Genomic DNA, 72089 nt, shown 5'->3' with positions numbered 1-72089 from the left:
GTATGAACATGAATTTATCTACACACCCATCTGGATGAACATGGAAATATCTACACCGCTATCTGTATGAACATTTAAATAGCTACACCGCTATCTGTATGAACATGGAAATACCTAAGCCGCTATCTGTATGAACTTGGAAATATCTACACCGCTATCTGTATGAACATGGAAATATCTTCACCGCCATCTGTATGAACATGGATATATCTACACAGCTATCTGTATGAACATGGAAATATCTACACCGCTATCTGTATGAACATGGAAATATCTTCACCGCCATCTGAATGAACATGGATATATCTACACAGCCATCTGGATGAACATGGAAATATCTTCACCGCCATCTGTATGAACATGGACATATCTACACAGCCATCTGGATGAACATGGAAATATCTACACCGCTATCTGTATGAACATGGAAATAGCTACACCGCTATCAGTATGAACATGGAAATGTCTACACCGCTATCTGTATGAACATGGAAATATCTACACCACTATCTGCATGAACATGGAAATATCTTCACCGCCATCTGTATGAACATGGATATATCTACACAGCCATCTGGATGACCATGGGAATATCTACACCGCTATCTGTATGAACTTGGAAATATCTACACCGCTATCTGTGTTAACATGCATACATCTTCACCGCTATCTGTATAAACATGGAAATATCTACAACGCTATCTGTATGAACATGGAAATATCTACACAGCTATCTGTTTGAACATGGAAATATCTACACCGCTATCTGCATGAAAATGGAAATATCTACACAGCTATCTGCATATACATGGAAATATTTACAAAGCTGTTTCTTTACACATGGAAATATCTACACCACAGTCTCTATAAACATGGAAATATCTACACCGCCATCTGTATGAACATGGAAATATCTGCACCGCCATCTGTATGAACATATAAATATCTACAATGCCATCTGTATTAAGATGGAGATATCTACACCGCTATCTGTATAAACATGAAAATATCTACACCGCTATCTGTATAAACATGGAAATATCTACACCGCTATCTGTAGAAACATGGAAATATCTACACCGCTACATGTATAAACATGGAAATATCAGCACCGCTATTGTATGAACATGGTAATATCTTCACCGCTATCTCTATGAACATGGAAATATCTACACCGCTATCTGTATGAACATGGAAATAGCTACACCGCTATCTGTATGAACATGGAAATATCTACACCACTATCTGTATGAACATGGAAATATCTACACCGCTGTCTGTATGAACATGGAAATATCTACACAGCTATCTGTATGAACATGGAAATATCTACACCGCTATCTGTATGAACATGGAAATATCTTCACCGCCATCTGAATGAACATGGATATATCTACACAGCCCTCTGGATGAACATGGAAATATCTACACCGCTATCTGTATGAACATTGAAATATCTGCACCGCTAACTGTGTAAACATGCATACATCTTCACCTCTATCTATATAAACATGGAAATATCAGCACCGCTATCTGTATGAACATGGAAATATCTACACAGCCTTCTGGATGAACATGGAAATATCTACACCGCTATCTGTATGAACATGGAAATATCTACACCGCTATCTGTATGAACATGGAAATATCTACACCGCTATCTGTATGAACATGGAAATATCTACACCACTATCTGTATGAACATGGAAATATCTACACCGCTATCTGTGCAAACATGCATACATCTTCACCGCTATCTGTATAAACATGGAAATATCTACACCGCTATCTGTATGAACATGGAAATATCTACACCGCTATCTGTTTGAACATGGAAATATCTACACCACTATCTGCATGAAAATGGAAATAAATACACAGCTATCTGCATATACAAGGAAATATCTACAAAGCTATTTCTTTACACATAGAAATAAGTACACCGCTATCTCTATAAACATGGAAATATCTACACCGCCATCTGTATGAACATGGAAATATCTGCACCGCCATCCGAATGAACATATAAATATCTACACTGCCATCTGTATTAAGATGGAGATATCTACACCGCTATCTGTATAAACATGGAAATATCTACACCGCTATCTGTATAAACATGGAAATATCTACACCGCTATCTGTATAAACGTGGAAATATCTACACCGCTACCTGTATAAACATGGAAATATCAGCACCGCTATCTGTATGAACATGGAAATATCTACACAGCCTTCTGGAAGAAAATGGAAATATCTACACCGCTATCTGTATGAACATTGAAATATCTACACCGCTATCTGTATGAACATGGAAATATCTACACCACTATCTGTGCAAACATGCATACATCTTCACCGCTATCTGTATAAACATGGAAATATCTACACCGCTATCTGTATGAACATGGAAATATCTACACAGCTATCTGTTTGAACATGGAAATATCTACACCGCTATCTGCATGAAAATGGAAATATCTACACAGCTCTCTGCGTGTACATGGAAATATCTACAAAGCTATTTCTTTTCACATGGAAATATCTACACCGCAATATCTATAAACATGGAAATATCTACACCGCCATCTGAATGAACATGGAAATATCTGTACCGCCATCTGTATGAACATATAAGTATCTACACCGCCATCTGTATTAAGATGGACATATCTACACCGCTATCTGTATAAACATGAAAATACCTACACCGTTATCTGTATAAACATGGAAATATCTACACCGCTATCTGTATAAACATGGAAATATCAACACCGCTACCTGAATAAACATGGAAATATCAGCACCGCTATCTGTATGAACATGGAAGTATCTTCACCGCTATCTCTATGAACATGGAAATATCTACACCGATATCTGTATGAAAATGGAAATATCTTCACCGCCATCTGTATGAACATGGATATATCTACACAGCCATCTGGATGAACATGGAAATAACAGCACCGCTGTCTGTATGAACATGGAAATATCTACACCGCTATCTGAATGAACATGGATATATCTACACAGCCATCTGGATGAACATGGAAATATCTACACCGCTCTCTGTATGAACATGGAAATATCTACACCGCTATCTGTATGAACATGGAAATATCTGCACCGCTAACTGTGTAAACATGCATACATCTTCACCTCTATCTGTATAAACATGGAAATATCTACACCGCTACCTGTATAAACATGGAAATATCAGCACCGCTCTCTGTATGAACATGGAAATAACTACACAGCCATCTGGATGAACATGGAAATATCAACACCACTATCTGTATGAACATGGAAATAGCTACACCGCTATCTGTATGAACATGGAAATGTCTACACCGCTATCTGTATGAACATGGAAATATCTACACCGCTATCTGTATGAACATGGAAATATCTTCACCGCCATCTGAATGAACATGGATATATCTACACAGCCATCTGGATGAACATGGAAATATCTACAAAGCTATTTCTTTACACATGGAAATATCTACACCGCAATCTATATAAACATGGAAATATCTACACCGCCATCTGAATGAACATGGAAATATCTGCACCGCCATCTGTATGAACATATAAATATCTACACCGCCATCTGTGTTAAGATGGAGATATCTACACCGCTATCTGTATAAACATGGAAATATCTACACCGCTATCTGTATAAACATGGAAATATCTACACCGCTATCTGTATAAACATGGAAATATCAACACCGCTACCTGAACAAACATGGAAATATTTGCACCGCTATCTGTATGAACATGGAAATACCTACACCGCTATCTCTATGAACATGGAAATATCTACACCGATATCTGTATGAACATGGAAATATCTTCACCGCCATCTGTATGAACCTGGATATATCTACACAGCCATCTGGATGAACATGGAAATAACAGCACCACTGTCTGTATGAACATGGAAATATCTACACCGCTATCTGTATGAACATGGAAATATCTACACCGCCATCTGTATGAACATGGAAATATCTTCACCGCCACCTGTATGAACATGGACATATCTACACAGCCATCTGGATGAACATGGAAATATCTACACCGCTATCTGTATAAACATGGAAATAGCTACACCGCTATCAGTATGAACATGGAAATGTCTACACCCGTATCTGTATGAACATGGAAATATCTACACCGCTATCTGCATGAACATGGAAATATCTTCACCGCCATCTGTATGAACATGGATATATCTACACAGCCATCTGGATGACCATGGAAATATCTACACCGCTATCTGTATGAACTTGGAAATATCTACACTGCTATCTGTGTTAACATGCATACATCTTCACCGCTATCTGTATAAACATGGAAATATCTACACCGCTATCTGTATGAACATGGAAATATCTACACAGCTATCTGTTTGAACATGGAAATATCTACACCGCTATCTGCATGAAAATGGAAATATCTACACCGCGACCTATATAAACATGGAAATATCAGCACCGCTATCTGTATGAACATGGAAATATCTACACAGCCTTCTGGATGAACATGGAAATATCTACACCGCTATCTGTATGAACATGGAAATATCTACACCGCTATCTGTATGAACATGGAAATATCTACACCGCTATCTGTATGAACATGGAAATATCTACACCGCTATCTGTATGAACATGGAAATATCTACACCGCTATCTGTGCAAACATGCATACATCTTCACCGCTATCTGTATAAACATGCAAATATCTACACCGCTATCTGTTTGAACATGGAAATATCTACACCGCTATCTGCATGAAAATGGAAATATCTACACAGCTATCTGCATATACAAGAAAATATCTACAAAGATATTTCTTTACACATGGAAATAACTACACCGCTATCTCTATAAACATGGAAATAACTACACCGCCATCTGTATGAACATAGAAATATCTCCACCGCCATCTGTATGATCATATAAATATCTACACCGCCATCTGTATTAAGATGGAGATATCTACTCCGCTATCTGTATAAACATGGAAATATCTACACCGATATCTGTATAAACATGGAAATATCTACACCGCTATCTGTATGAACATGGAAATATCTTCACCGCCATCTGTATGAACATGGATTTATCTACACACCCATGTGGATGAACATGGAAATATCTACACCGCTATCTGTATGAACATGGAAATAGCTACACCGCTATCTGTATGAACATGGAAATATCTACACCGCTATCTGTATGAACATGGAAATATCTACACCGCTATCTGTATGAACATGGAAATATCTACACCGCTACCTGTATCAACATGGAAGTATCACCACCGCTATCTGTATAAACATGGAAATATCTACACCGCTATCTGTATAAACATGGAAATATCAACACCGCTACCTGAATAAACATGGAAATATTTGCACCGCTATCTGTATGAACATGGAAATATCTACACCGCTATGTCTATGAACATGGAAATATCTACACCGATATCTGTATGAACATGGAAATATCTTCACCGCCATCTGTATGAACATGGATATATCTACACAGCCATCTGGATGAACATGGAAATAACAGCACCGCTGTCTGTATGAACATGGAAATATCTACACCGCAATCTGTATGAACATGGAAATATCTACACAGCCATCTGGATGAACATGGAAATATCTACACCGCTATCTGTGTAAACATGCATACATCTTCACCGCTATCTGTATAAACATGGAAATATCTACACCGCTATCTGTATGAACATGGAAATATCTACACCGCTACCTGTATAAACATGGAAATATCAGCACCGCTATCTGTATGAAGATGGAAATATCTACACAGCCTTCTGGATGAACATGGAAATATCTACACCGCTATCTGTATGAACATGGAAATATCTACACCGCTATCTGTATGAACATGGAAATATCTACACCACTATCTGTATGAACATGGAAATATCTACACCGCTATCTGTATGAACATGGAAATATCTACACCTCTATCTGTGCAAACATGCATACATCTTCACCGCTATCTGTATAAACATGGAAATATCTACACCGCTATCTGTATGAACATGGAAATATCTACACCGCTATCTGTATGAACATGGAAATATCTACACCGCTATCTGTATGAACATGGAAATATCTACACCGCTATCTGTATGAACATGGAAATATCTACACCGCTATCTGTGCAAACATGCATACATCTTCACCGCTATCTGTATAAACATGCAAATATCTACACCGCTATCTGTTTGAACATGGAAATATCTACACCGCTATCTGCATGAAAATGGAAATATCTACACAGCTATCTGCATATACAAGAAAATATCTACAAAGATATTTCTTTACACATGGAAATAACTACACCGCTATCTCTATAAACATGGAAATAACTACACCGCCATCTGTATGAACATAGAAATATCTCCACCGCCATCTGTATGATCATATAAATATCTACACCGCCATCTGTATTAAGATGGAGATATCTACTCCGCTATCTGTATAAACATGGAAATATCTACACCGCTATCTGTATAAACATGGAAATATCTACACCGCTATCTGTATAAACATGGAAATATCTACACCGCTACCTGTATAAACATGGAAATATCAGCACCGCTATCTGTATGAACATGGAAATATCTACACCGCTATCTGTATGAACATGGAAATATCTACACTGCTATCTGCATGAAAATGGAAATATCTACACAGCTATCTGCATATACATGGAAATATCTACAAAGCTATCTCTTTACACATGGAAATATCTACACCGCTATCTCTATAAACATGGAAATATCTACACCACTATCTGTATAAACATATAAATATCTACACCGCTATCTGTATAAACATGGAAATATCTACACCACTGTCTGTATAAACGTGGAAATATCTACACCGCTACCTGTATAAACATGAAAATATCAGCACCGCTATCTGTATGAACCTGGAAATACCTACACTGCTATATGTATTAACATGGAAATATCTACACCGATATCTGTATGAACATGGAAATATCTTCACCACAATCTGTATGAACATAGATATATCTACACAGCCATCTGGATGAACATGGAAATATCAGCACCGCTGTCTGTATGAACATGGAAATATCAACACCGCTATCTGTATGAACATGGAAATATCTACACCGCTATCTGTATGAACATGGAAATATCTACACCGCTACCTGTATAAACATGGAAATATCAGCACCGCTATCTGTATGAACATGGAAATATCTACACAGCTATCTGTATGAACATGGAAATATCTACACCGCTATCTGTATGAACATGGAAATATCTTCACCGCCATCTGAATGAACATGGATATATCTACACAGCCCTCTGGATGAACATGGAAATATCTACACCGCTATCTGTATGAACATTGAAATATCTGCACCGCTAACTGTGTAAACATGCATACATCTTCACCTCTATCTATATAAACATGGAAATATCAGCACCGCTATCTGTATGAACATGGAAATATCTACACAGCCTTCTGGATGAACATGGAAATATCTACACCGCTATCTGTATGAACATGGAAATATCTACACCGCTATCTGTATGAACATGGAAATATCTACACCGCTATCTGTATGAACATGGAAATATCTACACCACTATCTGTATGAACATGGAAATATCTACACCGCTATCTGTGCAAACATGCATACATCTTCACCGCTATCTGTATAAACATGGAAATATCTACACCGCTATCTGTATGAACATGGAAATATCTACACCGCTATCTGTTTGAACATGGAAATATCTACACCACTATCTGCATGAAAATGGAAATAAATACACAGCTATCTGCATATACAAGGAAATATCTACAAAGCTATTTCTTTACACATAGAAATAAGTACACCGCTATCTCTATAAACATGGAAATATCTACACCGCCATCTGTATGAACATGGAAATATCTGCACCGCCATCCGAATGAACATATAAATATCTACACTGCCATCTGTATTAAGATGGAGATATCTACACCGCTATCTGTATAAACATGGAAATATCTACACCGCTATCTGTATAAACATGGAAATATCTACACCGCTATCTGTATAAACGTGGAAATATCTACACCGCTACCTGTATAAACATGGAAATATCAGCACCGCTATCTGTATGAACATGGAAATATCTACACAGCCTTCTGGAAGAAAATGGAAATATCTACACCGCTATCTGTATGAACATTGAAATATCTACACCGCTATCTGTATGAACATGGAAATATCTACACCACTATCTGTGCAAACATGCATACATCTTCACCGCTATCTGTATAAACATGGAAATATCTACACCGCTATCTGTATGAACATGGAAATATCTACACAGCTATCTGTTTGAACATGGAAATATCTACACCGCTATCTGCATGAAAATGGAAATATCTACACAGCTCTCTGCGTGTACATGGAAATATCTACAAAGCTATTTCTTTTCACATGGAAATATCTACACCGCAATATCTATAAACATGGAAATATCTACACCGCCATCTGAATGAACATGGAAATAACTGCACCGCCATCTGTATGAACTTATAAATATCTACACCGCCATCTGTATTAAGATGGACATATCTACACCGCTATCTGTATAAACATGAAAATACCTACACCGTTATCTGTATAAACATGGAAATATCTACACCGCTATCTGTATAAACATGGAAATATCAACACCGCTACCTGAATAAACATGGAAATATCAGCACCGCTATCTGTATGAACATGGAAGTATCTTCACCGCTATCTCTATGAACATGGAAATATCTACACCGATATCTGTATGAAAATGGAAATATCTTCACCGCCATCTGTATGAACATGGATATATCTACACAGCCATCTGGATGAACATGGAAATAACAGCACCGCTGTCTGTATGAACATGGAAATATCTACACCGCTATCTGAATGAACATGGATATATCTACACAGCCATCTGGATGAACATGGAAATATCTACACCGCTCTCTGTATGAACATGGAAATATCTACACCGCTATCTGTATGAACATGGAAATATCTGCACCGCTAACTGTGTAAACATGCATACATCTTCACCTCTATCTGTATAAACATGGAAATATCTACACCGCTACCTGTATAAACATGGAAATATCAGCACCGCTCTCTGTATGAACATGGAAATAACTACACAGCCATCTGGATGAACATGGAAATATCAACACCACTATCTGTATGAACATGGAAATAGCTACACCGCTATCTGTATGAACATGGAAATGTCTACACCGCTATCTGTATGAACATGGAAATATCTACACCGCTATCTGTATGAACATGGAAATATCTTCACCGCCATCTGAATGAACATGGATATATCTACACAGCCATCTGGATGAACATGGAAATATCTACAAAGCTATTTCTTTACACATGGAAATATCTACACCGCAATCTATATAAACATGGAAATATCTACACCGCCATCTGAATGAAAATGGAAATATCTGCACCGCCATCTGTATGAACATATAAATATCTACACCGCCATCTGTGTTAAGATGGAGATATCTACACCGCTATCTGTATAAACATGGAAATATCTACACCGCTATCTGTATAAACATGGAAATATCTACACCGCTATCTGTATAAACATGGAAATATCAACACCGCTACCTGAACAAACATGGAAATATTTGCACCGCTATCTGTATGAACATGGAAATACCTACACCGCTATCTCTATGAACATGGAAATATCTACACCGATATCTGTATGAACATGGAAATATCTTCACCGCCATCTGTATGAACCTGGATATATCTACACAGCCATCTGGATGAACATGGAAATAACAGCACCACTGTCTGTATGAACATGGAAATATCTACACCGCTATCTGTATGAACATGGAAATATCTACACCGCCATCTGTATGAACATGGAAATATCTTCACCGCCATCTGTATGAACATGGACATATCTACACAGCCATCTGGATGAACATGGAAATATCTACACCGCTATCTGTATAAACATGGAAATAGCTACACCGCTATCAGTATGAACATGGAAATGTCTACACCCGTATCTGTATGAACATGGAAATATCTACACCGCTATCTGCATGAACATGGAAATATCTTCACCGCCATCTGTATGAACATGGATATATCTACACAGCCATCTGGATGACCATGGAAATATCTACACCGCTATCTGTATGAACTTGGAAATATCTACACTGCTATCTGTGTTAACATGCATACATCTTCACCGCTATCTGTATAAACATGGAAATATCTACAACGCTATCTGTATGAACATGGAAATATCTACACAGCTATCTGTTTGAACATGGAAATATCTACACCGCTATCTGCATGAAAATGGAAATATCTACACCGCGACCTATATAAACATGGAAATATCAGCACCGCTATCTGTATGAACATGGAAATATCTACACAGCCTTCTGGATGAACATGGAAATATCTACACCGCTATCTGTATGAACATGGAAATATCTACACCGCTATCTGTATGAACATGGAAATATCTACACCGCTATCTGTATGAACATGGAAATATCTACACTGCTATCTGTATGAACATGGAAATATCTACACCGCTATCTGTGCAAACATGCATACATCTTCACCGCTATCTGTATAAACATGCAAATATCTACACCGCTATCTGTTTGAACATGGAAATATCTACACCGCTATCTGCATGAAAATGGAAATATCTACACAGCTATCTGCATATACAAGAAAATATCTACAAAGATATTTCTTTACACATGGAAATAACTACACCGCTATCTCTATAAACATGGAAATAACTACACCGCCATCTGTATGAACATAGAAATATCTCCACCGCCATCTGTATGATCATATAAATATCTACACCGCCATCTGTATTAAGATGGAGATATCTACTCCGCTAACTGTATAAACATGGAAATATCTACACCGATATCTGTATAAACATGGAAATATCTACACCGCTATCTGTATGAACATGGAAATATCTTCACCGCCATCTGTATGAACATGGATTTATCTACACACCCATGTGGATGAACATGGAAATATCTACACCGCTATCTGTATGAACATGGAAATAGCTACACCGCTATCTGTATGAACATGGAAATATCTACACCGCTATCTGTATGAACATGGAAATATCTACACCGCTATCTGTATGAACATGGAAATATCTACACCGCTACCTGTATCAACATGGAAGTATCACCACCGCTATCTGTATAAACATGGAAATATCTACACCGCTATCTGTATAAACATGGAAATATCAACACCGCTACCTGAATAAACATGGAAATATTTGCACCGCTATCTGTATGAACATGGAAATATCTACACCGCTATGTCTATGAACATGGAAATATCTACACCGATATCTGTATGAACATGGAAATATCTTCACCGCCATCTGTATGAACATGGATATATCTACACAGCCATCTGGATGAACATGGAAATAACAGCACCGCTGTCTGTATGAACATGGAAATATCTACACCGCAATCTGTATGAACATGGAAATATCTACACAGCCATCTGGATGAACATGGAAATATCTACACCGCTATCTGTGTAAACATGCATACATCTTCACCGCTATCTGTATAAACATGGAAATATCTACACCGCTATCTGTATGAACATGGAAATATCTACACCGCTACCTGTATAAACATGGAAATATCAGCACCGCTATCTGTATGAAGATGGAAATATCTACACAGCCTTCTGGATGAACATGGAAATATCTACACCGCTATCTGTATGAACATGGAAATATCTACACCGCTATCTGTATGAACATGGAAATATCTACACCACTATCTGTATGAACATGGAAATATCTACACCGCTATCTGTATGAACATGGAAATATCTACACCTCTATCTGTGCAAACATGCATACATCTTCACCGCTATCTGTATAAACATGGAAATATCTACACCGCTATCTGTATGAACATGGAAATATCTACACCGCTATCTGTTTGAACATGGAAATATCTACACCGCTATCTGCATGAAAATGGAAATATCTACACAGCTATCTACATATACACGGAAATATATACAAAGCTATTTCTTTACACATGGAAATAACTACACCGCTATCTTTATAAACATGGAAATATCTACACCACCATCTGTATGAACATGGAAATATCTGCACCGCCATCTGTATGAACATATAAATATCCACACCGCCATCTCTATTAAGATGGAGATATCTACACCGCTATCTGTATAAACATGGAAATATCTACACCGCTATCTGTATAAACATGGAAATATCTACACCGCTATCTGTATAAACATGGAAATATCTACACCGCTACCTGTATAAACATGGAAATATCAGCACCGCTATCTGTATGAACATGGAAATATCTACACCGCTATCTGTATGAACATGGAAATATCTACACTGCTATCTGCATGAAAATGGAAATATCTACACAGCTATCTGCATATACATGGAAATATCTACAAAGCTATCTCTTTACACATGGAAATATCTACACCGCTATCTCTATAAACATGGAAATATCTACACCACTATCTGTATAAACATATAAATATCTACACCGCTATCTGTATAAACATGGAAATATCTACACCACTGTCTGTATAAACGTGGAAATATCTACACCGCTACCTGTATAAACATGAAAATATCAGCACCGCTATCTGTATGAACATGGAAATACCTACACTGCTATATGTATTAACATGGAAATATCTACACCGATATCTGTATGAACATGGAAATATCTTCACCACAATCTGTATGAACATAGATATATCTACACAGCCATCTGGATGAACATGGAAATATCAGCACCGCTGTCTGTATGAACATGGAAATATCAACACCGCTATCTGTATGAACATGGAAATATCTACACCGCTATCTGTATGAACATGGAAATATCTACACCGCTACCTGTATAAACATGGAAATATCAGCACCGCTATCTGTATGAACATAGAAATATCTTCACAGCCTTCTGGATGAACATGGAAATATCTACACCGCTATCTGTATGAACATGGAAATAGCTACACCGCTATGTGTATGAACATGGAAATATCTACACCACTATCTGCATGAACATGGAAATATCTACACTGCTATCTGTATGAACATGGAAATATCTACACCGCTATCTGTGCAAACATGCATACATCTTCACCGCTATCTGTATAAACATGGAAATATCTACACCGCTATCTGTATGAACATGGAAATATCTACACCGCTATCTGTTTGAACATGGAAATATCTACACCGCTATCTGCATGAAAATGGAAATATCTACACAGCTATCTGCATATACACGGAAATATCTACAAAGCTATTTCTTTACACTTGGAAATAACTACACCGCTATCTCTATAAACATGGAAATATCTACACCGCCATCTGAATGAACATGGAAATATCTGCACCGCCATCTGTATGAACATATAAATATATACACTGCCATCTGTATTAAGATGGAGATATCTACACCGCTATCTCTATAAACATGGAAATATCTACACCGCTATCTGTATAAACATGGAAATATCTACACCGCTATCTGTATGAACATGGAAATATCTACACCGCTACCTGTATAAACATGGAAATATCAGCACCGCTATGTGTATGAACATGGAAATATCTACACAGCCTTCTGGATGAACATGGAAATATCTACACCGCTATCTGTATGAACATGGAAATATCTACACCGCTATCTGTATGAACATGGAAATATCTACACCACTATCTGTATGAACATGGAAATATCTACATCACTATCTGTATGAACATGGAAATATCTACACCGCTATCTGTGCAAACATGCATACATCTTCACCGCTATCTGTATAAACATGGAAATATCTACACTGCTATCTGTATGAACATGGAAATAACTACACCGCTATCTGTTTGAACATGGAAATATCTACACCGCTATCTGCATGAAACTGGAAATATCTACACAGGTATCTGCATATACACGGAAATATCTACAAAGCTATTTCTTTACACATGGAAATAACTACACCGCTATCTCTATAAACATGGAAATATCTACACCACCATCTGTATGAACATGGAAATATCTGCACCGCCATCTGTATGAACATATAAATATCTACACCGCCATCTCTATTAAGATGGAGATATCTACACCACTATCTGTATAAACATGGAAATATCTACACCGCTATCTCTATTAACGTGGAAATATCTACACCGCTATCTGTATAAACATGGAAATATCTACACCGCTATCTGTATAAACATGGAAATATCAACACCGCTACCTGAATAAACATGGAAATATCAGCACCGCTATCTGTATGAACATGGAAGTATCTTCACCGCTATCTCCATGAACATGAAAATATCTACACCGATATCTGTATGAAAATGGAAATATCTTCACCGCCATCTGTATGAACATGGATATATCTACACAGCCATCTGGATGAACATGGAAATAACAGAACCGCTGTCTGTATGAACATGGAAATATCTACACCGCTATCTGAATGAACATGGATATATCTACACAGCCATCTGGATGGACATGGAAATATCTACACCGCTCTCTGTATGAACATGGAAATATCTACACCGCTATCTGTATGAACATGGAAATATCTGCACCGCTAACTGTGTAAACATGCATACATCTTCACCTCTATCTGTATAAACATGGAAATATCTACACCGCTACCTGTATAAACATGGAAATATCAGCACCGCTATCTGTATGAACATGGAAATAACTACACAGCCATCTGGATGAACATGGAAATATCTACACCACTATCTGTATGAACATGGAAATAGCTACACCGCTATCTGTATGAACATGGAAATGTCTACACCGCTATCTGTATGAACATGGAAATATCTACACCGCTATCTGTATGATCATGGAAATATCTTCACCGCCATCTGTATGAACATGGGTTTAACTACACAGCCAACTGGATGAACATGGAAATATCTACACCGCTATCTGTTTGAACATGGAAATATCTACACCGCTATATGTATAAACATGGAAATATCCACACCGCTATCTGTATGAACATGGAAATATCTACACCGCTATCTGTTAGAACATGGAAATATCTACTCCGCTATCTGCATGAAAATTTAAATATCTACAGAGCTATCTGCATATACATGGAAATATCTACAAAGCTATTTCTTTACACATGGAAATAACTACACCGCTATCTCTATAAACATAGAAATATCTACACCACCATCTGTATGAACATGGAAATATCTGCACCGCCATCTGCATGAACATATAAATATCTACACCACCATCTGTATTAAGATGGAGATATCCACACCGCTATCTCTATAAACATGGAAATATCTACACCGCTATCTGCACAAACATGGAAATATCTACACCGCTATCTGTATGAACATGGAAATATCTACACCGCGACCTATATAAACATGGAAATATCAGCACCGCTATCTGTATGAACATGGAAATATCTACACAGCCTTCGGGATGAACATGGAAATATCTACACCGCTATCTGTATGAACATGGAAATATCTACACCGCTATCTGTATGAACATGGAAATATCTACACCGCTATCTGTATGAACATGGAAATATCTACACCGCTATCTGTATGAACATGGAAATATCTACACCGCTATCTGTGCAAACATGCATACATCTTCACCGCTATCTGTATAAACATGCAAATATCTACACCGCTATCTGTTTGAACATGGAAATATCTACACCGCTATCTGCATGAAAATGGAAATATCTACACAGCTATCTGCATATACAAGAAAATATCTACAAAGATATTTCTTTACACATGGAAATAACTACACCGCTATCTCTATAAACATGGAAATAACTACACCGCCATCTGTATGAACATAGAAATATCTCCACCGCCATCTGTATGATCATATAAATATCTACACCGCCATCTGTATTAAGATGGAGATATCTACTCCGCTATCTGTATAAACATGGAAATATCTACACCGATATCTGTATAAACATGGAAATATCTACACCGCTATCTGTATGAACATGGAAATATCTTCACCGCCATCTGTATGAACATGGATTTATCTACACACCCATGTGGATGAACATGGAAATATCTACACCGCTATCTGTATGAACATGGAAATAGCTACACCGCTATCTGTATGAACATGGAAATATCTACACCGCTATCTGTATGAACATGGAAATATCTACACCGCTATCTGTATGAACATGGAAATATCTACACCGCTACCTGTATCAACATGGAAGTATCACCACCGCTATCTGTATAAACATGGAAATATCTACACCGCTATCTGTATAAACATGGAAATATCAACACCGCTACCTGAATAAACATGGAAATATTTGCACCGCTATCTGTATGAACATGGAAATATCTACACCGCTATGTCTATGAACATGGAAATATCTACACCGATATCTGTATGAACATGGAAATATCTTCACCGCCATCTGTATGAACATGGATATATCTACACAGCCATCTGGATGAACATGGAAATAACAGCACCGCTGTCTGTATGAACATGGAAATATCTACACCGCAATCTGTATGAACATGGAAATATCTACACAGCCATCTGGATGAACATGGAAATATCTACACCGCTATCTGTGTAAACATGCATACATCTTCACCGCTATCTGTATAAACATGGAAATATCTACACCGCTATCTGTATGAACATGGAAATATCTACACCACCATCTGTATGAACATGGAAATATCTACACCGCTATCTGTTTGAACAGGGAAGTATATACACTGCTATCTGCTTGAAAATGGAAATATCTACACAGCTATCTGCATATAGATGGAAATATCTACACCGCTATCTGTATGAACATGGAAATATCTACACCGCTATCTGTATAAACATGGAAATATCTTCACCACTATCTGTATGAACATGGAAATATCTACACCACTATCTGTATGAACATGGAAATATCTACATCACTATCTGTATGAACATGGAAATATCTACACCGCTATCTGTGCAAACATGCATACATCTTCACTGCTATCTGTATAAACATGGAAATATCTACACCGCTATCTGTATGAACATGGAAATAACTACACCGCTATCTGTTTGAACATGGAAATATCTACACCGCTATCTGCATGAAACTGGAAATATCTACACAGGTATCTGCATATACACGGAAATATCTACAAAGCTATTTCTTTACACATGGAAATAACTACACCGCTATCTCTATAAACATGGAAATATCTACACCACCATCTGTATGAACATGGAAATATCTGCACCGCCATCTGTATGAACATATAAATATCTACACCGCCATCTCTATTAAGATGGAGATATCTACACCACTATCTGTATAAACATGGAAATATCTACACCGCTATCTGTATAAACATGGAAATATCTACACCACTATCTGTATAAACATGGAAATATCTACACCGCTACCTGTACAAACATGGAAATATCAGCACCGCTATCTGTATGAACATGGAAATACCTACACTGCTATCTGAATGAGCATGGAAATATCTACACCGATGTCTGTATGAACATGGAAATATCTTCAATACCTTCTGTATGAACATAGATATATCTACACAGCCATCTGGATGAACATGGAAATATCAGCACCGCTGTCTGTATGAACATGGAAATAGCTACACCGCTATCTGTATGAACATGGAAATATCTACACCGCTATCTGTATGAACATGGAAATATCTACACCGCTATCTGTATGAACATGGAAATATCTTAACCGCCACCTGTATGAACATGGATATATCTACACAGCCATCTGGATGAACACGGAAATATCTACACCGCTATCTGTATGAGCATGGAAATATCTACACCGCTATCTGTGTAAACATGTATACATCTTCACCACTATCTGTTTAAACATGGAAATATCTACACTGCTATCTGTATGAACATGGAACTATCTACACCGCTATCTGTTTGAACATGGAAATATCTACACCGCTATCTGCATGAAACTGGAAATATCTACACAGGTATCTGCATATACACGGAAATATCTACAAAGCTATTTCTTTACACATGGAAATAACTACACCGCTATCTCTATAAACATGGAAATATCTACACCACCATCTGTATGAACATGGAAATATCTGCACCGCCATCTGTATGAACATATAAATATCTACACCGCCATCTCTATTAAGATGGAGATATCTACACCGCTATCTGTATAAACATGGAAATATCTACACCGCTATCTGTATAAACATGGAAATATCTACACCGCTATCTGTATAAACATGGAAATATCTACACCGCTCCCTGTATAAACATGGAAATATCAGCACAGCTATCTGTATGAACATGGAAATATCTACACCGCTATCTGTATGAACATGGAAATATCTACACCGCTATCTGCATGAAAATGGAAATATCTACACAGCTATCTGCATATACATGGAAATATCTAGAAAGCTATCTCTTTACAAATGGAAATAACTACACCGCTATCTCTATAAATATGGAAATATCTACACCACTATCTGTATAAACATGGAAATATCTACACCGCTATCTGTATAAACATGGAAATATCTACACCGCTATCAGTATAAACATGGAAATATCTACACCGCTACCAGTACAAAAATGGAAATATCAGCACCGCTATCTGTATGAACATGGAAATACCTACACTGCTATCTGAATGAGCATGGAAATATCTACACCGATATCTGTATGAACATGGAAATATCTTCAATACCTTCTGTATGAACATAGATATATCTACACAGCCATCTGGATGAACATGGAAATATCAGCACCGCTGTCTGTATGAACATGGAAATAGCTACACCGCTATCTGTATGAACATGGAAATATCTACACCGCTATCTGTATGAACATGGAAATATCTACACCGCTATCTGTATGAACATGGAAATATCTTCACCGCCACCTGTATGAACATGGATATATCTACACAGCCATCTGGATGAACACGGAAATATCTACACCGCTATCTGTATGAGCATGGAAATATCTACACCGCTATCTGTGTAAACATGTATACATCTTCACCACTATCTGTTTAAACATGGAAATATCTACACTGCTATCTGTATGAACATGGAACTATCTACACCGCTATCTGTTTGAACATGGAAATATCTACACCGCTATCTGCATGAAAATGGAAATATCTACAAAGCTATCTGCATATACATGGAAATATCTATACAGCTATCTCTTTACACATGGAAATAACTACACCGCTATCTCTATAAACATGGAAATATCTACACCGCCATCTGTATGAACATGGAAATATCTGCACCGCCATCTGTATGATCATATAAATATCTACACCGCCATCTGTATTAAGATGGAGATATCTACTCCGCTATCTGCATAAACATGGAAATATCTACACCACTATCTGCATGAACATGGAAATATCTACACCGCTATCTGTATGAACATGGAAATATCTACACCGCTATCTGTATGAACATGGAAATATCTACACCGCTACCTGCATAAACATGGAAATATCAGCACCGCTATCTGTATGAACATGGAAATATCTTCACAGCCTTCTGGATGAACATGGAAATATCTACACCGCTATCTGTATGAACATGGAAATAGCTACACCGCTATCTGTATGAACATGGAAATATCTACACCACTATTTGCATGAACATGGAAATGTCTACACCGCTATCTGTATGAACATGGAAATATCTACACCGCTATCTGTGCAAACATGCATACATCTTCACCGCTATCTGTATAAACATGGAAATATCTACACCGCTATCTGTATGAACATGGAAATATCTACACCGCTATCTGTTTGAACATGGAAATATCTACACCGCTATCTGCATGAAAATGGAAATATCTACACAGCTATCTGCATATACACGGAAATATCTACAAAGCTATTTCTTTACACTTGGAAATAACTACACCGCTATCTCTATAAACATGGAAATATCTACACCGCCATCTGAATGAACATGGAAATATCTGCACCGCCATCTGTATGAACATATAAATATATACACTGCCATCTGTATTAAGATGGAGATATCTACACCGCTATCTCTATAAACATGGAAATATCTACACCGCTATCTGTATAAACATGGAAATATCTACACCGCTATCTGTATGAACATGGAAATATCTACACCGCTACCTGTATAAACATGGAAATATCAGCACCGCTATGTGTATGAACATGGAAATATCTACACAGCCTTCTGGATGAACATGGAAATATCTACACCGCTATCTGTATGAACATGGAAATATCTACACCGCTATCTGTATGAACATGGAAATATCTACACCACTATCTGTATGAACATGGAAATATCTACATCACTATCTGTATGAACATGGAAATATCTACACCGCTATCTGTGCAAACATGCATACATCTTCACCGCTATCTGTATAAACATGGAAATATCTACACCGCTATCTGTATGAACATGGAAATAACTACACCGCTATCTGTTTGAACATGGAAATATCTACACCGCTATCTGCATGAAACTGGAAATATCTACACAGGTATCTGCATATACACGGAAATATCTACAAAGCTATTTCTTTACACATGGAAATAACTACACCGCTATCTCTATAAACATGGAAATATCTACACCACCATCTGTATGAACATGGAAATATCTGCACCGCCATCTGTATGAACATATAAATATCTACACCGCCATCTCTATTAAGATGGAGATATCTACACCGCTATCTGTATAAACATGGAAATATCTACACCGCTATCTGTATAAACATGGAAATATCTACACCGCTATCTGTATAAACATGGAAATATCTACACCGCTCCCTGTATAAACATGGAAATATCAGCACAGCTATCTTTATGAACATGGAAATATCTACACCGCTATCTGTATGAACATGGAAATATCTACACCGCTATCTGCATGAAAATGGAAATATCTACACAGCTATCTGCATATACATGGAAATATCTACAAAGCTATCTCTTTACAAATGGAAATAACTACACCGCTATCTCTATAAACATGGAAATATCTACACCACTATCTGTATAAACATGGAAATATCTACACCGCTATCTGTATAAACATGGAAATATCTACACCACTATCTGTATAAACATGGAAATATCTACACCGCTACCTGTACAAACATGGAAATATCAGCACCGCTATCTGTATGAACATGGAAATACCTACACTGCTATCTGAATGAGCATGGAAATATCTACACCGATATCTGTATGAACATGGAAATATCTTCAATACCTTCTGTATGAACATAGATATATCTACACAGCCATCTGGATGAACATGGAAATATCAGCACCGCTGTGTGTATGAACATGGAAATAGCTACACCGCTATCTGTATGAACATGGAAATATCTACACCGCTATCTGTATGAACATGGAAATATCTTCACCGCCATCTGTATGAACATGGATATATCTACACAGCCATCTGGATGAACACGGAAATATCTACTCCGCTATCTGCATAAACTTGGAAATATCTACACCGATATCTGTATAAACATGGAAATATCTACACCGCTATCTGTATAAACATGGAAATATCTACACCGCTCCCTGTATAAACATGGAAATATCAGCACAGCTATCTGTATGAACATGGAAATATCTACACCGCTATCTGTATGAACATGGAAATATCTACACCGCTATCTGCATGAAAATGGAAATATCTACACAGCTATCTGCATATACATGGAAATATCTAGAAAGCTATCTCTTTACAAATGGAAATAACTACACCGCTATCTCTATAAATATGGAAATATCTACACCACTATCTGTATAAACATGGAAATATCTACACCGCTATCTGTATAAACATGGAAATATCTACACCGCTATCAGTATAAACATGGAAATATCTACACCGCTACCAGTACAAACATGGAAATATCAGCACCGCTATCTGTATGAACATGGAAATACCTACACTGCTATCTGAATGAGCATGGAAATATCTACACCGATATCTGTATGAACATGGAAATATCTTCAATACCTTCTGTATGAACATAGATATATCTACACAGCCATCTGGATGAACATGGAAATATCAGCACCGCTGTCTGTATGAACATGGAAATAGCTACACCGCTATCTGTATGAACATGGAAATATCTACACCGCTATCTGTATGAACATGGAAATATCTACACCGCTATCTGTATGAACATGGAAATATCTTCACCGCCACCTGTATGAACATGGATATATCTACACAGCCATCTGGATGAACACGGAAATATCTACACCGCTATCTGTATGAGCATGGAAATATCTACACCGCTATCTGTGTAAACATGTATACATCTTCACCACTATCTGTTTAAACATGGAAATATCTACACTGCTATCTGTATGAACATGGAACTATCTACACCGCTATCTGTTTGAACATGGAAATATCTACACCGCTATCTGCATGAAAATGGAAATATCTACAAAGCTATCTGCATATACATGGAAATATCTATACAGCTATCTCTTTACACATGGAAATAACTACACCGCTATCTCTATAAACATGGAAATATCTACACCGCCATCTGTATGAACATGGAAATATCTGCACCGCCATCTGTATGATCATATAAATATCTACACCGCCATCTGTATTAAGATGGAGATATCTACTCCGCTATCTGCATAAACATGGAAATATCTACACCACTATCTGCATGAACATGGAAATATCTACACCGCTATCTGTATGAACATGGAAATATCTACACCGCTATCTGTATGAACATGGAAATATCTACACCGCTACCTGCATAAACATGGAAATATCAGCACCGCTATCTGTATGAACATGGAAATATCTTCACAGCCTTCTGGATGAACATGGAAATATCTACACCGCTATCTGTATGAACATGGAAATAGCTACACCGCTATCTGTATGAACATGGAAATATCTACACCACTATTTGCATGAACATGGAAATGTCTACACCGCTATATGTATGAACATGGAAATATCTACACCGCTATCTGTGCAAACATGCATACATCTTCACCGCTATCTGTATAAACATGGAAATATCTACACCGCTATCTGTATGAACATGGAAATATCTACACCGCTATCTGTTTGAACATGGAAATATCTACACCGCTATCTGCATGAAAATGGAAATATCTACACAGCTATCTGCATATACACGGAAATATCTACAAAGCTATTTCTTTACACTTGGAAATAACTACACCGCTATCTCTATAAACATGGAAATATCTACACCGCCATCTGAATGAACATGGAAATATCTGCACCGCCATCTGTATGAACATATAAATATATACACTGCCATCTGTATTAAGATGGAGATATCTACACCGCTATCTCTATAAACATGGAAATATCTACACCGCTATCTGTATAAACATGGAAATATCTACACCGCTATCTGTATGAACATGGAAATATCTACACCGCTACCTGTATAAACATGGAAATATCAGCACCGCTATGTGTATGAACATGGAAATATCTACACAGCCTTCTGGATGAACATGGAAATATCTACACCGCTATCTGTATGAACATGGAAATATCTACACCGCTATCTGTATGAACATGGAAATATCTACACCACTATCTGTATGAACATGGAAATATCTACATCACTATCTGTATGAACATGGAAATATCTACACCGCTATCTGTGCAAACATGCATACATCTTCACCGCTATCTGTATAAACATGGAAATATCTACACCGCTATCTGTATGAACATGGAAATAACTACACCGCTATCTGTTTGAACATGGAAATATCTACACCGCTATCTGCATGAAACTGGAAATATCTACACAGGTATCTGCATATACACGGAAATATCTACAAAGCTATTTCTTTACACATGGAAATAACTACACCGCTATCTCTATAAACATGGAAATATCTACACCACCATCTGTATGAACATGGAAATATCTGCACCGCCATCTGTATGAACATATAAATATCTACACCGCCATCTCTATTAAGATGGAGATATCTACACCGCTATCTGTATAAACATGGAAATATCTACACCGCTATCTGTATAAACATGGAAATATCTACACCGCTATCTGTATAAACATGGAAATATCTACACCGCTCCCTGTATAAACATGGAAATATCAGCACAGCTATCTTTATGAACATGGAAATATCTACACCGCTATCTGTATGAACATGGAAATATCTACACCGCTATCTGCATGAAAATGGAAATATCTACACAGCTATCTGCATATACATGGAAATATCTACAAAGCTATCTCTTTACAAATGGAAATAACTACACCGCTATCTCTATAAACATGGAAATATCTACACCACTATCTGTATAAACATGGAAATATCTACACCGCTATCTGTATAAACATGGAAATATCTACACCACTATCTGTATAAACATGGAAATATCTACACCGCTACCTGTACAAACATGGAAATATCAGCACCGCTATCTGTATGAACATGGAAATACCTACACTGCTATCTGAATGAGCATGGAAATATCTACACCGATATCTGTATGAACATGGAAATATCTTCAATACCTTCTGTATGAACATAGATATATCTACACAGCCATCTGGATGAACATGGAAATATCAGCACCGCTGTGTGTATGAACATGGAAATAGCTACACCGCTATCTGTATGAACATGGAAATATCTACACCGCTATCTGTATGAACATGGAAATATCTTCACCGCCATCTGTATGAACATGGATATATCTACACAGCCATCTGGATGAACACGGAAATATCTACTCCGCTATCTGCATAAACTTGGAAATATCTACACCGATATCTGGTTAAACATGGAAATATCTACAACGCCATTTGTATGAACATGGAAATATCTTCACCGCCATCTGTATGAACATGGAAATATCTACACCACTATTTGCATGAACATGGAAATGTCTACACCGCTATCTGTATGAACATGGAAATATATACACCGCTATCTGTGCAAACATGCATACATCTTCACCGCTATCTGTATAAACATGGAAATATCTACACCGCTATCTGTATGAACATGGAAATATCTACACCGCTATCTGTTTGAACATGGAAATATCTACACCGCTATCTGCATGAAAATGGAAATATCTACACAGCTATCTGCATATACACGGAAATATCTACAAAGCTATTTCTTTACACATGGAAATAACTACACCGCTATCTCTATAAACATGGAAATATCTACACCGCCATCTGTATGAACATGGAAATATCTGCACCGCCATCTGTATGAATATATAAATATAAACACTGCCATCTGTATTAATATGGAGATATCTACACCGCTATCTCTATAAACATGGAAATATCTACACCGCTATCTGTATAAACATGGAAATATCTACACCGCTATGTGTATGAACATGGAAATATCTACACAGCCTTCTGGATGAACATGGAAATATCTACACCGTTATCTGTATGAACATGGAAATATCTACACCGCTATCTGTATGAACATGGAAATATCTACACCACTATCTGTATGAACATGGAAATATCTACACCGCTATCTGTATGAACATGGAAATATCTACACCTCTATCTGTGCAAACATGCATACATCTTCACCGCTATCTGTATCAACATGGAAATATCTACACCGCTATCTGTATGAACATGGAAATAACTACACCGCTATCTGTTTGAACATGGAAATATCTACACCGCTATCTGCATGAAAATGGAAATATCTACACCGGTATCTGCATATACACGGAAATATCTACAAAGCTATTTCTTTACACATGGAAATAACTACACCGCTATCTCTATAAACATGGAAATATCTACACCACCATCTGTATGAACATGGAAATATCTGCACCGCCATCTTTATGAACATATAAGTATCTACACCGCCACCTCTATTAAGATGGAGATATCTACACCGCTATCTGTATAAACATGGAAATATCTACACCGCTATCTGTATAAACATGGAAATATCTACACCGCTACCTGTATAAACATGGAAATATCTACACCGCTACCTGTATAAACATGGAAATATCAGCACAGCTATCTGTATGAACATGGAAATATCTACACCGCTATCTGTATGAACATGGAAATATCTACACCGCTATCTGCATGAAAATGGAAATATCTACACAGCTAGCTGCATATACATGGAAATATCTACAAAGCTATCTCTTTGCAAATGGAAATAACTACACCAATATCTCTATAAACATGGTAATATCTACACCACTATCTGTATAAACATGGAAATATCTACACCGCTATCTGTATAAACATGGAAATATCTACACCACTATCTGTATAAACATGGAAATATCTACACCGCTACCTGTACAAACATGGAAATATCAGCACCGCTATCTGTATGAACATGGAAATACCTACACTGCTATGTGAATGAACATGGAAATATCTACACCGATATCTGTATGAACATGGAAATATTTTCAATACCATCTGTATGAACATAGATATATCTACACAGCCATCTGGATGAACATGGAAATATCAGCACCGCTGTCTGTATGATCATGGAAATAGCTACACCGCTATATGTATGAACATGGAAATATCTACACCGCTATCTGTATGAACATGGAAATATCTACACCGCTATCTGTATGACCATGGAAATATCTTCACCGCCATCTGTATGAACATGGATATATCTACACAGCCATCTGGATGAACACGGAAATATCTACACCGCTATCTGTATGAGCATGGAAATATCTACACCGCTATCTGTGTAAACATGTATACATTTTCACCACTATCTGTTTAAACATGGAAATATCTACACTGCTATCTGTATGAACATGGAACTGTCTACACCGCTATCTGTTTGAACATGGAAATATCTACACCGCTATCTGCATGAAAATGGAAATATCTACAAAGCTATCTGCATATACATGGAAATATCTATACAGCTATCTCTTTACACATGGAAATAAGTACACCGCTATCTCTATAAACATGGAAATATCTACCCCGCCATCTGTATGAACATGGAAATATCTGCACCGCCATCTGTATGATCATATAAATATCTACACCGCCATCTGTATTAAGATGGAGATATCTACTCCGCTATCTGCATAAACTTGGAAATATCTACACCGATATCTGTATAAACATGGAAATATCTACAACGCCATTTGTATGAACATGGAAATATCTTCACCGCCATCTGTATGAACATGGAAATATCTACACCACTATTTGCATGAACATGGAAATGTCTACACCGCTATCTGTATGAACATGGAAATATCTACACCGCTATCTGTGCAAACATGCATACATCTTCACCGCTATCTGTATAAACATGGAAATATCTACACCGCTATCTGTATGAACATGGAAATATCTACACCGCTATCTGTTTGAACATGGAAATATCTACACCGCTATCTGCATGAAAATGGAAATATCTACACAGCTATCTGCATATACACGGAAATATCTACAAAGCTATTTCTTTACACATGGAAATAACTACACCGCTATCTCTATAAACATGGAAATATCTACACCGCCATCTGTATGAACATGGAAATATCTGCACCGCCATCTGTATGAACATATAAATATAAACACTGCCATCTGTATTAATATGGAGATATCTACACCGCTATCTCTATAAACATGGAAATATCTACACCGCTATCTGTAAAAACATGGAAATATCTACACTGCTATGTGTATGAACATGGAAATATCTACACAGCCTTATGGATGAACATGGAAATATCTACACCGTTATCTGTATGAACATGGAAATATCTACACCGCTATCTGTATGAACATGGAAATATCTACACCACTATCTGTATGAACATGGAAATATCTACACCGCTATCTGTATGAACATGGAAATATCTACACCGCTATCTGTGCAAACATGCATACATCTTCACCGCTATCTGTATAAACATGGAAATATCTACACCGCTATCTGTATGAACATGGAAATAACTACACCGCTATCTGTTTGAACATGGAAATATCTACACCGCTATCTGCATGAAAATGGAAATATCTACACCGGTATCTGCATATACATGGAAATATCTACAAAGCTATTTCTTTACACATGGAAATAACTACACCGCTATCTCTATAAACATGGAAATATCTACACCACCATCTGTATGAACATGGAAATATCTGCACCGCCATCTTTATGAACATATAAATATCTACACCGCCACCTCTATTAAGATGGAGATATCTACACCGCTATCTGTATAAACATGGAAATATCTACACCGCTATCTGTATAAACATGGAAATATCTACACCGCTACCTGTATAAACATGGAAATATCTACACCGCTACCTGTATAAACATGGAAATATCAGCAGAGCTATCTGTATGAACATGGAAATATCTACACCGCTATCTGTATGAACATGGAAATATCTACACCGCTATCTGCATGAAAATGGAAATATCTACACAGCTATCTGCATATACATGGAAATATCTACAAAGCTATCTCTTTACAAATGGAAATAACTACACCGCTATCTCTATAAACATGGAAATATCTACACCACTATCTGTATAAACATGGAAATATCTACACCGCTATCTGTATAAACATGGAAATATCTACACCACTATGTGTATAAACATGGAAATATCTACACCGCTACCTGTACAAACATGGAAATATCAGCACCGCTATCTGTATGAACATGGAAATACCTACACTGCTATGTGTATGAACATGGAAATATCTACACCGATATCTGTATGAACATGGAAATATTTTCAATACCATCTGTATGAACATAGATATATCTACACAGCCATCTGGATGAACATGGAAATATCAGCACCGCTGTCTGTATGAACATGGAAATAGCTACACCGCTATCTGTATGAACATGGAAATATCTACACCGCTATCTGTATGAACATGGAAATATCTACACCGCTATCTGTATGAACATGGAAATACCTTCACCGCCATCTGTATGAACATGGATATATCTACACAGCCATCTGGATGAACACGGAAATATCTACACCGCTATCTGTATGAGCATGGCAATATCTACACCGCTATCTGTGTAAACATGTATACATTTTCACCACTATCTGTTTAAACATGGAAATATCTACACTGCTATCTGTATGAACATGGAACTATCTACACCGCTATCTGTTTGAACATGGAAATATCTACACCGCTATCTGCATGAAAATGGAAATATCTACAAAGCTATCTGCATATACATGGAAATATCTATACAGCTATCTCTTTACACATGGAAATAAGTACACCGCTATCTCTATAAACATGGAAATATCTACACCGCCATCTGTATGAACATGGAAATATCTGCACCGCCATCTGTATGATCATATAAATATCTACACCGCCATCTGTATTAAGATGGAGATATCTACTCCGCTATCTGCATAAACTTGGAAATATCTACACCGATATCTGTATAAACATGGAAATATCTACAACGCCATTTGTATGAACATGGAAATATCTTCACCGCCATCTGTATGAACATGGATTTATCTACACTCCCATCTGGATGAGCATGGAAATATCTACACCGCTATCTGTATGAACATTTAAATAGCTACACCGCTATCTGTATGAACATGGAAATACCTACGCCGCTATCTGTATGAACTTGGAAATATCTACACCGCTATCTGTATGAACATGGAAATATCTTCATCGCCATCTGTATGAACATGGATATATCTACACAGCTATCTGTATGAACATGGAAATATCTACACCGCTATCTGTATGAACATGGAAATATCTTCACCGCCATCTGAATGAACATGGATATATCTACACAGCCATCTGGATGAACATGGAAATATCTACAAAGCTATTTCTTTACACATGGAAATATCTACACCGCAATCTATATAAACATGGAAATATCTACACCGCCATCTGAATGAACATGGAAATATCTGCACCGCCATCTGTATGAACATATAAATATCTACACCGCCATCTGTGTTAAGATGGAGATATCTACACCGCTATCTGTATAAACATGGAAATATCTACACCGCTATCTGTATAAACATGGAAATATCTACACCGCCATCTGTATAAACATGGAAATATCAACACCGCTACCTGAATAAACATGGAAATATTTGCACCGCTATCTGTATGAACATGGAAATATCTACACCGCTATCTCTATGAACATGGAAATATCTACACCGATATCTGTATGAACATGGAAATATCTTCACCGCCATCTGTATGAACATGGATATATCTACACAGCCATCTGGATGAACATGGAAATAACAGCACCACTGTCTGTATGAACATGGAAATATCTACACCGCTATCTGTATGAACATGGAAATATCTACACCGCCATCTGTATGAACATGGAAATATCTTCACCGCCATCTGTATGAACATGGACATATCTACACAGCCATCTGGATGAACATGGAAATATCTACACCGCTATCTGTATGAATATGGAAATAGCTACACCGCTATCAGTATGAACATGGAAATGTCTACACCGCTATCTGTATGAACATGGAAATATCTACACCGCTATCTGCATGAACATGGAAATATCTTCACCGCCATCTGTATGAACATGGATATATCTACACAGCCATCTGGATGACCATGGAAATATCTACACCGCTATCTGTATGAACTTGGAAATATCTACACCGCTATCTGTGTTAACATGCATACATCTTCACCGCTATCTGTATAAACATGGAAATATCTACACCGCTATCTGTATGAACATGGAAATATCTACAAAGCTATCTGTTTGAACATGGAAATATCTACACCGCTATCTGCATGAAAATGGAAATATCTACACAGCTATCTGCATATACATGGAAATATTTACAAAGCTATTTCTTTACACAAGGAAATATCTACACCGCAGTCTCTATAAACATGGAAATATCTACACCGCCATCTGTATGAACATGGAAATATCTGCACCGCCATCTGTATGAACATATAAATATCTACACCGCCATCTGTATTAAGATGGAGATATCTACACCGCTATCTGTATAAACATGAAAATATCTACACCGCTATCTGTATAAACATGGAAATATCTACACCGCTATCTGTAGAAACATGGAAATATCTACACCGCTACATGTATAAACATGGAAATATCAGCACCGCTATTGTATGAACATGGTAATATCTTCACCGCTATCTCTATGAACATGGAAATATCTACACCGCTATCTGTATGAACATGGAAATAGCTACACCGCTATCTGTATGAACATGGAAATATCTACACCACTATCTGTATGAACATGGAAATATCTACACCGCTGTCTGTATGAACATGGAAATATCTACACAGCTATCTGTATGAACATGGAAATATCTACACCGCTATCTGTATGAACATGGAAATATCTTCACCGCCATCTGAATGAACATGGATATATCTACACAGCCATCTGGATGAACATGGAAATATCTACACCGCTATCTGTATGAACATTGAAATATCTGCACCGCTAACTGTGTAAACATGCATACATCTTCACCTCTATCTATATAAACATGGAAATATCTACACCGCTATCTGTATAAACATGGGAATATCTAAACTGCTACCTGTATAAACATGGAAATATCAGCACCGCTATCTGTATGAACATGGAAATAGTTACACAGCCATCTGGATGAACATGGAAATATCTACACCGCTATCTGTATGAACATGGAAATAGATACACCGCTATCTGTATGAACATGGAAATGTTTACACCACTATCTGTATGAACATGGAAATATCTACAGCGCTATCTGTATGAACATGGAAATATCTTCACCGCCATCTGTATGAACATGGATATATCTACACAGCCATCTGGATGAACATGGAAATATCTACACCGCAATCTGTATGAACATGGAAATAGCTACACCGCTATCTGTGTAAACATGCATACATCTTCACCGCTATCTGTATAAACATGGAAATATCTCCACCGCTATCTGTATGAACATGGAAATATCTACACCGCTATCTGCATGAAAATGGAAATATCTACAGAGCTATCTGCATATACATGGAAATATCTACAAAGCTATTCCTTTACACATGGAAATAACTACACCGCTATCTCTATAAACATAGAAATATCTACACCGCCATCTGTATGAACATGGAAATATCTGCACCGCCATCTGCATGAACATATAAATATCTACACCACCTTCTGTATTAAGATGGAGATATCCACACCGCTATCTGCATAAACATGGAAATATCCACACCGCTATCTGTATAAACATGGAAATATCTACACCGCTATCTGTATGAACATGGAAATATCTACACCGCTACCTATATAAACATGGAAATATCAGCACCGCTATCTGTATGAACATGGAAATATCTACACAGCCTTCTGGATGAACATGGAAATATCTACACCGCTATCTGTATGAACATGGAAATATCTACACCGCTATCTGTATGAACATGGAAATATCTACACCGCTATCTGTATGAACATGGAAATATCTACACCGCTATCTGTATGAACATGGAAATATCTACAGCGCTATCCGTGCAAACATGCATACATCTTCACCGCTATCTGTATAAACATGCAAATATCTACACCGCTATCTGTATGAACATGGAAATATCCACACCGCTATCTGTTTGAACATGGAAATATCTACACCACTATCTGCATGAAAATGGAAATAAATACACAGCTATCTGCATATACAAGGAAATATCTACAAAGCTATTTCTTTACACATGGAAATAACTACACCGCTATCTCTATAAACATGGAAATATCTACACCGCCATCTGTATGAACATGGAAATATCTGCACCGCCATCCGAATGAACATATAAATATCTACACTGCCATCTGTATTAAGATGGAGATATCTACACCGCTATCTGTATAAACATGGAAATATCTACACCGCTATCTGTATAAACATGGAAATATCTACACCGCTATCTGTATAAACGTGGAAATATCTACACCGCTACCTGTATAAACATGGAAATATCAGCACCGCTATCTGTATGAACATGGAAATATCTACACAGCCTTCTGGAAGAAAATGGAAATATCTACACCGCTATCTGTATGAACATTGAAATATCTACACCGCTATCTGTATGAACATGGAAATATCTACACCACTATCTGTGCAAACATGCATACATCTTCACCGCTATCTGTATAAACATGGAAATATCTACACCGCTATCTGTATGAACATGGAAATATCTACACAGCTATCTGTTTGAACATGGAAATATCTACACCGCTATCTGCATGAAAATGGAAATATCTACACAGCTCTCTGCATGTACATGGAAATATCTACAAAGCTATTTCTTTTCACATGGAAATATCTACACCGCAATATCTATAAACATGGAAGTATCTACACCGCCATCTGAATGAACATGGAAATATCTGCACCGCCATCTGTTTGAACATATAAATATCTACACCGGCATCTGTATTAAGATGGAGATATCTACACCGCTATCTGTATAAACATGAAAATACCTACACCGTTATCTGTATAAACATGGAAATATCTACACCGCTATCTGTATAAACATGGAAATATCAACACCGCTACCTGAATAAACATGGAAATATCAGCACCGCTATCTGTATGAACATGGAAGTATCTTCACCGCTATCTCTATGAACATGGAAATATCTACACCGATATCTGTATGAAAATGGAAATATCTTCACCGCCATCTGTATGAACATGGATATATCTACACAGCCATCTGGATGAACATGGAAATAACAGCACCGCTGTCTGTATGAACATGGAAATATCTACACCGCTATCTGAATGAACATGGATATATCTACACAGCCATCTGGATGAACATGGAAATATCTACACCGCTCTCTGTATGAACATGGAAATATCTACACCGCTATCTGTATGAACATGGAAATATCTGCACCGCTAACTGTGTAAACATGCATACATCTTCACCTCTATCTGTATAAACATGGAAAAATCTACACCGCTACCTGTATAAACATGGAAATATCAGCACCGCTATCTGTATGAACATGGAAATATCTACACAGCCATCTGGATGAACATGGAAATATCTACACCGCTATCTCTATAAACATAGAAATATCTACACCACCATCTGTATGAACATGGAAATATCTGCACCGCCATCTGCATGAACATATAAATATCTACACCACCATCTGTATTAAGATGGAGATATCCACACCGCTATCTCTATAAACATGGAAATATCTACACCGCTATCTGTATAAACATGGAAATATCTACACCGCTATCTGTATGAACATGGAAATATCTACACCGCGACGTATATAAACAAGGAAATATCAGCACCGCTATCTGTATGAACATGGAAATATCTACACAGCCTTCTGGATGAACATGGAAATATCTACACCGCTATCTGTATGAACATGGAAATATCTACACCGCTATCTGTATGAACATGGAAATATCTACACCGCTATCTGTATGAACATGGAAATATCTACACCGCTATCTGTATGAACATGGAAATATCTACACCGCTATCTGTGCAAACATGCATACATCTTCACCGCTATCTGTATAAACATGCAAATATCTACACCGCTATCTGTAAGAACATAGAAATATCTACACCGCTATCTGTTTGATCATGGAAATATCTACACCGCTATCTGCATGAAAATGGAAATATCTACACAGCTATCTGCATATACAAGAAAATATCTACAAAGATATTTCTTTACACATGGAAATAACTACACCGCTATCTCTATAAACATGGAAATAACTACACCGCCATCTGTATGAACATAGAAATATCTCCACCGCCATCTGTATGATCATATAAATATCTACACCGCCATCTGTATTAAGATGGAGATATCTACTCCGCTATCTGTATAAACATGGAAATATCTACACCGATATCTGTATAAACATGGAAATATCTACACCACTATCTGTATGAACATGGAAATATCTTCACCGCCATCTGTATGAACATGGATTTATCTACACACCCATCTGGATGAACATGGAAATATCTACACCGCTATCTGTATGAACATGGAAATAGCTACACCGCTATCTGTATGAACATGGAAATATCTACACCGCTATCTGTAAGAACATGGAAATATCTACACCGCTATCTGTATGAACATGGAAATATCTACACCGCTACCTGTATCAACATGGAAGTATCAGCACCGCTATCTGTATAAACATGGAAATATCTACACCGCTATCTGTATAAACATGGAAATATCAACACCGCTACCTGAATAAACATGGAAATATTTGCACCGCTATCTGTATGAACATGGAAATATCTACACCGCTATCTCTATGAACATGGAAATATCTACACCGATATCTGTATGAACATGGAAATATCTTCACCGCCATCTGTATGAACATGGATATATCTACACAGCCATCTGGATGAACATGGAAATAACAGCACAGCTGTCTGTATGAACATGGAAATATCTACACCGCTATCTGTATGAACATGGAAATATCTACACAGCCATCTGGATGAACATGGAAATATCTACAACGCTATCTGTGTAAACATGCATACATCTTCACCGCTATCTGTATAAACATGGAAATATCTACACCGCTATCTGTATGAACATGGAAATATCTACACCGCTACCTGTATAAACATGGAAATATCAGCACCGCTATCTGTATGAACATGGAAATATCTACACAGCCTTCTGGATGAACATGGAAATATCTACACCGCTATCTGTATGAACATGGAAATATCTACACCGCTATCTGTATGAACATGGAAATATCTACACCACTATCTGTATTAACATGGAAATATCTACACCGCTATCTGTGCAAACATGCATACATCTTCACCGCTATCTGTATAAACATGGAAATATCTACACCGCTATCTGTATGAACATGGAAATATCTACACCGCTATCTGTTTGAACATGGAAATATCTACACCGCTATCTGCATGAAAATGGAAATATCTACACAGCTATCTGCATATACACGGAAATATCTACAAAGCTATTTCTTTACACATGGAAATAACTACACCGCTATCTCTATAAACATGGAAATATCTACACCACCATCTGTATGAACATGGAAATATCTGCACCGCCATCTGTATGAACATATAAATATCTACACCGCCATCTCTATTAAGATGGAGATATCAACACCGCTATCTGTATAAACATGGAAATATCTACACCGCTATCTGTATAAACATGGAAATATCTACACCGCTATCTGCATGAAAATGGAAATATCTACACAGCTCTCTGAATGTACATGGAAATATCTACAAAGCTATTTCTTTACACATGGAAACATCTACACCACAATCTATATAAACATGGAAATATCTACACCACCATCTGAATGAACATGGAAATATCTACACCGCCATCTGTATTAAGATGGATATATCTACACAGCCAATTGGATGAACATGGAAATATCTACACCAATATCTGTATGAACATGGAAATATCTACACCGCTATCTGTGTAAACATGCATACATCTTCACCGCTATCTGTATAAACATGGAAATATCAGCACCGCTATCTGTATGAAAATGGAAATATCTACACAGCCATCTGGATGAACGTGGAAATATCTACACCGCTATATGTATGAACATGGAAATAGATACACCGCTATCTGTATGAACATGGAAATATCTACACCCCTATCTGTATGAACATGGAAATATCTACAACGCTATCTGTATGAACATGGAAATATCTTCACCGCCATCTGTGTGAAGATGGATATATCTACACAGCCATCTGGATGAACATGGAAATATCTACACCGCTACCTGAATGAACATGGAAATATCTACACAGCTATCTGTGTAAACATGCATACATCTTCACCGCTATCTGTATAAACATGGAAATATCTCCACTGCTATCTGTATGAACATGGAAATATCTACACCGCCATCTGCATGAAAATGGAAATATTTACAGAGATATCTGCATATACATGGAAATATCTACAAAGCTATTTCTTTACACATGGAAATAACTACACCGCTATCTCTATAAACATAGAAATATCTACACCGCCATCTGTATGAACATGGGAATATCTGCACCGCCATCTGCATGAACATATAAATATCTACACCACCATCTGTATTAAGATGGAGATATCCACACCGCTATCTGTATAAACATGGAAATATCTACACCGCTATCTGTATAAACATGGAAATATCTACACCGCTATCTGTATGAACATGGAAATATCTACACCGCTACCTTTGTAAACATGGAAATATCAGCACCACTATCTGTATGAACATGGAAATATCTACACAGCCTTCTGGATGAACATGGAAATATCTACACCGCTATCTGTACGAACATGGAAATATCTAAACCGCTATCTGTATGAACATGGAAATAGCTACACCGCTATCTGTATGAACATGGAAGTATCAGCACCGATAACTGTATGAACATGGAAATATCTTCACCACCATTTGTATGAACATAGATATATCTACACAGCCATCTGGAAGAACATGGAAATATCAGCACCGCTGTCTGTATGAACATGGAAATATCTACACTGCTATCTGTATGAACATGGAAATATCTACACGGCTATCTGTATGAACATGGAAATATCTTCACCGCCATCTGTATGAACATGGATATATCAACACAGCCATCTGGATGAACACTGAAATATCTACACTGCTATCTGTATGAGCATGGAAATATCTACACCGCTATCTGTGTACACATGTATACATCTTCACCACTATCTGTTTAAACATGGAAATATCTACACTGCTATCTGTATGAACATGGAAATATCTACACCGCTATCTGTTTGAACATGGAAATATCTACACAGCTATCTGCATGAAAATGGAAATATCTACAAATCTATCTGCATATACATGGAAATATCTATACAGCTATCTCTTTACACATGGAAATAACTACACCGCTATCTCTATAAACATGGAAATAACTACACCGCCATCTGTATGAACATGGAAATATCTGCACCGCCATCTGTATGATCATATAAATATCTACACCGCCATCTGTATTAAGATGGAGACATCTACTCCGCTATCTGTATAAACATGGAAATATCTACACCGATATCTGTATAAACATGGAAATATCTACACAGCTATATGTATGAACATGGAAATATCTTCACCGCCATCTGTATGAACATGGATTTATCTACACACCCTTCTGGATGAACATGGAAATATCTACACCGCTATCTGTATGAACATGGAAATAGCTACACCGCTATTTTTATGAACATGGAAATATCTACACCGCTATCTGTATGAACATGGAAATATCTACACCGCTATCTGTATGAACATGGAAATATCTACACCGCTACCTGTATCAACATGGAAGTATCAGCACCGCTATCTGTATGAACATGGAAATATCTACACAGCCTTCTGGATGAACATTTAAATATCTACACCGCTATCTGTATGAACATGGAAATATCAGCACCGCTATCTGTATGAACATGGAAAAAACTACACAGCCATCTGGATGAACATGGAAATATGTACACCGCTATATGTATGAACATGGAAATAGATACACCGCTATCTGTATTAACATGGAAATATCTACACCACTATCTGTATGAACATGGAAATATCTACACCGCTATCTGTATGAACATGGAAATATCTTCACCGCCATCTGTATGAACATGGATATATCTACACAGCCATCTGGATGAACATGGAAATATCTACACCGCAATCTGTATGAACATGGAAATAGCTTCACCTCTATCTGTATGAACATGGAAATATCTACACCGCTGTCTGTGTGAACATGGAAAGATCTACACCGCTATCTGTATGAACATGGAAATATCTTCACCGCCATCTGTATGAACATGGATATATCTACACAGCCATCTGGATGAACATGGAAATATCTACACCGCTACCTGACTGAACATGGAAATATCTACACCGCTATCTGTGTAAACATGCATACATCTTCACCGCTATCTGTATAAACATGTAAATATCTCCACCGCTATCTGTATGAACATGGAAATATCTACACCGCTATCTGCATGAAAATGGAAATATCTACAGAGCTATCTGCATATACATGGAAATATCTGCAAAGCTATTTCTTTACACATGGAAATAACTACACCGCTATCTCTATAATCATAGAAATATCTACACCGCCATCTGTATGAATATGGAAATATCTGCACCGCCATCTGCATGAACATATAAATATCTACACCACCATCTGTATTAAGATGGAGATATCCACACCGCTATCTGTATAAACATGGAAATATCCACACCGCTATCTGTATAAACATGGAAATATCTACACCGCTATCTGTATGAACATGGAAATATCTACACCGCTACCTATATAAACATGGAAATATCAGCACCGCTATCTGTATGAACATGGAAATATCTACACAGCCTTCTGGATGAGCATGGAAATATCTACACCGCTATCTGTATGAACATGGAAATATCTACACCGCTATCTGTATGAACATGGAAATATCTACACCGCTATCTGTATGAACATGGAAATATCTACACCGCTATCTGTATGAACATGGAAATATCTACACCGCTATCTGTGCAAACATGCGTACATCTTCACCGCTATCTGTATAAACATGCAAATATCTACACCGCTATCTGTATGAACATGGAAATATCTACACCGCTATGTGTTTGAACATGGAAATATCTACACCACTATCTGCATGAAAATGGAAATAACTACACAGCTATCTGCATATACACGGAAATATCTACAAAGCTATTTCTTTACACATGGAAATAACTACACCGCTATCTCTATAAACATGGAAATATCTACACCGCCATCTGTATGAACATGTAAATATCTGCACCGCCATCCGTATGAACATATAAATATCTACACCGCCATCTGTATTAAGATGGAGATATCTACACCGCTATCTGTATAAACATGGAAATATCTACACAGCCATCTGGATGAACATGTAAATATCTACACCGCTATCTGTGTAAACATGCATACATCTTCACCGCTCTCTGTATAAACATGGAAATATCTACACCGCTATCTGTATGAACATGGAAATATCTACACCGCTATCTGTTTGAACATGGAAATATCAACACCGCTATCTGCATGAAAATGGAAATATCTACACAGCTATCTGCATGAAAATGGAAATATCTAAACAGCTATCTGCATATACATGGAAATATCTACACATCTATATCTTTACACATGGAAATAACTACACCGCTATCTGTATGAACAAGGAAATATCTACACGGCTATCTTTATAAACACGGAAATATCTACACCGCTATCTGTATAAACATGGAAATATCTACACCGCTATCTGTATAAACATGGAAATATCTGCACCGCCACCTGTATGAACATGGAAATATCTACACCACCATCTGTATTAAGACGGAGATATCTACACCGCTATATGTATAAACATGGAAATATCTACACGGCTATCTGTATAAACATGGAAATATCTACACCGCTATCTGTATAAACATGGAAATATCAGCACCGCTATCTGTATGAACATGGAAATATCAACCCTTCTATCTGTATGAACATGGAATTATCTACACCACTATCTGTATGAACACGGAATTATCTACACCGCTATCTGTATGAAAATGGAATTACCTTCACCGCCATCTGTATGAACATGGATATGTCTACACAGCCATCTGGATGAACATGGAAATATCTACACCGCTATCTGTATGAACATGGAAATAGCTACACCGCTATCTCTATAAACATGGAAATATCTACACCGCCATCTGTATGAACATGGAAATATCTGCACCGCCATCTGTATGAACATATAAATATCTACACCGCCAACTTTATTAAGATGGAGATATGTACACCGCTATCTGTATAAACATGGAAATATCTACACCGCTATCTGTATAAACATGGAAATATCTACACCGCTATCTGTATAAACATGGAAATATCTACACCGCTACCTGTAAAAACTTGGAAATATCAGCACCGCTATCTGTATGAACATGGAAATATCTACACCGTTATCTGTGAAAACATGCATACATCTTCACTGCTATCTGTATAAACATGGAAATATCTACACCGCTATCTGTGTGAACATAGAAATATCTACAACGCTATCTGTTTGAACATGGAAATATCTACACCGCTATCTGCATGAAAATGGAAATATCTACACAGCTCTCTGCATATACATGGAAATATCTACAAAACTATCTCTTTACACATGGAAATAACTACACCGCTATCTCTATAAACATGGAAATATCTACACCGCCATCTGTATGAACATGGAAATATCTGCACCGCCATCTGCATGAAAATATATATATCTACACCGCCAACTTTATTAAGATGGAGATATGTACACCGCTATCTGTATAAACATGGAAATATCTACACCGCTATCTGTATAAACATGGAAATATCTACACCGCTATCTGTATGAACATGGAAATATCTACACCGCCACCAATATAAACATGGAAATATCAGCACCGCTATCTGTATGAACATGGAAATATCTACACCGCCACCTATATAAACATGGAAATATCAGCACCGCTATCTGTATGAACACGGAAATATCTACACCGCTATCTGTATGAACATGGAAATATCTACACCGCTATCTGTATGAACATGGAAATATCTACACCGCTATCTGTATGAACATGGAAATATCTACACCGCTATCTGTGCAAACATGCATACATCTTCACCGCTATCTGTATAAACATGCAAATATCTACACCGCTATCTGTATGAACATGGAAATATCTACACCGCTATCTGTTTGAACATGGAAATATCTACACCGCTATCTGCATGAAAATGGAAATAACTACACAGCTATCTGCATATACACGGAAATATCTACAAAGCTATTTCTTTACACATGGAAATAACTACACCGCTATCTCTATAAACATGGAAATATCTACACCGCCATCTGTATGAACATGTAAATATCTGCACCGCCATCCGTATGAACATATAAATATCTACACCGCCATCTGTATTAAGATGGAGATATCTACACCGCTATCTGTATAAACATGGAAATATCTACACAGCCATCTGGAAGAACATGGAAATATCTACACCGCTATCTGTGTAAACATGCATACATCTTCACCGCTATCTGTATAAACATGGAAATATCTACACCGCTATCTGTATGAACATGGAAATATCTACACCGATATCTGTTTGAACATGGAAGTATCTACACCGCTATCTGCATGAAAATGGAAATATCTACACAGCTATCTGCATGAAAATGGAAATATCTAAACAGCTATCTGCATATACATGGAAATATCTACACATCTATCTCTTTACACATGGAAATAACTACACCGCTATCTGTATGAACAAGGAAATATCTACACGGCTATCTTTATAAACACGGAAATATCTACACCGCTATCTGTATAAACATGGAAATATCTACACCGCTATCTGTATAAACATGGAAATATCTGCACCGCCACCTGTATGAACATGGAAATATCTACACCTCCATCTGTATTAAGTTGGAGATATCTACACCGCTATATGTATAAACATGGAAATATCTACACCGCTATCTGTATAAACATGGAAATATCTACATCGCTGTCTGTATAAACATGGAAATATCAGCACCGCTATCTGTATGAACATGGAAATATCAGCCCCTCTATCTGTATGAACATGGAATTATCTACACCACTGTCTGTATGAACACGGAAATATCTACACCGCTATCTGTATGAACATGGAATTACCTTCACCACCATCTGTATGAACATGGATATGTCTACACAGCCATCTGGATGAACATGTAAATATCTACACCGCTATCTGTTTGAACATGGAAATAGCTACACCGCTATCTCTATAAACATGGAAATATCTACACCGCCATCTGTATGAACATGGAAATATCTGCACCGCCATCTGTATGAACATATAAATATCTACACCGCCAACTTTATTAAGATGGAGATATCTACACCGCTATCTGTATAAACATGGAAATATCTACACCGCTATCTGTATAAACATGGAAATATCTACACCGCTACCTGTATAAACATGGAAATATCAGCACCGCTATCTGTATTAACATGGAAATATCTACACCGCTATTTGTGTAAACATGCATATATCTTCACCGCTATCAGTATAAACATGGAAATATCTACACTGCTATCTGTATGAACATGGAAATATCTACACCGCTATCTGTTTGAACATGGAAATATCTACACCGCTATCTGCATGAAAATGGAGATATCTACACAGCTATCTGCATATGCATGGAAATATCTACAAAGCTATCTCTTTACCCATGGAAATGACTACACCGCTATCTCTATAAACATGGAAATATCTACACCGCCATCTGTATGAACATGGAAATATCTGCAACGCCACCTGTATGAACATATAAATATCTACACCGCAATATGTATTAAGATGGAAATATCTACACCGCTATCTGTATAAACATCGAAATAACTACACCGTTATCTGTATAAACATGGAAATATCTACACGGCTATCTGTATAAACATGGAAATATCAGCACCGCTATCTGTATGAACATGGAAATATCAGCCCCTCTATCTGTATGAACATGGAAATATCTACACCACTATCTGTATGAACACGGAAATATCTACACCGCTATCTGTATGAACATGGAATTACCTTCACCGCCATCTGTATGAACATGGATATGTCTACACAGCCATCTGGATGAACATGGAAATATATACACCGCTATCTGAATGAACATGGAAATAGCTACATCGCTATCTGTATGAAAATGGAAATAACTTCACCACTATCTGTATGAACATGGAAATATCTACACCGCTATCTGTATGAACATGGAAATAGCTACACCACTATCTCTATAAACATGGAAATATCTACACCGCCATCTGTATGAACATGGAAATATCTGCACCGCCATCTGTATGAACATATAAATATCTACACCGCCAACTGTATTAAGATGGAGATATGTACACCGCTATCTGTATAAACATGGAAATATCTACACCGCAATCTGTATAAACATGGAAATATCTACACCGCTATCTGTATAAACATGGAAATATCTACACCGCTACCTGTAAAAACATGGAAATATCAGCACCGCTATCTGTATGAACATGGAAATATCTACACCGCTATCTGTTTGAACATGGAAATATCTACACCGCTATCTGCATGAAAATGGAAATATCTACACAGCTATCTGCATATACATGGAAATATCTACAAAGCTATCTCTTTACTCATGGAAATATCTACACCGCTATCTCTATGAACATGGAAATATCTACTCCGCCATCTGTATGAACATGGAAATATCTGCACCGCCATCTGTATGAACATATAAACATCTACACCGCCATCTGTATTAAGATAGAGATATCTACAACGCTATCTGTATAAACATGGAAATATCTACACCGCTATCTGTATAAACATGGAAATATCTACACCGCTATTTGTATAAACATGGAAATATCAGCACCGCTATCTCTATGAACATGGAAATATCAGCCCCTCTATCTGTATGAACATGGAAAATCTACACCACTATCTGTATGAACATGGAAATATCTACAGCGCTATCTGTATGAACGTGGAAATAGCTACACCGCTATCTGTTTGAACATGGAAATATCTACACCGCTATCTGTGTAAACATGCATACATCTTCACCGCTATCTGTATAAACATGGAAATATCTACACCGCTATCTGTATGAACACGGAAATATCTACACCGCTATCTGTTTGAACATGGAAATATCTACACCGCTATCTGCATGAAAATGGAAATATCTACACAGCTATCTGCATATACACGGAAATATCTACAAAGCTATTTCTTTACACATGGAAATAACTACACCGCTATCTCTATAAACATGGAAATATCTACACCACCATCTGTATGAACATGGAAATATCTGCACCGCCATCTGTTTGAACATATAAATATCTACACCGCCATCTCTATTAAGATGGAGATATCAACACCGCTATCTGTATAAACATGGAAATATCTACACCGCTATCTGTATAAACATGGAAATAGTTACACAGCCATCTGGATGAACATGGAAATATCTACACCGCTACCTGTATAAACATGGAAATATCAGCACAGCTATCTGTATGAACATGGAAATATCTACACCGCTATCTGTATGAACATGGAAATATCTACACCGCTATCTGCATGAAAATGGAAATATCTACACAGCTATCTGCATATACATGGAAATATCTACAAAGCTATCTCTTTACACATGGAAATAACTACACCGCTATCTCTATAAACATGGAAATATCTACACCACTATCTGTATAAACATGGAAATATCTACACCGCTATCTGTATAAACATGGAAATATCTACACCACTATCTGTATAAACATGGAAATATCTACACCGCTACCTGTACAAACATGGAAATATCAGCACCGCTATCTGTATGAACATGGAAATACCTACACTGCTATCTGTATGAACATGGAAATATCTACACCGCTATCTGTATGAACATGGAAATATCTTCACCGCCATCTGTATGAACATGGATATATCTACACAGCCATCTGGATGAATATTGAAATATCTACACCGCTATCTGTATTAAAATGGAATATCTACACCACTATCTGTGTTAACATGCATACATCTTCACCGCTATCTGTATAAACATGGAAATATCTACAACGCTATCTGTATGAACATGGAAATATCTACACAGCTATCTGTTTGAACATGGAAATATCTACACCGCTATCTGCATGAAAATGGAAATATCTACACAGCTCTCTGAATGTACATGGAAATATCTACAAAGCTATTTCTTTACACATGGAAACATCTACACTCAATCTATATAAACATGGAAATATCTACACCACCATCTGAATGAACATGGAAATATCTACACCGCCATCTGAATTAAGAAGGATATATCTACACAGCCATCTGGATGAACATGGAAATATCTACACCAATATCTGTATGAACATGGAAATATCTACACCGCTATCTGTGTAAACATGCATACATCTTCACCGCTATCTGTATAAACATGGAAATATCAGCACCGCTATCTGTATGAAAATGGAAATATCTACACAGCCATCTGGATGAACGTGGAAATATCTACACCGCTATATGTATGAACATGGAAATAGATACACCGCTATCTTTATGAACATGGAAATATCTACACCCCTATCTGTATGAACATGGAAATATCTACAACGCTATCTGTATGAACATGGAAATATCTTCACCGCCATCTGTGTGAAGATGGATATATCTACACAGCCATCTGGATGAACATGGAAATATCTACACCGCTACCTGAATGAACATGGAAATATCTACACAGCTATCTGTGTAAACATGCATACATCTTCACCGCTATCTGTATAAACATGGAAATATCTCCACTGCTATCTGTATGAACATGGAAATATCTACACCGCCATCTGCATGAAAATGGAAATATTTACAGAGCTATCTGCATATACATGGAAATATCTACAAAGCTATTTCTTTACACATGGAAATAACTACACCGCTATCTCTATAAACATAGAAATATCTACACCGCCATCTGTATGAACATGGGAATATCTGCACCGCCATCTGCATGAACATATAAATATCTACACCACCATCTGTATTAAGATGGAGATATCCACACCGCTATCTGTATAAACATGGAAATATCTACACCGCTATCTGTATAAACATGGAAATATCTACACCGCTATCTGTATGAACATGGAAATATCTACACCGCTACCTATGTAAACATGGAAATATCAGCACCACTATCTGTATGAACATGGAAATATCTACACAGCCTTCTGGATGAACATGGAAATATCTACACCGCTATCTGTACGAACATGGAAATATCTACACCGCTATCTGTATGAACATGGAAATAGCTACACCGCTATCTGTATGAACATGGAAATATCTACACCGCAATCTGTTTGAACATGGAAATATCTACACCGCTATCTGCATGATAATGGAAATATCTACACAGCTATCAGCATATACACGGAAATATCTACAAAGCTATTTCTTTACACATGTAAATAACTACACCGCTATCTCTATAAACATGGAAATATCTACACCGCCATCTGTATGAACATGGAAATATCTGCACCGCCATCTGTATGAACATATAAATATCTACACCGCCATCTGTACTAAGATGGAGATATATACACCGATATCTGTATAAACATGGAAATATCTACACCGCTATCTGTATAAACATGGAAATATCTACACCGCTATCTGTATAAACATGGAAATATCTACACCGCTACCTGTATAAACATGGAAATATCAGCACCACTATCTGTATGGACATGGAAATATCTACACCGCTATCTGTATGAACATGGAAATATCTACACCGCTATCTGCATGAAAATGGAAATATCTACACAGCTATCTGCATATACATGGAAATATCTACAAAGCTATCTCTTTACACATGGAAATAACTACACCGCTATCTCTATAAACATGGAAATATCTACAACACTATCTGTATAAACATGGAAATATCTACACCGCTATCTGTATAAACATTGAAATATCTACACCACTATCTGTATAAACATGGAAATATCTACACTGCTACCTGTATAAACATGGAAATATCAGCACCGCTATCTGTATGAACATGGAAATATCTACACTGCTATCTGTATGAACATGGAAATATCTACACCGATAACTGTATGAACATGGAAATATCTTCACCACCATTTGTATGAACATAGATATATCTACACAGCCATCTGGAAGAACATGGAAATATCAGCACCGCTGTCTGTATGAACATGGAAATATCTACACTGCTATCTGTATGAACATGGAAATATCTACACGGCTATCTGTATGAACATGGAAATATCTTCACCGCCATCTGTATGAACATGGATATATCTACACAGCCATCTGGATGAACACTGAAATATCTACACTGCTATCTGTATGAGCATGGAAATATCTACACCGCTATCTGTGTACACATGTATACATCTTCACCACTATCTGTTTAAACATGGAAATATCTACACTGCTATCTGTATGAACATGGAAATATCTACACCGCTATCTGTTTGAACATGGAAATATCTACACAGCTATCTGCATGAAAATGGAAATATCTACAAATCTATCTGCATATACATGGAAATATCTATACAGCTATCTCTTTACACATGGAAATAACTACACCGCTATCTCTATAAACATGGAAATAACTACACCGCCATCTGTATGAACATGGAAATATCTGCACCGCCATCTGTATGATCATATAAATATCTACACCGCCATCTGTATTAAGATGGAGATATCTTCTCCGCTATCTGTATAAACATGGAAATATCTACACCGATATCAGTATAAACATGGAAATATCTACACAGCTATCTGTATGAACATGGAAATATCTTCACCGCCATCTGTATGATCATGGATTTATCTACACACCCTTCTGGATGAACATGGAAATATCTACACCGCTATCTGTATGAACATGGAAATAGCTACACCGCTATTTGTATGAACATGGAAATATCTACACCGCTATCTGTATGAACATGGAAATATCTACACTGCTATCTGTATGAACATGGAAATATCTACACCGCTACCTGTATCAACATGGAAGTATCAGCACCGCTATCTGTATGAACATGGAAATATCTACACAGCCTTCTGGATGAACATGGAAATATCTACACCGCTATCTGTATGAACATGGAAATATCAGCACCGCTATCTGTATGAACATGGAAAAACCTACACAGCCATCTGGATGAACATGGAAATATGTACACCGCTATATGTATGAACATGGAAATAGATACACCGCTATCTGTATTAACATGGAAATATCTACACCACTATCTGTATGAATATGGAAATATCTACACCGCTATCTGTATGAACATGGAAATAGCTTCACCTCTATCTGTATGAACATGGAAATATCTACACCGCTGTCTGTGTGAACATGGAAAGATCTACACCGCTATCTGTATGAACATGGAAATATCTTCACCGCCATCTGTATGAACATGGATATATCTACACAGCCATCTGGATGAACATGGAAATATCTACACCGCTACCTGAATGAACATGGAAATATCTACACCGCTATCTGTGTAAACATGCATACATCTTCACCGCTATCTGTATAAACATGTAAATATCTCCACCGCTATCTGTATGAACATGGAAATATCTACACCGCTATCTGCATGAAAATGGAAATATCTACAGAGCTATCTGCATATACATGGAAATATCTGCAAAGCTATTTCTTTACACATGGAAATAACTACACCGCTATCTCTATAATCATAGAAATATCTACACCGCCATCTGTATGAATATGGAAATATCTGCACCGCCATCTGCATGAACATATAAATATCTACACCACCATCTGTATTAAGATGGAGATATCCACACCGCTATCTGTATAAACATGGAAATATCCACACCGCTATCTGTATAAACATGGAAATATCTACACCGCTATCTGTATGAACATGGAAATATCTACACCGCTACCTATATAAACATGGAAATATCAGCACCGCTATCTGTATGAACATGGAAATATCTACACAGCCTTCTGGATGAACATGGAAATATCTACACCGCTATCTGTATGAACATGGAAATATCTACACCGCTATCTGTATGAACATGGAAATATCTACACCGCTATCTGTATGAACATGGAAATATCTACACCGCTATCTGTATGAACATGGAAATATCTACACCGCTATCTGTGCAAACATGCATACATCTTCACCGCTATCTGTATAAACATGCAAATATCTACACCGCTATCTGTATGAACATGGAAATATCTACACCGCTATCTGTTTGAACATGGAAATATCTACACCGCTATCTGCATGAAAATGGAAATAACTACACAGCTATCTGCATATACACGGAAATATCTACAAAGCTATTTCTTTACACATGGAAATAACTACACCGCTATCTCTATAAACATGGAAATATCTACACCGCCATCTGTATGAACATGTAAATATCTGCACCGCCATCCGTATGAACATATAAATATCTACACCGCCATCTGTATTAAGATGGAGATATCTACACCGCTATCTGTATAAACATGGAAATATCTACACAGCCATCTGGATGAACATGTAAATATCTACACCGCTATCTGTGTAAACATGCATACATCTTCACCGCTCTCTGTATAAACATGGAAATATCTACACCGCTATCTGTATGAACATGGAAATATCTACACCGCTATCTGTTTGAACATGGAAATATCAACACCGCTATCTGCATGAAAATGGAAATATCTACACAGCTATCTGCATGAAAATGGAAATATCTAAACAGCTATCTGCATATACATGGAAATATCTACACATCTATATCTTTACACATGGAAATAACTACACCGCTATCTGTATGAACAAGGAAATATCTACACGGCTATCTTTATAAACACGGAAATATCTACACCGCTATCTGTATAAACATGGAAATATCTACACCGCTATCTGTATAAACATGGAAATATCTGCACCGCCACCTGTATGAACATGGAAATATCTACACCACCATCTGTATTAAGATGGAGATATCTACACCGCTATATGTATAAACATGGAAATATCTACACGGCTATCTGTATAAACATGGAAATATCTACACCGCTATCTGTATAAACATGGAAATATCAGCACCGCTATCTGTATGAACATGGAAATATCAGCCCTTCTATCTGTATGAACATGGAATTATCTACACCACTATCTGTATGAACACGGAAATATCTACACCGCTATCTGTATGAAAATGGAATTACCTTCACCGCCATCTGTATGAACATGGATATGTCTACACAGCCATCTGGATGAACATGGAAATATCTACACCGCTATCTGTATGAACATGGAAATAGCTACACCGCTATCTCTATAAACATGGAAATATCTACACCGCCATCTGTATGAACATGGAAATATCTGCACCGCCATCTGTATGAACATATAAATATCTACACCGCCAACTTTATTAAGATGGAGATATGTACACCGCTATCTGTATAAACATGGAAATATCTACACCGCTATCTGTATAAACATGGAAATATCTACACCGCTATCTGTATAAACATGGAAATATCTACACCGCTACCTGTAAAAACTTGGAAATATCAGCACCGCTATCTGTATGAACATGGAAATATCTACACCGTTATCTGTGAAAACATGCATACATCTTCACTGCTATCTGTATAAACATGGAAATATCTACACCGCTATCTGTGTGAACATAGAAATATCTACAACGCTATCTGTTTGAACATGGAAATATCTACACCGCTATCTGCATGAAAATGGAAATATCTACACAGCTCTCTGCATATACATGGAAATATCTACAAAGATATCTCTTTACACATGGAAATAACTACACCGCTATCTCTATAAACATGGAAATATCTACACCGCCATCTGTATGAACATGGAAATATCTGCACCGCCATCTGCATGAAAATATAAATATCTACACCGCCAACTTTATTAAGATGGAGATATGTACACCGCTATCTGTATAAACATGGAAATATCTACACCGCTATCTGTATAAACATGGAAATATCTACACCGCTATCTGTATGAACATGGAAATATCTACACCGCCACCTATATAAACATGGAAATATCAGCACCGCTATCTGTATGAACATGGAAATATCTACACCGCTATCTGTATGAACATGGAAATATCTACACCGCTATCTGTATGAACATGGAAATATCTACACCGCTATCTGTATGAACATGGAAATATCTACACCGCTATCTGTGCAAACATGCATACATCTTCACCGCTATCTGTATAAACATGCAAATATCTACACCGCTATCTGTATGAACATGGAAATATCTACACCGCTATCTGTTTGAACATGGAAATATCTACACCGCTATCTGCATGAAAATGGAAATAACTACACAGCTATCTGCATATACACGGAAATATCTACAAAGCTATTTCTTTACACATGGAAATAACTACACCGCTATCTCTATAAACATGGAAATATCTACACCGCCATCTGTATGAACATGTAAATATCTGCACCGCCATCCGTATGAACATATAAATATCTACACCGCCATCTGTATTAAGATGGAGATATCTACACCGCTATCTGTATAAACATGGAAATATCTACACAGCCATCTGGAAGAACATGGAAATATCTACACCGCTATCTGTGTAAACATGCATACATCTTCACCGCTATCTGTATAAACATGGAAATATCTACACCGCTATCTGTATGAACAAGGAAATATCTACACCGATATCTGTTTGAACATGGAAGTATCTACACCGCTATCTGCATGAAAATGGAAATATCTACACAGCTATCTGCATGAAAATGGAAATATCTAAACAGCTATCTGCATATACATGGAAATATCTACACATCTATCTCTTTACACATGGAAATAACTACACCGCTATCTGTATGAACAAGGAAATATCTACACGGCTATCTTTACAAACACGGAAATATCTACACCGCTATCTGTATAAACATGGAAATATCTACACCGCTATCTGTATAAACATGGAAATATCTGCACCGCCACCTGTATGAACATGGAAATATCTACACCGCCATCTGTATTAAGATGGAGATATCTACACCGCTATATGTATAAACATGGAAATATCTACACCGCTATCTGTATAAACATGGAAATATCTACACCGCTGTCTGTATAAACATGGAAATATCAGCACCGCTATCTGTATGAACATGGAAATATCAGCCCCTCTATCTGTATGAACATGGAATTATCTACACCACTATCTGTACGAACACGGAAATATCTACACCGCTATCTGTATGAACATGGAATTACCTTCACCACCATCTGTATGAACATGGATATGTCTACACAACCATCTGGATGAACATGTAAATATCTACACCGCTATCAGTATGAACATGGAAATAGCTACACCGCTATCTCTATAAACATGGAAATATCTACACCGCCATATGTATGAACATGGACATATCTGCACCGCCATCTGTATGAACATATAAATATCTACACCGCCAACTTTATTAAAATGGAGATATCTACACCGCTATCTGTATAAACATGGAAATATCTACACCGCTATCTGTATAAACATGGAAATATCTACACAGCTACCTGTATAAACATGGAAATATCAGCACCGCTATCTGTATGAACATGGAAATATCTACACCGGTATTTGTGTAAACATGCATATATCTTCACCGCTATCTGTATAAACATGGAAATATCTACACTGCTATCTGTTTGAACATGGAAATACCTACACCGCTATCTGTTTGAACATGGAAATATCTACACCGCTATCTGCATGAAAATGGAGATATCTACACAGCTATCTGCATATGCATGGAAATATCTACAAAGCTATCTCTTTACCCATGGAAATATCTACACCGCTATCTCTATAAACATGGAAATATCTACACCGCCATCTGTATGAACATGGAAATATCTGCAACGCCACCTGTATGAATATATAAATATCTACACCGCAATATGTATTAAGATGGAAATATCTACACCGCTATCTGTATAAACATCGAAATAACTACACCACTATCTGTATAAACATGGAAATATCTACACGGCTATCTGTATAAACATGGAAATATCAGCACCGCTATCTGTATGAACATGGAAATATCAGCCCCTCTATCTGTATGAACATGGAAATATCTACACCACTATCTGTATGAACACGGAAATATCTACACCGCTATCTGTATGAACATGGAATTACCTTCACCGCCATCTGTATGAACATGGATATGTCTACACAGCCATCTGGATGAACATGGAAATATATACACCGCTATCTGTATGAACATGGAAATAGCTACATCGCTATCTGTATGAAAATGGAAATAACTACACCACTATCTGTATGAACATGGAAATATCTACACCGCTATCTGTATGAACATGGAAATAGCTACACCGCTATCTCTATAAACATGGAAATATCTACACCGCCATCTGTATGAACATGGAAATATCTGCACCGCCATCTGTATGAACATATAAATATCTACACTGCCATCTATATTAAAATGGAGATATCTACACCGCTATCTGTATGAACTTGGAAATATCTACACTGCTATCTCTATGAACATGGAAATATCTACACCGCCATTTGTATGAACATGGAAATATCTACACCGCCATCTCTATGAACATGGAAATATCTACACCGCTATCTGTATGAACATATAAACATCTACACCGCCATCTGTATTAAGATAGAGATATCTACAACGCTATCTGAATAAACATGGAAATATCTACACCGCTATCTGTATAAACATGGAAATATCTACACCGCTATCTGTATGAACATGGAAATATTTACAAAGCTATCTCTTTACTCATGGAAATAACTACACCGCTATCTCTATAAACATGGAAATATCTACTCCGCCATCTGTATGAACATGGAAATATCTGCACCGCCATCTGTATGAACATATAAACATCTACACCGCCATCTGTATTAAGATAGAGATATCTACAACGCTATCTGAATAAACATGGAAATATCTACACCGCTATCTGTATAAACATGGAAATATCTACACCGCTATTTGTATAAATATGGAAATATCAGCACCGCTATCTCTATGAACATGGAAATATCAGCCCCTCTATCTGTATGAACATGGAAAATCTACACCACTATCTGTATGAACATGGAAATATCTACAGCGCTATCTGTATGAACATGGAAATAACTACACCGCTACCAGTAAGAATATGGAAATATCTACACCGCTATCTGTATGAACATGGAAATATCTAAACCGCTATCTATATGAACATGGAAATATCTACACCGCTATCTGTATGAATATGTAAATAACTTCAACGCCATCTGCATGAACATGGATATATCTACACAGCCATCTGGATGAACATGGAAATATCTACACCGCTATCTGTATGAACATGGAAATATCTACACCGCTATTTCTGTAAACAGGCAGACACCTTCACCGCTATCTGTATAAACATGGAAATTTCTACACCGCTATCTGTATGAACATGGAAATGTCTTCTCCGCTACCTTTTTGAAATTAGAAATATCTACACCGCCATCAGCATGAAAATGGAAATATCTACACACCTCTCTGAATATACATGGAAATATCTACACAGCTATCTCTTTACACATGGAAATAACTACACCGCTATCTGTATGAACATGGAATTTTCTACACCACTATCTCTATGAACACGGAAATATCTACACCGTTATATGTATGAACATGGAAATATCTTCACTGCCATCTGTATGAACATGGATATATCTACTCAGCCATCTGGATGAACATGGAAATATCTACAACGGAATCTGTATGAACATGGAAATATCTTCACCGCTATCTGTGTAAACATGCATATATCTTCTCCGCTATCTGTATAAACATGGAAATATCTACACCGCTATCTGTATGAACATGGAAATATCTGCACCGCTATCTGTTTGAACATGGAAATATCTACACCGCTATCTGCATGTAAATGGAAATATCTACACAGCTATCTGCATATACATGGAAATATCTACACAGCTATCTCTTTACACATGGAAATATCTACACCGCTATCTCTATAAACATGGAAATATCTACACCGCCATCTGTATGAACATGGAAATATCTGCACCGCCATGTGTATGAACATATAAATATCTACACCACCATCTGTATTAATATGGAGATATCTACACCGCTATCTGTATAAACATGGAAATATCTAAACCGCTATCTGTATGAACATGGAAATATCTACACCGCTATCTGTTTGAACATGGAAATATCTACACCGCTATCTGCATGAAAATGGAAATACCTACACTGATATCTGCATATACATGGAACTATCTACAAAGCTATCCCTTTACATATGGAAATAACTACACCACTATATCCATAAACATGGAAATATCTACACCGCCATCGGTATGTACATGGAAACATCTGCACCACCATCTGTATGAACATATAAATATGTACACCGCCATCTGTATTAAGATGGATATACCTACACAACTATCTGTATAAACATGGTAATATTTACACCGCTATCTGTATGAACATGGAAATATCTACACCGCTATCTGTATGAACATGGAAATATCTATACCGCTATCTGTACGAACATGGAAATATCTTCACCGCCATCTGTATGAACATGGACATATCTACACAGCCATATGGATGAACATGGAAATAACTACACCGCTATCTGTATGAACATGGAAATATCTACACCGCTATCTGTATGAACATGGAAATATCTAAACCGCTATCTGTAAGAACATGGAAATATCTACACCGCTATCTCTATGAACTTGGAAATATCTTCAATGCTATCTGCATGAACATGGATATATCTACACAGCCATCTGGATGAACATGGAAATATCTACACCGCTATCTGTATGAACATGGAAATATCTACACCGCTATCTCTGTAAACAGGCATACATCTTCACCGCTATCTGTATAAACATGGAAATTTCTACACCGCTATCTGTATGAACATGGAAATGTCTTCACCGCTATCTTTTTGAAGTTAGAAATATCTACACCGCTATCTGCATGAAAATGGAAATATCTACACACCTATCTGAATATACATGGAAATATCTACACAGCTATCTCTTTACACATGGAAATAACTACACCGCTATCTCTATGAACATGGAATTACCTACACCACTGTGTGTATGAACATGGAAATATCTACACCGCTATCTGTATGAACATGGAGATATCTTCACCGCCATCTGTATGAACATGGATATATCTGCACAGCCATCTGGATTGATATGGAAATATCTGCACCGCTATCTTCATGGACATGGAAATAGCTACACCGCTATCTGTATGAACATGGATATATCTACACAGCCATCTGGATGAACATGGAAATATCTACACCGCTATCTGTGTAAACATGCATAAATCTTCACTGCTATCTGTATAAACATGGAAATATCGACACCGCTATCTGTTTGAACATGGAAATATTTACACCGATATCTGTTTGAACATGGAAATATCTACACCGCTATCTGCATGAAAATGGAAATATCTACACTGCTATCTGTATAAACTTGTAAATATCTACACCGCTATCTGTATAAACATGGAAATATCTACACCGTTACCTGTATAAACATGGAAATATCAGCACCGCTATCTGTATGAACACGGAAATATCTACACCGCCATCTGTATGAACATGGGAATATCTTCACCGCCATCTGTACGAACATGGATATATCTACACTGCCATCTAGATGAAAATGGAAATATCTGCACGGCTATATGTATGAACATGGGAATATCTACACTGCTATCTGTATGAACATGGAAATATCTACACCGCTATCTGTATGAACATGGAAATATCTTCACCGCCATCTGTATTAAGATGGAGATATCTACACCGCTATCTGTATGAACATGGAAATAACTAAACAGCCATCTGGATGAACATGGAAATATCTACACCGCTATCTGTATGAACATGGAAATATCTTCAACGCTATCTGTGTAAACATGCATACATCTTCTCCGCTATCTGTATAAACATGGAAATATCTACACCGCTATCTCTATAAACATGGAAATATCTACACCGCTATCTGTATAAACATGGAAATATCTACACCGCTACCTGTATAAACATGGAAATATCAGCACCGCTATCTGTATGAACATTGAAATATCTATACCGCTATCTGTTTAAACATGCATACATCTTCACCGCTATCTGTATAAACATGGAAATATTTACACTGCTATCTGTATGAACATGGAAATATCTACACCGCTATCTGTTTGAACATGGAAATATCTACACCGCTATCTTCATGAAAATGGAAATATCTACACAGCTATCTGCATATACATGGAAATATCTACAAAGCTATCTCTTTACACATGGAAATAACTACACCGCTATCTCTATAAACATGGAAATATTTACACTGCTATCTGTATTAACATGGAAATATCTACAAAGCTATCTCTTTACCCATGGAAATAACTACACCGCTATCTCTATAAACATGGAAATATCTACACCGCCATCTGTATGAACATGGAAATATCTGCACCGCCACCTGTATGAACATATAAATATCTACACCGCCATCTGTATGAACATGGAAATATGTACACCGATATCTGTATGAACATGGAAATATCTACACCGCTATCTGTGTAAACATGCATACATCTTCACCGCTATCTGTATAAACATGGAAATATCTTCAGCGCCATCTGTATGATCATGGATATAGCTACACAGCCGTCTGGATGAACATGGAAATATCTACACCGCTATCTGTATGAACATGGAAATATCTTCACCGCCATCTGTATGAACATGGATATATCTACACAGCCATCTGGATGAACATGGAAATATCTACACCGCTATCTTTATGATCATGGAAATAGCTACACTGCTATCTGTATGAACATGGAAATATCTACACCACTATCTGTATGAACACGGAAATATCTACACCGCTGTCTGTATGAACATGGAAATATCTACACCGCTATCTGTATAAACACGGAAATATCTACACCGCTATCTGTATGAACATGGAAATATCTACACCGCTATCTGTTTGAACATGGAAATATCTACACCGCTATCTGCATGAAAATGGAAATATCTACACAGCTATCTGCATATACATGGAAATATCTACAAAGCTATCTCTTTACACATGGAAATAACTACACCACTATCTCTATAAACATGGAAATATCTACACCGCCATCTGTATGAACATGGAAATATCTGCACCGCTATCTGTGTAAACATGCATACATCTTCACCGCTATCTGTATAAACATGGAAATATCTTCACCGCCATCTGTATGAACATGGATATATCTACACAGACTTCTGGATGAACATGGAAATATCTACCCCACTATCTGTATGAACATGGAAATATCTACACCGCTATCTGTATGAATATGGAAATATCTTCACCGCCATCTGTATGCACATGGATATATCTAAACAGCCATCTGGATGAACATGGAAATATCTACCCCGCTATCTGCATGAACATGGAAATAGCTACACCGCTATCTGTATGAACATGGAAATATCTACACCACTATCTGTATGAACATGGAAATATCTACACCGCTATCTGTATGAACATGGATATATCAACACAGCCATCTGGATGAACATGGAAATATCTACACCGCTATCTGTGAAAACATGCATACATCTTCACCGCTATCTGTATAAACATGGAAATATATACACCGCTATCTGGATGAACATGGAAATATCTCCACCGCTATCTGTTTGAACATGGAAATATCTACACCGCTATTTGCATGAAAATGGAAATACCTACACAGCTATCTGCATATACATGGAAATATCTACACAGCTATCTCTTTACACATGGAAATATCTACACCTCCATCTGTATAAACGTGGAAATATCTACACTGCTATATGTAATATAGGGAAATATCTACACAACTATCTCTATAAATATGGAAATATCTACAACGCTATCTGTGTAAACTTGGAAATGTCTACACCGCTACCTGAGTAAACATGGAAATATCTACACCGCTATCTGTATATACATGGAAATATCTACACCGCCATCTCTATTAACACGGAAATATCTTCACCGCCATCTGTATAAACATGGAAATATCTACTCCGCCACCTGTATAAACATGGAAATATCTACACCGCCATCTGAATGAACATGGAAATATCTACACCGCCATCTGTATAAAGATGGAAATATATACACCGCTATCTGTATATACATGGAAATATCTACACCGCTATCCGTATAAACATGGAAATATCTACACCGTTATCTGTATAAACATGGAAATAACAACACCGCTATCTGTATAAACATTGAAATATCTACACCGCTATCCGTATAAACATAGAAATATCTACACTGCTATCTGTAAAACATAGAAGTATAAACACAGCTATCTCTATAAACATGGAGATATCAACACTGCTATCTGTATAAACATGGAAATATCTACACCGCTATCTGTATAAACATGGAAATATCTACAACGCTATCTCTATAAACATGGAAACATCTATACCGCTATCTCTATAAACATGGAAATATCTACACCACTATGTCTATAAACATTGAAATATCTACACCGCTATCTGTAAAACACCGAAATATCTTCACCGCTATCACTATAAACATGGAAATATCTACACCTCCAACTGTATAAACATGGAAATATCTACACTGGTATATGTAAAACAGGGAAATATCTACATAACTATCTCTATAAACATGGAAATATCTGCAACACTATCTGTGTAAACCTGGAAATGTCTACACCGCTACCTGTGTAAACATGGAAATATCTAAACCGCTATCTGTATAAACATGGAAATATCTACACCGCCATCTCAATTAACACGGAAATATCTTCACAGCCATCTGTATAAACATAGAAATATCTACTCCGTCCCCTGTATAAACATGGATATATCTAAACCACCATCTATATGAACTTCGAAATATCTACACCACCTTCTGTATAAAGATCTAAATATCTGCACCGCCATCTGCATAAACATGGAAATATCTACACCACTATCTGTATAAAGATGGAAATATCTGCACCCTCATCTGTATGAACATGGAAATATCTACACCGCTTTCTGTATAAACCTGGAAATATCTACACCGCTATCTCTATAAACATGGAAATAACTACACAGTTATCTGTGTATACATGGAAACAACTACACCGCTATCTCTATGAACATGGAAATATCTACACCACTATCTGTATAAACATGGAAATATCTACACTGCTATCTGTAAAACAGGGAAGTATCTACACTGCTATCTCTATAAACATGGAGATATCTACAATGTTATCTGTATAAACATTGACATATCTACACCGCTGTCTGTATAAACATGGAAATATCTACAACGCTATCTCTATAAACATGGAAATGTCTACACTGCTATCTCTATAAACATGGAAATATCTACAACGCTATGTGTATAAACATGGAAATATCTACACCCCCATCTGTATGAACATGGAAATATCTACTCCGCCATCTGTATGAACGTGGAAAAATCTACACCGCCATCTGTATGAATGTGGAAACATCTACTCCGCCATCTGTATGAACCTGGAAACATCTACACCGCCATCTATTTGAGCATGGAAATATCTTCATCGCCATCTGTATGAACGTGGAAATATCTACACCGCTGTCTGTATGAACGTGGAAATATCTACACCGCCGTCTATAAGAACGTGGAAATATCTACACCGCGGTCTGTATGAACATGGAAATATCTACACTGCTTTCTGTATGAACAAGGAAATATCTATGCCGCCATCTGTATGAACATGGAAATACCCACAACGCCATCCATGTGAAAAAGAAAATATCTACACCGCCATCTCTATAAACATGGAAATATCTACACCGCCATCTCTATAAACATGGAAATATCTAAACCGCCATCTGTATAAACATGGAAATATCTACACCGCCGTCTGTAAGAACATGGAAATATCTACACCGCCATGACTATAAACATGGAAATACCTACACCTCTCTCTGTATAAACATTGAAATATCTACACCGCTATCTGTATAAACATGGAAATATCTACAACGCTATCTGTATAAACATGGAAATATCTACACCGCTATCTGTATAAACATGGAAATATCTACAAGGGTATCTGTATAAACATGGAAATATCTACAAGACTATCTGTATAAACATGGAAATATCTTCACCGCTACGTGTATAAACATGGAAATATCTACAGTGCTATCTGTAAAACAGGGAAGTATCTACACCACTATCTCTATAAACATGGAGATATCTACACTGCTATCTGTATAAACATTGAAATATCTACACCGCTATCTGTTTAAACTTGGAAATATCTACAACACTATCTCTATTAACATGGAAATATCTGCAACGCTATCTCTATAAACATGGAAATATCTACACCGCTATGGGTATAGACATGGAAATATCTTCACCGCAATCTCTATAAACATGGATATATCTAGACCGCCATCTCTATAAACATGGAAATATCTACACTACCATCTGTATGAACATGGAAGTATCTACACCGAAATCTGTATGAACATGGAAATATCTTTACCGCCATCTGTATGAACCTGGAAATATCTACACCGCTATCGGTATAAACATGGAAATATCTACACCGCCATCTCTATCAACATGGAAATATCTACACCGCCGTCTGTATAAACACGGAAATATCTACACCACCATGTCTACAAACAAGGAAACTTCTACACCGCCATCTGTTAGAACAAGGAAATACCTACTCCGCCATCTGTATAAAGATGTAAACATCCACACCGCTATCTGTATGAACATGGAAATATCTACACTGCTATCTGTATAAACATGGAAATACCTACACCGCCATCTGTATGATCATGGAAATATCTACACTGCCATCTGTAGGAACATGAAAATATTTACACCGCCATCTGTATGAACAGGGAACTATGTACACCACCATCTGTATCAACATGAAAATACCAACACCGCCATCTGTATCACAATGGAAATATCTGCACCGCCATCTCTATAAAAATGGAAATATCTAAACCGCCATCTGTATGGAAATGGAAAAATCTACACCACCATCTGTATAAAGGTGGAAATATTTACACCGCTATCTGTGTGAACATGGAAATATTTACAACGCTATCTGTAAAAACATGGAAATATCTACACCTCCATCTGTATAAACATGGAAATATCTACACCGCCATCTGTAGAAACATGGAAGTACCTACACCACCATCTCTATAAACATGGACATATCTACACAGCTATCTGTATAAACATTTAATTATCTACACCGCCATCTCTATAAACATAGAAATATCTACACCGCCATCTGTATGAACATGGAAATATGTACACCGTCATCTGTATAAATATGGAAATATCTTCACCGCTACCTGTACAAACATGGAAATACCTACACCGCTACCTGTATAAACATGGAAATATCTACACCGCTATCTGTATAAACATGGAAATATCTACACCGCTATCTCTATAAACATGGAAATATCTACACCGCTATCTCTATAAATATAGAAATATCTACACCGCTGTCTCTATAAACATGGAAATATCTACAACGCTATCTGCATGAAAATGGAAATATCTACACAGCTATCTGCATATACATGGAAATATTTACAGAGCTATTTCTTTACACATGGAAATATCTACACCGCAGTCTCTATAAACATGGAAATATCTACACCGCCATCTGTATGAACATGGAAATATCTGCACCGCCATCTGTATGAACATATAAATATCTACACCGCCATCTGTATTAAGATGGAGATATCTACACCGCTATCTGTATAAACATGAAAATATCTACACCGCTATCTGTATAAACATCGAAATATCTACACCGCTATCTGTATAAACATGGAAATATCTACACCGCTACCTGTATAAACATGGAAATATCAGCACCGCTATCTGTATGAACATGGAAATATCTTCACCGCCATCTGTATGAACATGGATATATCTACACAGCCATCTGTATGAACATGGAAATAGCTACACCGCTATCAGTATGAACATGGAAATGTCTACACCGCTATCTGTATGAACATGGAAATATCTACACCGCTATCTGTGTTAACATGCATACATCTTCACCGCTATCTGTATGAACATGGAAATATCTACACCGCTATCTCTATGAACATGGAAATATCTACACCGCTATCTGTATGAACATGGAAATATCTACACCGCTGTCTGTATGAACATGGAAATATCTACACCGCTATCTGTATTAACATGGAAATATCTACACCGCTATCTGTATGAACATGGAAATATCTTCACCGCCATCTGAATGAACATGGATATATCTACACAGCCATCTGGATGAACATGGAAATATCTACACCGCTATCTGTATGAACATGGAAATATCTGCACCGTTAACTGTGTAAACATGCATACATCTTCACCTCTATCTGTATAAACAAGGAAATATCTACACCGCTATCTGTATAAACATGGGAATATCTACACCGCTACCTGTATAAACATGGAAATATCAGCACCGCTATCTGTATGAACGTGGAAATATCTACACAGCCATCTGGATGAACATGGAAATATCTACACCGCTATCTGTATGAACATGGAAATAGCTACACCGCTATCTGTATGAACATGGAAATGTCTACACCGCTATCTGTATGAACATGGAAATATCTACACCGCTATCTGCATGATCATGGAAATATCTTCACCGCCATCTGTATGAACATGGATAAAACTACACAGCCATCTGGATGAACATGGAAATATTTACACCCCTATATGTATGAACATGGAAATATCTACACCGCTATATGTATAAACATGGAAATATCTACACCGCTATCTGTATGAACATGGAAATATCTACACCGCTATCTGTATGAACATGGAAATATCTTCACCGCCATCTGTATGAACATGGATATATCTACATAGCCATCGGAATGAACATGGAAATATCTACACCGCTATCTGTATGAACATGGAAATATCTACACCACTATCTGTGTAAACATGCATACATCTTCACCGCTATCTGTATAAACATGGAAATATCTACACCGCTATCTGTATGAACATGGAAATATCTACACAGCTATCTGTATGAACATGGAAATATCTGCACCGCTAACTGTGTAAACATGCATACATCTTCACCTCTATCTGTATAAACATGGAAATATCTACACCGCTATCTGTATAAACATGGGAATATCTACACCGCTACCTGTATAAACATCGTAATATCAGCACCGCTATCTGTATGAACATGGAAATATCTACACAGCCATCTGGATGAACATGGAAATATCTACACCGCTATCTGTATGAACATGGAAATAGGTACACCGCTATCAGTATGAACATGGAAATGTCTACACCGCTATCTGTATGAACATGGAAATATCTACAGCGCTATCTGTATGATCATGGAAATATCTTCACCGCCATCTGTATGAACATGGATATAACAACACAGCCATCTGGATGAACATGGAAATAGCTACACCGCTATCTGTATGAACATGGAAATATCTACACCACTATCTGTATGAACATGGAAATATCTACACCGCTGTCTGAATGAACATGGAAATATCTACTCAGCTATCTGTATGAACATGGAAATATCTACACCGCTATCTGTATGAACATGGAAATATCTTCACCGCCATCTGTATGAACATGGATATATCTACATAGCCATCTGAATGAACATGGAAATATCTACACCGCTATCTGTATGAACATGGAAATATCTACACCACTCTCTGTGTAAACATGCATACGTCTTCACCGCTATCTGTATAAACATGGAAATATCTACACCGCTATCTGTATGAACATGGAAATATCTACACTGCTATCTGTTTGAACATGGAAATATCTACTCCGCTATCTGAATGAAAATGGAAATATCTACACAGCTATCTGCATATACATGGAAATATCTACAAAGCTATTTCTTTACACATGGAAATAACTACACCGCTATCTCTATAAACATAGAAATATCTACACCGCCATCTGTATGAACATGGAAATATCTGCACCGCCATCTGCATGAACATATAAATATCTACACCACCATCTGTATTAAGATGCAGATATCCACACCGCTCTCTGTATAAACATGGAAATATCTACACCGCTATCTGTGTAAACATGGAAATATCTACACCGCTATCTGTATGAACATGGAAATATCTACACTGCTACCTCTATAAACATGGAAATATCAGCACCGCTATCTTTATGAACATGGAAATATCTACACAGCCTTCTGGATGAACATGGAAATATCTACACCGCTATCTGTATGAACATGGAAATATCTACACCGCTATCTGTGCAAACATGCATACATCTTCCCCCGCTATCTGTATAAACATGCAAATATCTACACCGCTCTCTGTATGAACATGGAAATATCTACACCGCTATCTGTATAAACATGGAAATATAAGCACCGCTATCTGTATGAACATGGAAATATCTACACCGCTATCTGTACGAACATGGAAATATCTACACCGCTATCTGTGTAAACATGCATACATCTTCGCAGCTATCTGTATAAACATGGATATATCTACAAAGCTATCTGTATGAACATGGAAATATCTACACCGCTATCTGTATGAACATGGAAATATCTAAACCGCTATCTGCATGAAAATGGAAATATCTACACAGCTATCTGCGTATACATGGAAATATCTACACAGCTATCTCTTTAAACATGGAAAAAACTACACCGCTATCTGTATGAACATGGATATATCTACACCACCATCTGTATGAACATGGAAATATCTGCACGGCCATCTGTATGAACATATAAATATCTAAACTGCCATCTGTATTAAGATGGAGATATCTACACCTCTATGTGTATAAACATGGAAATATCTACACCGCTATCTGTATAAACATGGAAATATCAGCACCGCTATCTGTATGAACATGGAAATCTCAGCCCCCCTATCTGTATGAACATGGAAATATCTACACCACTATCTGTATGAACATGGAAATATCTACACCGCTATCTGTATGAACATGGAAATATCTTCACCGCCATCTGTATGAACATGGATATATCTACATAGCCATCGGAATGAACATGGAAATATCTACACCGCTATCTGTATGAACATGGAAATATCTACACCACTATCTGTGTAAACATGCATACATCTTCACCGCTATCTGTATAAACATGGAAATATCTACACCGCTATCTGTATGAACATGGAAATATCTACACAGCTATCTGTATGAACATGGAAATATCTGCACCGCTAACTGTGTAAACATGCATACATCTTCACCTCTATCTGTATAAACATGGAAATATCTACACCGCTATCTGTATAAACATGGGAATATCTACACCGCTACCTGTATAAACATCGTAATATCAGCACCGCTATCTGTATGAACATGGAAATATCTACACAGCCATCTGGATGAACATGGAAATATCTACACCGCTATCTGTATGAACATGGAAATAGGTACACCGCTATCAGTATGAACATGGAAATGTCTACACCGCTATCTGTATGAACATGGAAATATCTACAGCGCTATCTGTATGATCATGGAAATATCTTCACCGCCATCTGTATGAACATGGATATAACAACACAGCCATCTGGATGAACATGGAAATAGCTACACCGCTATCTGTATGAACATGGAAATATCTACACCACTATCTGTATGAACATGGAAATATCTACACCGCTGTCTGAATGAACATGGAAATATCTACTCAGCTATCTGTATGAACATGGAAATATCTACACCGCTATCTGTATGAACATGGAAATATCTTCACCGCCATCTGTATGAACATGGATATATCTACATAGCCATCTGAATGAACATGGAAATATCTACACCGCTATCTGTATGAACATGGAAATATCTACACCACTCTCTGTGTAAACATGCATACGTCTTCACCGCTATCTGTATAAACATGGAAATATCTACACCGCTATCTGTATGAACATGGAAATATCTACACTGCTATCTGTTTGAACATGGAAATATCTACTCCGCTATCTGAATGAAAATGGAAATATCTACACAGCTATCTGCATATACATGGAAATATCTACAAAGCTATTTCTTTACACATGGAAATAACTACACCGCTATCTCTATAAACATAGAAATATCTACACCGCCATCTGTATGAACATGGAAATATCTGCACCGCCATCTGCATGAACATATAAATATCTACACCACCATCTGTATTAAGATGCAGATATCCACACCGCTCTCTGTATAAACATGGAAATATCTACACCGCTATCTGTGTAAACATGGAAATATCTACACCGCTATCTGTATGAACATGGAAATATCTACACTGCTACCTCTATAAACATGGAAATATCAGCACCGCTATCTTTATGAACATGGAAATATCTACACAGCCTTCTGGATGAACATGGAAATATCTACACCGCTATCTGTATGAACATGGAAATATCTACACCGCTATCTGTGCAAACATGCATACATCTTCCCCCGCTATCTGTATAAACATGCAAATATCTACACCGCTCTCTGTATGAACATGGAAATACCTACACCGCTATCTGTATAAACATGGAAATATAAGCACCGCTATCTGTATGAACATGGAAATATCTACACCGCTATCTGTACGAACATGGAAATATCTACACCGCTATCTGTGTAAACATGCATACATCTTCGCAGCTATCTGTATAAACATGGATATATCTACAAAGCTATCTGTATGAACATGGAAATATCTACACCGCTATCTGTATGAACATGGAAATATCTAAACCGCTATCTGCATGAAAATGGAAATATCTACACAGCTATCTGCGTATACATGGAAATATCTACACAGCTATCTCTTTAAACATGGAAAAAACTACACCGCTATCTGTATGAACATGGATATCTCTACACAGCCATCTGGATTATCATGGAAATATCTACACCGCTATCCCCATGAACATGGAAATAGCTATACCGCCATCTGTATGAACATGCAAATATCTACACCGCCATCTGTATGAACATGGAAATATCTGCACCGCCATCTGTATCAACATATAAATAACTGCACCGCCATCTGTATTAAGATGGAGATATCTATACCGCTATCTGTATAAACCTGGAATTATCTACACCGCTATCTGTATAAACATGGAAATATCTACACCGCTATCTGTATAAACATGGAAATATCTGCACCGCTACCTGTATAAACATGGAAATATCAGCACCGCTATCTGTATGAAAATGGAAATATCTACACCGCTATCTGTACGAACATGGAAATATCTACACCGCTATCTGTATGAACATGGAAATATCCACACCACTAACTGTATGAACATTGAAATATCTACACCGCTATCTCTATGAACATGGATATATCTACACAGCCATCTGGATGAACATGGAAATATCTACACCGCTATCTGTATGAACATGGAAATATCCACACCGCTATCTGTGTAAACATGCATACATCTTCACCGCTATCTGTATAAACATGGAAATATCTACACCGCTATCTGTATGAACATGGAAATATCTACACCGCTATCTGCATGAAAATGGAAATATCTACACTGCTATCTGCATATACATGGAAATATCTACACAGCAATCTCTTTGCACATGGAAATAACTACACCGCTATCTGTATGAACATGGAAATATCTACACCGCCATCTGTATGAACATGGAAATATCTGCGCGGCCATTTGCATGAACATATAAATATCTACACTGCCATCTGTATTAAGATGGAGATATCTACACCGCTATCTGTATAAACATGGAAATATCTACACCGCTATCTGTATAAACATGGAAATATCTACACCGCTACCTGTATAAACATGGAAATATCAGCACCGCTATCTGTATGAACATGGAAATATCTACACCGCTATCTGTTTGAACATGGAAATATCTACACCGCTATCTGTATGAGCATGGAAATAGCTACACCGCTATCTGTATGAAGATGGAAATATCTACACCTCTATCTGTATGAACATGGAAATATCTACACCGCCATCTTTATGAGCATGGAAATATCTACACTGCTATCTGTATGAACATGGATATATCTACACAGCCATCTGGATGAACATGGAAATACCTACACCGCTATCTGCATGAACATGGAAATATCTACACCGCTATCTGTGTAAACATGCATACATCTTTACCGCTATCTGTATAAACATGGAAATATCTACACCGTTAACTGTATGAACATGGAAATATCTACACCGCTATCTGTTTGAACATGGAAATATCTACACCGCTATCTGCATGAAAATGGATATATCTACACAGCTATCTGCATATACATGGAAATATCTACAAAGCTATTTCTTTACACATGGAAATGACTACACCGCTGTCTCTATAAACATGGAAATATTTACACCGTCATCTGTATGAACATGGAATTATCTACACCGCCATCTGTATGAACATATAAATATCTACACCGCCATCTGTATTAAGATGAAGATATCTACACCGCTATCTGTATAAACATGGAAATATCTACAACGCTATCTGTATAAACATGGTAATATCTACACCGCTATCTGTATAAACATGGAAATATCTACACCGCTACCTGTATAAACATGGAAATATCAGCACCGCTATCTGTATGAACATGGAAATATCTACACCGCCATCTGTATGAACATGGAAATATCTACACCGCTATCTGTATGAACATGGAAATATCTTCACCGCCATCTGTATGAACATGGATATATCTACACAGCCATCTGGATGAACATGGATATATCAGCACCGCTGTCTGTATGAACATGGAAATATCTACACCGCTGTCTGTATGAACATGGAAATATCTACACCACTATCTGTATGAACATGGAAATATCTTCACCGCCATCTGTATGAAGATGGATATATCTACACAGCCATCTGGATGAACATGGAAATATCTACACCGCTATCTGTATGAACATGGAAATATCTACACCGCTATCTGTGTAAACATGCATACATCTTCACCGCTATCTGTATAAACATGGAAATATCTACAGCGCTATCTGTATAAACATGGAAATATCTACACTGCTACCTGTATAAACATGGAAATATCAGCACCGCTATCTGTATGAACATGGAAATATCTACACAGCCATCTGGATGAACATGGAAATATCTACACCGCTATCTGTATGAACATGGAAATAGCTACACCGCTATCTGTATGAACATGGAAATATCTACACCACTATCTGTATGAACACGGAAATATCTACACCACTATCTGTATGAACATGGAAATATCTTCACCGCCATCTGTATGAACATGGATATATCTACACAGCCATTTGGATGAACATGGAAATATCTACACCGCTATATGTATGAACATGGAAATAGCTACACCGCTATCTGTATGAACATGGAAATATCTACACCGCTATCTGTATGAACATGGAAATATCTACACCGCTATCTGTATGAACATGGAAATATCTTCAACGCCATCTGTATGAACATGGATATATCTACACAGCCATCTGGATGAACATGGAAATATCTACACCCCTATCTGTATGAACATGGAAATATCTACACCGCTATCTGTGTAAACTTGCATACATCTTCACCGCTATCTGTA

The sequence above is a fragment of the Gorilla gorilla genome, chromosome 7 (assembly GCF_029281585.2).
Source record: "Gorilla gorilla gorilla isolate KB3781 chromosome 7, NHGRI_mGorGor1-v2.1_pri, whole genome shotgun sequence".
NCBI classification, from domain to species: domain Eukaryota; kingdom Metazoa; phylum Chordata; class Mammalia; order Primates; family Hominidae; genus Gorilla; species Gorilla gorilla.
Note: the sequence above shows the minus strand (reverse complement) of the source record.